Consider the following 72089-nt stretch of genomic DNA (forward strand, 5'->3'; position numbering starts at 1 on the left):
AGCTTCCTGCTGATATACAGGACAGGGCGGTCCTCCCCCTCCACCTCCTGTGACAAAACCGCCCCCAGCCCTCTGTCCGACGCATCGGTCTGTAACATAAAGGGGAGAGAAAAGTCAGGGGAGTGTAGAAGTGGCCCCCCACACAGTGCAGCCTTTACCTCCGAGAAAGCCCGCTGGCACTGCTCCGTCCACTGGACCGGATCTGGTGCCCCCTTTTTAGTGAGATCAGTCAGCGGGCTGGTGACGTCCGAATAATTAGGTATAAACCTACGATAATAGCCAGCCAGCCCCAGGAACTGTCTCACCCCCTTTTTGGTCTTGGGCCTCGGGCGGGCCGCAATTGCTGCCGTCTTATTAATTTGGGGACGCACCTGCCCGTTGCCCAAGTGGAAGCCCAGATACCGTACTTCCACCCGCCCAATCGCACACTTCTTTGGGTTGGCTGTGAGCCCCGCTCGCCTCAGCGACCTAAGGACGGCCCGCAGATGTTCGAGGTGCCGCTGCCAGTCATTACTATAGATGATAATGTCATCTAAATACGCGGCTGCGTAAGTGGCGTGAGGGCGGAGGACTCTGTCCATCAGCCGCTGAAACGTAGCAGGTGCCCCAAACAGCCCAAACGGAAGGGTGACGAATTGGTGTAAACCAAACGGTGTGGAAAAGGCCGTTTTTTCTCGGGATAGCGGAGTCAAGGGGATCTGCCAATATCCCTTCGTCAAATCCAGCGTCGAATAGAAGCAAGCAGTGCCGAGTCGATCGAGCAACTCATCAATACGAGGCATTGGGTACGCATCGAATTTAGACACCGCGTTGACTTTTCTATAGTCCACACAGAACCGGACCGACCCGTCGGCCTTGGGTACCAAGACCACCGGGCTGCTCCAGTCACTGTGGGACTCCTCGACGATGCCCATTTCGAGCATGGTCTGAAGTTCTTCCCGAACCACCTTTTTTTTGTGTTCGGGTAGCCTGTAAGGGCGGCTACACACTACCACCCCCGGGGGCGTCTCTATGTGGTGCTCTATGAGGTTAGTGCGACCGGGCAGGGGCGAGAACACATCCGAAAACTCGGTCTGCAACTGGGCGACCTCCATGAGTTGGGTCGGGGAGAGGTGGTCTCCACAGGGGACCGGAGAGGTACGTGATGCCAATGTCCCTTTTTGAACCTCCGGCCCCAGCTCCGCCTTCTCCGGAACCACCGACACCAACGCCACGGGGACCTCCTCGTTCCAGAGTTGAAGCAGATTGAGGTGGTAAATCTGTAGCGCCCCACCCCTGTCCGTTCGCCTCACCTCATAGTCGACGTCCCCGACTCGCCGTGTGACCTCAAAGGGTCCTTGCCACTTAGCGATCAATTTGGAGCTTGACGTGGGCAACAGTACGAGTACCTTATCTCCCAGTGTGAACTCTGTAAGGCGCGTACCCTTGTTGTACAGGCGGGCTTGCCGTTCCTGGGCCTGCCGCAAATTCTCCTGAGTTAGGTGGGTGAGCGTGTGGAGTTTTGCGCGCAGGTCCATTACGTACTGAATTTCATTCTTACTTTGTGAAGGTCCCTCCTCCCAATTTTCCCGCAGCACGTCCAGGATGCCGCGCGGCTTACGCCCATATAATAATTCGAATGGGGAGAACCCCGTGGAGGCTTGGGGGACCTCTCGCACTGAGAACAGCAAGGGTTCGAGCCACTTATCCCAATTACGTGCGTCCTCACTTACGAATTTCTTAATAATATTTGAGGGTGCGGTTGAACCGTTCCACTAAACCGTCCGTTTGTGGGTGATACACGCTGGTGCAGATCGGCTTAATCCCCAATAACCCATACAGTTCGCGCAGTGTTCGTGACATAAACGTAGTGCCTTGATCAGTCAGAATCTCTTTCGGGATTCCAGCTCGGGAGATAACGCGGAAGAGTGCCTCTGCAATACTGCGTGCTGAGATATTGCGCAGAGGCACTGCTTCCGGGTATCGCGTTGCATAGTCCACTAGAACTAATATAAAGCGGTACCCTCGTGCTGACCGATCTAATGGCCCGACGAGATCCATCCCAATTCTCTCAAACGGGGTCTCGATTAACGGTAGAGGGCGCAAAGGCGCTTTTGGAATGGCCGCTGGGTTTACTAACTGGCATTCGTGGCATGCCGTACACCACCTACGGACATCGCCGCGAATCCCCGGCCAATAGAATCAGGCCATTATTCGGGCTAGTGTTTTATCCTGCCCCAAGTGTCCAGCCATGGGATTAAAGTGAGCCGCCTGGAATACCAATTCCCGGCGGCTCTTCGGAATTAAAAGCTGCGTGACTCGCTCCTTAGTTTGAGTGTCCTGCGTCACTCGGTATAATCTATCCTTCATAATCGCGAAGTAGGGGAAGGACGGGGTGGCATTCGGCGGGAGCGTTTGACCATCGATTACTCTCACTTGGTCAAACGCATGCCGCAGAGTCTCGTCTCGCGACTGCTCTAATGGGAAATCCGCGAGGGATTCCCCAAGAGAGAGAGGAGGAGCCGGCGGCTCCTCACTCTGACGCGGAGATGACGTAGATGGCTCTGTGACAGCTGCTCCCGCCAAAGCGACACCGGGACCTCCCCCTGTCAAATGGCAGGACCCACTCTCTACTAGGCGCGTCATTAAACCCCGAAATCCCGGCCAATCAGTCCCCAAAATTAAAGAGTGGGTAAGGCGAGGATTAACCGCCGCCTTCACTATAAATTTTTCCCCTCTGAAAATAATGTGGACTGACACCAAAGGGTAGCGGTGAACATCCCCGTGCACACACAAAACCTTCACCCCTTGTGCTCCCCCCAATGCCTCGTTTTGAACCAGGCTTTGGCGAATTGAGGTCTGATTACAACCAGAATCCACCAACGCCTGATATGTAGCCCCTTGGATACTCACCGGTATGCGATACGCTCCGGCCCAATCGAGGGCGGCCTCTGGCGCGTCGGGGATCCGAACCACCGCGCCCACTTCCATTGCTGTGCACTGCTGTTGAAGGTGGCCCGGCTCCCCGCAGCGCCAGCAAACCGGCCCGGGCTTTCCCTCTGCACCGGTGATCTGGGGCTCACTCACCTGAGGTGGGGGAGAGACAGACACAGAAGGGAGAAACGGGAGGGCACAGCAGGTGTGGCAGGCTGGCTGGGGTGGAGCCGGCCCCCACCTCCGCGGTGGGGGAATGGGGCGAGGACGGGACACAGGAGGAAGGGGAGAGAGAGAGAGAGAAGAGGAGAGAGGAGATGATGCCATCTGCTGTCCTGCCGCCGGGACAGCTGCCAAATGGTCCTCTGCCAGCTCGACTGCCTGATCCAGCGACGCCGGGCGGTGGCACTGGACCCACTCCGCGGTTCCTGCTGGTAAGCGGGCGATGAACTGTTCCAGTACCACCTGGTCGACGATTCCCTCGGCGTCACGATCGTTGGCCCTCAACCACCGCCAGCAGGCGTCCTGGAGCTGCTGGCCGAACGCGAACGGCCGGCCGACTTCCTCCAACCGCAGCGCGCGGAAGCGCTGGCGCTGTTGATCCGGGGTGCGCCCCACGCGCTGGAGGACGGCCCGGCGGAGGTCCGCGTAGGCCAGCCGGCGGTCGGCGGGGAGCTGTAGCGCGGCCAGCTGTGCCTCTCCCGTTAGCAGGGGGAGAAGGCGCGTCGCGCGCTGCTCCATCGGCCACCCCGAGGCTTTGGCGACCTGTTCAAATAACGTGAGGAACGCCTCGGGGTCGTCCTGCGGGCCCATCTTGGTGACAGTGAGGGGAGACGGGCCCGCGGTAGGAGCGCTGGTGGACCCCGCCGACGCGAGGAGGTGCCGGAACGCCTGTCGATCTTCTTGTTGGGCCAACACCAGGGCCTCGAACCGCTCTTCTTGCTCCTTTCGGAGGGTGAGTAGCACCTGGTGCTGGCTTTGCTGGGCCATGGCGAGGGCGTGGACCAGTTCAGCAAACGGGGAGGACTCCATGGGGCTGTGAGGCTGCTGTGCTCCAGATCCCGGGTTTCGGCACCACTGTAGCGGTTCACTATTGGTGGGTGGAGCACAGAGGACGGCAGGACAGAGATCAGGTTCACAATAGCGTTTTTATTGCTCAACTTTTCAGTTTCGCACACACTCTCCCAGCCACACGCATACACACACACGCAAGTCATCGGGTGCGGGAGAGACCCCCTCTGCTCTCGCTCTCCCTCCTCATATAGGGCGCGGTCACTGGGAAGACACACAAACACAGGTTAATTGCTCTCAGGTGTAGTGATTCTTGCCACTTACCTTCCCTGACTCCGCCCTCCTGTCACAGACCGGCGCTTGACCACGCCCCCGCTGCCACATGCACCTATACTTCTTCTTCTTCTTCTTCTTACCAGGATGTTATCATCTGAACTCAGAAAAGCCTTTGCTGATCTTTTACACAGACAACTAAGGCTCAACATCTGTACCGGATTTGCATCTGGATTTCTTTGAATGAAATGTTATCTTTCGTCTCAGCTGCTCTGTTTCACTGTGAACCTCAAGATATTCATGACTGTTTGAGAAGTTCTGGCATGAGAACCAGACAGTCTAACTTTTACTCCTGTACTCGTGTGTAAAGCAAGTCAAAAATGTGTTTTCCTCATCTGTAATTGTTCCATCACTGCCACAGGCTAAGGCAAAGATTTTATAACACTAAATAATAATAATAATAATAAAATAATAATAATAATAATAAATAATTTTTACAGGAGTATCAGTATTATTTCTTCACCTTTATTTAAACAATGCTCATTTTGACCCCAACACGAAAAGATAAAAAGCATGAAAACTACAGCCAGATGAACAACCAGGGAGAAACAAGGGGTTAAAAAAACAAACAAAAAACACCTGGGAACATTTCTGAGGACCAATGCCAAGACATTTTGGAGTCAGGAAAAAGAGAGGAACTCAGTGGCGGCTGGTAGTCTTTCAAACAGGGGAGGCTGGTCGGTTACGATATTTCCAGATTTTAAAAGAAAAAACATCAATTTTGCCCATACTCTTGCCTCTGATCTGGCTGATTGTTGGCAGCGTCACAAACTGTGAAATAACAGGTTCTTTTGGCCCATTAGCCTACTGTCCAATATACATGATGGTGGTGTTGGGGGGGAGGGGTATATTTTAACATTTTATATTATTTTAACATTTGATATTTTAAAATTGTGGCATGTTGTTTAAAAATTGATCATTATTGAAAGCAGCTCTTTGTCAGGAACCTCAGCAGTAGAGCTGGGTGCCACACATTTCATTCAATGACACGTTCCCTATATTTTACTTATTTTGACTGAGAAATGTTTTATTGACAATTTTGATAACCCTTCACTTTTAATCCAGGTCTGTAGCGTGAAATGTTCTCGGCTGTGTTTTTGTTTAAAAATGTTTTCCAAATTGTAGCTGTGTTTAATTCATATCCAGAAAAATATATATTCCAATATAATATACTCAGCATAAACATTTTAAATAGATTCTATATTTTTGGTCCATCCATGACATATTACTAAAGTAGCCTATTTACTGTTGTTGATGTGGGTCACTTGCTGTTAGCCAATTCACTTTCTCGTACCAGGAGAGCTGAAAGGAACGAGTATTATTCCCTACCTTTTTCACCAAGTCAATTTGAGGTGTTGGTCTACCCTGCTCTTTAATTTTAATTTTTTCCTCGAAAGGAAGACTGGCAAATGGCTTCGCCAAAATTAAATCAGCAATGCTTGGCATCCGTGCGCAGCTTTCTTGCTAGCTGACTAGCCCCCTCAAGTTCAAGTTCAGTCACTCAAATAAACGAAATTTCTGGAACTAAGATAGCAAACTTGACAACACTATATTTACACTTTATTTACAATGAAAATATATACAAACTAAAAAAGCTGGTAGAAACCGTATGTAATGAATGAAATCAAAATGTAAGCTGATCTCTTACAATACACCACACCACTTGCGAATCCGCATGGGACTGAACTGAAATTCACCGCTGCCTGTCTATATTTGAAATGAGCTGTCAATCAAAGAAAATATCCGGCCGCTTTCACCAATCACCAGTCTCCTCGCGGAAACTGCCATGTCCCTCCCATGTGAGGCTGGGAGTCCGTAGGTGGGCATTTTCGCAGTATTTGTCCAATAACCGTCTTGCATTTTGAGATTGAAAAGCGCATAGCTCCCAAATGCCATTGAAGTCCACTGCGGCTGGGAGTCCGTGGGACTCCGTGGGCGGGCGTTTTCGCAGTATTTGTCCAATAATTGTCTTGCATTTTGATATTGAAAGCGCATAGCTCCCAAATGCCATTGAAGTCCACTGAGGCTGGGCTGCATCGCGCTGTCACGAGGGGGAAAAACTCACGCACACATTAGGCGAACTGGGGAAAGTTATAACGGAATGATTTCGCACTGTAGTTGGGTTGAGCACATATATTTCTATGATTCTGGATCTGAAATAGCAATGTTATAAGGTCGGCTATAACATAAGCCTAGCGCAATTCATCCTACACGATGTTCGTCATTTTTAGAGGAGGCTGAGCCTCCCTCGTTGTCTTAGAGCAATCGCCCGTGGAGGAACTTCATATAATTTCATAATGCACCATTAATTATTATTATTATTATTATTATTAATAATAATAATAATAATAATAATAATAATAATAACCTGTTACTGATGCCATCGTCCCAGCATTTCCTGATCCTTGAAACAGGAGCTGTGAAAAATTCTGCACTTTATGGAGGCACTAGAAGTTGGATATATCCAATCATCCATGGTAAACACCACAGCTGGACTCAGCACATCAGTTACAAGTGATTTTGTGCAACAAAAGTGAAATGCTGAAACCTCAGACTTGTAGTGGCCTTTACTCAACAGTTTCACCACATTCACAAAGTTTAAGTGACTTCCACTTGAGAAGAAGCTCAATGATAAACCAATCAATAGTGTAAGTGGTTAGCACGGTCACCTCACAGCAAAAAGGTTCTGGGTTTGAGCCCAGCGGCTGGCGGGGGCCTTTTTGTGCGGAGTTTGCATGTTCTCCCCGTGTCAGAGTGGGTTTCCTCTGGGTGATCCGGTTTCCCCCACAGTCCAAAGACATGCGGTTAGGTTAATATGGGACAGCCTTGGGCTGAGGTGCCCTTGAGTGAGGCACTTAACTCCTAACTGCTCCCCGGGCACTGTTAGCATGGCTGCCCACTGCTCTGGGTATGTGTGTGTTCTCATTGCTCACGTGTGTGTGCATGTGTGTGTTCACTGCTTCAGATAGGTTAAATGCAGAGAGGAATTTCACAAGTGTGTCATGAATAAAATTGTGCTTTCTTTCTTTCTTTCTTTGCCAAGGTTCTGTGAATTATACTCTCACTGACATGCTGTGGATTTTTACTGAACCGTTCTCATTTATTCTTCTTTCACATAGCTATATTTTATATCTAAAATGATTTACAGTTGGGACAGGATACAATGGAGCAGTTGAGGGTTAGTGCTCTTGCTAAAGGACCCACGAGTGGCAGCTTGGTGGTGCTGGGATATGAACTCACAACCTTCTGATCAGGACTAACCACTGAACCATTAACACGACAGATGCTGGTTGTGTTACAACCACTTACTCTTCTTAAGCCACACTCACAACCCACCGTAAGTGTTTTGGACACGCACGGGTCGCAGGGTTTGATAGCTTGCAGCCGTGCCGCAGGGTTGTGGTGAACCAGGAGGAAAGTTTGGGGGAGGAGTACGGGCAAAGTACTTATCAAGTACAGGTTGCATGCCTGACTTCCTCGAGGTGTGGGAAAAATTGCACCATTAACCCGTGGAAAGCGTACATCTGATGCACGTTATCAGTGCGTGTTCAGTGAGTGTGTTTTACTTGCATTTTACCAGTTTCCTGCGCTAGGAGTACGGGACGCACTTGTGAAGCATGAGTGACGCACATGATTAGCATATGACAATCACTCATAACTTGCGTGTGACGCAAGCCAGGAGTGGGTATAAAACCAGCGTGTCTGCAGCATTCTGCATCTGTCTTTCAACTGAAGAACACTGGATATTTTGTGGGAAAAATTAGAAAATTTTCAGTTTAAAGTTTAGAAAATGGGACCCAAGAAGAAGTGAGCAAAAGTGAAGTAACCCAGCCTGAAACAACAGAGGGGGAGGAGGAGTAAGAATTTGATGATGATGGTAGCAGCACCGGCAAGCCCTACATGGACAGGGAGAAGTATGCCTTCAAGCCGGCAGAAGGCACAGCACCCTGCTACACAGGAAAATACTAATTAAACCTCTTGCACTATAATACACATGCTTTAAACATTCATTTCGGTATCTATATGCTTATGTAATTAATATTACTGTATATATGCTGATTTTCATGTACAGTATGTTTCAGTTAATGACGCCCGGAAGTGAGGACATTGCAATCCCATCATCGCTGCCAGGCCATTGTGCCATACTCAGTGATGAGGACAAGGACATCCCGACACCCCCTCCCACCACTCAGCAGGAGTAGGAGCAGGACTGTAGCTCGGAGTCAAAGTGTGTTTCAGTGCTCAAACTGTTGGGCTATTTAGTTGGGATTTTTTACAATGTAAGAAAATGCGTTATTCCCTTATACTCATGTTTTATTATTTGACGTTTGCATGGTAAAGCCTCATTCACAACCCGCCGTACGGACTGCTACAGGTGGTCTACGGTAAAAAAAATTTGGCAAAACCGTGCTTGAGACTTGAGCAACACTTGCGTGTGTTCAGCGCTGTAGAAGGTCGCAGACTGCCCGTGGAGACTTTTGGTCCTGCACATGTAAATTCTACGGGTCTTGCGACAAATCAAGAATGCATACACTACGTACGGGACCCGTATTCCTTTTGTACGCCTGAACCAAGTCAGCAGCACGGCTAGTAGGGGCTTTTTGCGATGACAGTAAGACTCATGAGTGACGCATGGTCATTGTATGAGTGACATGCCTCAGAAATACTACAGAAGTATTCCACACTTGCTATTTGTGCGGCGCGCAAGACAGAAGTACATCTCACTTTCTACCCCTATGTGTGGTGTGCACACAGCACACGCAACCTGCATGCAATACAAGGAGCAAGACTCTGGGTATATATATTGGGGAGGAACCAAGGAACCGATCGTGTAGCGTGTAGCATTGTAGAAGGGAAGAAGACCACCTCATTTGCTGTTTTTATTTGAGTATATGTTTAATTTACCATGCAAACATCAAATAATAAAACACGAGTATAAGGGAATAACGCATTTTATTACATTGTAAAAAATTCCAACTAAATAACCCAACAGTCTGGGCACTGAAACACGCTTTGACTTCGAGCTGCTGTCCTACTCCTACTCCTGCTGAGTGGTGGGACGGGGTGTTGGGATGTCCTTGTCCTCATCACTGAGCATGGCACAATGGCCTGATTGCAATGTCCTCACTTCTGGGCGTCGTTAGCTGAAACATACATGAAAATCAGCATATATAATATTAATTACATAAGGATATAGATACTGAAATGAATGTTTAAAACATGTGTATTTACCTGTGAAAATACCTCTGGCAGGGTGCTGTGCCTTCTGCCGGCTTGAAGGCATACTTCCTGTCTGTGCAGGGCTTGCCGGTGCTGCTATCATCATCATCATCATCATCATCAAATTCTTACTCCTCCTCCCCCTCTGTTGTTTCAGGCTGGGTTACTTCACTTTTGCTTGCTTCTTCTTGGGTCCCATTTTCTAAACTTTAAACTGAAGATTTTTAAAATTTTCCCACAAAATATCCAATGTTCTTCAGCCGAAAGACAGATGCAGAATGCTGCAGACACACTGGTTTTATACCCACTCCTGGCTTGCATCACGCGCAAGTTATGGGTGATTATAACGTGCTAATCACATGCATCACACACGCTTCACAAGTGTGGCCCGAACTTGTAGTGCAGGAAACTGGTAAAATGCAAGTCTCACACATTCCACACTCACTGAACACACACTGATCATGTGCGTCAGACATACGCTTTCCACAGGCTAACGGCACAATTTTTCCCACGCCTCGAGGAAGTCAGGTGTGCAACCTGTACTTGACAAGTACTTTGCCTGTACTCCTCCCCCAAACTTTCCCCTGGGTTCATCACGACCCTGTGGCATGGTTGCGAGCTACCAAACCCTGCGACCCGTGCGTGTCCAAAACACTTACAGCGGATTGTGGGTGAGGCTTAAATTAACATATACTCAAAAACAGCAAATGAGATGGTCTTCTTCCCTTCTACAATGCTACATGATCGGTTCCATAGTTCCTCCCCCAATATATATATATATATATATATATATATATATATATATATATATATATATATATACCCAGAGTCTTGCCCCTTGTGTAGTGTGTGGGTCGCGTGCGCTGCGTGCATGCTACACATGGGGTAGAACACTTTCTAGTACATCTCACTAGATGTACTTCTGTCTTGGGGGCTGCACAAATAGCAAGTGTGGAGTACTTGTGTAGTACTTCTGAGGCACTTCACTCATACAATGACCGTGCGTCACTCGTGCGTCTTACTGTCATCACAAAAGGCCCCTAATAGCCATGCTGTTGACTAGGTTCAGGTGTACAAAAGGAGTACTGGTCCCATATGTAGTGTATGTGTTCTTGATTTTTCGCAAGACCCATAGAATTTGCAGGTGGAGGACCAAAAGTGTCCACAGCCAGTCTGCAACCTTCTACAGTGCTGACCACACGCAAGTGTCGCGCAAGTCTCAAGCACGGTTTTGCCAAATTTTTTATCGTAGACCACCCATAGTAGCATGTATAGTGGGTTGTGAGTGAGCCTTTACCAAGCTGGAAAATTTGAAGTACAATGTACAAGTGCATTATTTTTTCTTGGTTACATTCTTGGCCCATAGGGGTGCAAATGAGCAAGGCATTATACCACAGCACTGCATAATCAACTGTTGTTGATTATTTTCCTATAACAACATGCCCCCAAGTATTTGATTTCTTTCAGATAACCCAAAAAAGTAATTAGAGTTCCTGAAATATGCTTACTTTTACACTAAAACATATTCAAAAGAAAGATATCTTTTGAAAAATCTTCTTTATTACACAATCAAGCATCTCATAACATCAAACAAACAAAGAGTAGCTATAATGTTAGTTCTATTAGCATCATACACTTACAGCTTGAGAGACGATCACGTTCAGACAGGTCAAATTGTATCAGGTTAAACAAATGGATCTGCATAGATCATAAACATAAGTTGCATAATAATTCCCAGAGAACAGACGCGTACATTTGGAATAACTTGCAATAAAGGTTATGAGCATTTGCAGAACAAACAAAACATCTACCAAAGTGCATAGATTATAGCTACGTTACAAGGCTAGACATGACAATAGAACAAGACCGAGTGGAACTCGATGTGTGCTGAAGTGTAGTTTTCATCTCGCCATCATTTTATGAGATTTCATTTTAATATACTTCTGAAAAGCTGCTACATATTTCCTTTTTGTTGTCCAACATTTAACTCATTAAACCATAAGCAATTTGCGAGCTGGTTATCATGTGATCTTGTGAAAATCGCTGCATGTTTACCTGCACATCTTTCTCAAAACAGAGCTGTAAAGAAACAACTCACCAGTACGGAGACCTGACTATGCTGTTACGTCAGCTGTCAAACTGTAACCATGACAACGAATCCTGGCAACCTACCGACATGCATATTATAGAAGTCGTTACCCGTAAGATAGATGTATGTATAAATAAATAAATAAGAATTACTAACTTGCTATTTTGCCTTGTGTTATTTCTATTTACTAACTCTTTATTTGAGGAGGGTTTCCCCCCAGTGCTACATATCACGTCGAAATAATGAGACGATGAAATTGAGAAAAACTGGCATAAGATAATAACTTGAAAAGTTATTAAGTTGAAATAACAAGACAGAACTATTCTTGACGACAGAAATGAAAACATTAGCTGTGAGACATGGAGTTCATCTCCATGATCAAACGTTATATTTATAAAGAGTGACCATAGTGTAATCCAAACTCTCCTGGAACTCCACATTTTGAATGAGACAAAGTTTATCTCAGGAGCTCAAAAGCCATCCAGAGTGCCTGCCTACGGTGTCCGTGTCTTCCACAAATACAGGACAACTCCATGAGTAATCTGCAGTAACATTAGTGTGCTCATGTTTACCACCGTGAGACATATCGTACCGTTGACTATCAGCACATGCCCTTAGTGAAAAGAAGCAAAAGACACATAAATAAGTATCAATAGCTGTGGTTGTATTCAAAAGTTCTTAAAAATTTCCAGGTCCTTTGGGGAAATGGCAGGTTCTTTTTTGCGCTTTTCTTCAGGATAAGCTTCGAAATTCGACGGGTCTCCCTCGTGCGCGACTTCGGGAATGATGATTGGCTGACTCGGATAGAAGAAAAGTAAAATAGATAGATAGATAAATAAATAAATAAAGCATTTGCACCAATTATTTTTTCTGCCTGTAAACACTAGAAAATGTTCAAAATAAGTTCAATAATTGTTCATTTTCATAAGCGATGACTAAAAACACAAATCGCAAAACAGTACAGGATCAGTGACATGAGCATTTTGTGTTCTTTGAGCTTAAACAAAAATATATTTTTTTTGTCAAACTCAAAACAAATTTAAGTACTACAATGATTTCAAAATTATTGGCACCTCTATAATTAATATTTTGTGCATCCTTAGATGGACAGCCAGTTGAATTTCTTTTTTTTTTTAATTAGTTATTTTACAAATGTCTAATGTTAGCTAGATCAAACATACACTGATAGATTTGATTTCACACAAACACAAACCATTCTCCATTTTACTGTAAGTGAGAAAATCAAGTTGAGATGAGAGCACTGACCAAAACCTTATTAATGTGATATAGAGGAAGGGGGTGGAGCTTACATTATTAGAGATATTAGAAAGTAAAAAAAAACAAAACATTCCAGAGTCATATGTTTGTTTTTTACAAGTGACTGCCTTCTTAGACGTCGTGATGTTGCTGAAAGATAATAATATGGAGAACACCAAATGCCCTCCACAGGGGGTTCAGTACAGTTTTTATACCTTTAGTTTTCTCTGAGGAACAACTTCCCAGTCTACGGATCGAAACCATTTGTGGCTCTTCACGTCCTCCGCTCCGCCCTGAAATCAGGAGAACACTCATCAAGAAAAACAGTTATCAAATGATCAAGAATCAGTACAAGTTTTTTTTTTTTTGTAGTATTTGGATTACATGCCTCCATGATTAGCCACTAATTTCTATTTCGTCTCAAACATAATATTTATTCATATATAAAACTACAAGCTTTTCTACTGCATTGTAAATGAAATAAACAGAAAATGCAGCAGGATCAGCAGTGGAACTAAAAACTATCTGGAAACTCTCTTCACACACACCATTTGCTTTGGTAAGAGGCAAAAAAAAAAAACTGTTAACACAGCTGACAACACACACACACACACATCCTGAGTACTGTAATCTCCCATTGAGACGAGACACAAACACAGATGTCTAGTTTGAGTTCTTTGTGAACTGCGGCGCTGCTGCTGTCCTTTTTCATCCTTTCACTAAAATATTTCAGAGAAGTGCTGTCATTGATGAATCTTTCAAAAAAAATTAAATTCAGTATAAAAAAAAAAAATCCACCATTGAATGCAAAATGCACTTCTCATATTACAGTTCAATGCAGTGTGAGTTACTAAGATAAACTAGCCTTGTGTTGATTCTAAGATCCCTGTTCTTGGCTGCAGGAGCGGAACCCAATGTGTTTTTCTGCTCACCACAGTTGTAAAGACTGATTATATGAGTTACTATGTCCTCCCTGGCAGCTCGAACCAATCTGGCCATTTTCCTCTGACCTCTTTTATCAACAAGATTTCCACCTACAGAACTGCCGCTCACTCAATGTTTTTTTTTTCTTTTTGCACCATTCTGTGTAAACTCTGGAGACTGTTGTGTGTGAAAACCCCAGGAGATCAGCAGTTTCTGAAATACTCAAACCAGTCCATCTGACGCAAACCAACACCCACGCCAATCACAGAGAGATCACAATTTTTCCCATTCTGATGTTTGAAGTGAACATTAACTGGAGCTCTTGGTTTGTATCTGCATGATTTTATGTATTGTGCTGCTGTCAAGGTTTGGCTGAGTAGATGGGTGTTCCTAATAAAGTGGCCGGTGTGTGTAAGTGAATAAAGCAAATCAATCAACCAGGTTTTTTCCCCTCCTCTTTAGTTAGTTGTGTGTGTTCAAAAATTCCTAACAGGCAAACAGGACTGAATTTTAGCGAGAACCTTGTGACCTTTGATCCCACTCCTGGTTAATCTTCAGTCAGTCTGGAAGTGGGGGGAAAAGTCAGAAGTTCCACTTCTGGCAATGGGGTTTGTTTGACCTTGAATCCAGCGTCCTATCTGACTTCCAGGATGCAGTAAACTATAAAAGTGCCTGGTGTCAAGCTACAGCTTGGTGGGGGATTGGAAAAGAAAAATAACCCTACAAGATCAAAGGCAATGCGAGACAGCTGTAACGGTGTAAATGTCACGTTACACAAACTCCAGGTTAGTAAATATCACCAGTGAGAAACAACCAAAACTATTCAGTCATTAAAGATGAATAAAGTGTGAGGTCAAAGCTCAAAGTCTTTAACAAACAAATGTTTCATCTAGTGGTCCGATTTTAGCACAGTGGCAGCTGATTTAAATCATGGTCACACTGTCTGAGGCCACCATTTTAACATGACACTAATAATGTAATCATAACGAGCTAGTAATCAGCTAATCCTTTCCTGTTAGCCACACTGGCTCCAGTGTAAAACCAATAAAGAAGCAGAGTTTAGATGTTAATCGCTGATCAAATCTCTGAAAACACACCAAAGTAAATCCACACAACTGAAAACTGGAGCACATGAAGAACAAACGTTCAGTTTTAATCCAGTGATTTTGTAAATTTTGTGGTTATTCAGTCTACAGCTAGCATGATGCTAACAATACTAATGTGACAGGTTTGATTTTAACATGTTGTTAATTTGTACTATTGCAGGATATAGTACAAATAGTACATATAGTCTTTTTCAAAAAGTCAGTTTATGAAGTATTTTATTATTTTTGATAACTACTATAAAGTCACTTACTCTCAAATTGCCGAGTCTCTTTGTTTTATCAACCACAAGGAGTTTCTTGATGAGGTCTCTAAAGGGAAAAAAAAAGTACACAATTACAAAAAACAATTACAAAAAAAGTTTTTGAAACAAAATTATACAAATGCAAGGATAAAAATTGTACAAAAACAAACATCCTTGCTTATTTTACATAGAAAAGCTGACATTTGCTCTGGATTGCAAATAAACAAACCTATAAACTAATCTCAGTGTTTTAATATTTTAAAGTAAAATTAAATCCAAAACATTAAAATAAAACACAAAGTTTTAAAAAAATACTACTTGAATTGTTTTCACAGAAACCCAACAAACATTTAAGCCAATCTCAGTGTTAAATAAATAAAATAAATAAATTAAAAACAAAATATAATAATAATAATAATAATAATGTGATTAAAATATTATATTAAGTGACCAAATCTCTGTGTTTTATTCTTTTTAAAAAATTAAATAATATATTATTGCAATAATAATCAGGCGGCACGGTGGTGTAGTGGTTAGCGCTGTCGCCTCACAGCAAGAAGGTCCTGGGTTCGAGCCCTGGGGCCGGCGAGGGCCTTTCTGTGCAGAGTTTGCATGTTCTCCCCGTGTCCGCGTGGGTTTCCTCCGGGTGCTCCGGTTTCCCCCACAGTACAAAGACATGCAGGTTAGGTTAACTGGTGACTCTAAATTGACCATAGGTGTGAATGGTTGTCTGTGTCTATGTGTCAGCCCTGTGATGACCTGGCGACTTGTCCAGGGTGTACCCCGCCTTTCGCCCATAGTCAGCTGGGATAGGCTCCAGCTTGCCTGCGACCCTGTAGAAGGATAAAGCGGCTAGAGATAATGAGATGAGATGAATAATAATCAGGGGTTTCCTTAAGAAATGAAATAGGGGTGGAAAGAAGGAAGTAAGGGGTGGAGCAATGGGTGTGATACCTGGGCCCGGCGCAATGGGGAAGACTGTGGGACGGGGTATCCCCATGGGGGGGGGATTTTCAATTTTTAGATGCTCTCTGGTGCGATCTGGTGCATTCTAGACCCCATTTTCACTGTTGATAATGACCATTTTTAATGCTATTTTATGGGTATTTATCAGTTTGTGCATGAAACTGAGTACATGGCATAACAATCCAAAAAATTAACGTTAGTGTAATTAATAGCCTACACATACAGTTGGAATGTCAGCCAATAAAACATGAATTATTAACTAAACCTGTGTTTTTGAAATAAATAATTTATTAGTATTAAACTAACCTGCAAAGAAAAAAAAGCTTAATTATTTATACAACCCCGATTCCAAAAAGTTGGGACAAAGTACAAATTGTAAATAAAAACGGAATGCAATGATGTGGAAGTTTCAAAATTCCATATTTTATTTACAACCCCGATTCCAAAAAAGTTGGGACAAAGTACAAATTGTAAATAAAAACGGAATGCAATAATTTACAAATCTCAAAAACTGATATTGTATTCACAATAAAACATAGACAACATATCAAATGTTGAAAGTGAGACATTTTGAAATTTCATGCCAAATATTGGCTCATTTGAAATTTCATGACAGCAACACATCTCAAAAAAGTTGGGACAGGGGCAATAAGAGGCTGGAAAAGTTAAAGGTACAAAAAAGGAACAGCTGGAGGACCAAATTGCAACTCATTAGGTCAATTGGCAATAGGTCATTAACATGACTGGGTATAAAAAGAGCATCTTGGAGTGACAGCGGCTCTCAGAAGTAAAGATGGGAAGAGGATCACCAATCCCCCTAATTCTGTGCCAAAAAATAGTGGAGCAATATCAGAAAGGAATTCGACAGTGTAAAATTGCAAAGAGTTTGAACATATCATCATCTACAGTGCATAATATCATCAAAAGATTCAGAGAATCTGGAAGAATCTCTGTGCGTAAGGGTCAAGGCCGGAAAACCATACTGGGTGCCCGTGATCTTCGGGCCCTTAGACGGCACTGCATCACATACAGGCATGCTTCTGTATTGGAAATCACAAAATGGGCTCAGGAATATTTCCAGAAAACATTATCTGTGAACACAATTCACCGTGCCATCCGCCCTTGCCAGCTAAAACTCTATAGTTCAAAGAAGAAGCCGTATCTAAACATGATCCAGAAGCGCAGACGTCTTCTCTGGGCCAAGGCTCATTTAAAATGGACTGTGGTAAAGTGGAAAACTGTTCTGTGGGCAGACAAATCAAAATGTGAAGTTCTTTATGGAAATCAGGGACGCCGTGTCATTTGGACTAAAGAGGAGAAGGACGACCCAAGTTGTTATCAGCACTCAGTTCAGAAGCCTGCATCTCTGATGGTATGGGGTTGCATTAGTGCGTGTGGCATGGGCAGCTTACACATCTGGAAAGACACCATCAATGCTGAAAGGTATATCCAGGTTCTAGAGCAACATATGCTCCCATCCAGACGACGTCTCTTTCAGGGAAGACCTTCCATTTTCCAACATGACAATGCCAAACCACATACTGCATCAATTACAGCATCATGGCTGCATAGAAGAAGGGTCCGGGTACTGAACTGGCCAGCCTGCAGTCCAGATCTTTCACCCATAGAAAACATTTGGCGCATCATAAAACGGAAGATACGACAAAAAACACCTAAGACAGTTGAGCAACTAGAATCCTACATTAGACAAGAATGGGTTAACATTCCTATCCCTAAACTTGAGCAACTTGTCTCCTCAGTCCCCAGACGTTTACAGACTGTTGTAAAGAGAAAAGGGGATGTCTCACAGTGGTAAACATGGCCTTGTCCCAACTTTTTTGAGATGTGTTGTTGTCATGAAATTTAAAATCACCTAATTTTTCTCTTTAAATGATACATTTTCTCAGTTTAAACATATGATATGTCATCTATGTTCTATTCTGAATAAAATATGGAATTTTGAAACTTCCACATCATTGCATTCCGTTTTTATTTACAATTTGTACTTTTTCCCAACTTTTTTGGAATCGGGGTTGTAGAATAGAACATAGATGACATATCAAATGTTTAAACTGAGAAAATGCATCATTGAAAGAGAAAAATTAGGTGATTTTAAATTTCATGACAACAACACATCTCAAAAAAGTTGGGACAAGGCCATGTTTACCACTGTGAGACATCCCCTTTTCTCTTTACAACAGTCTGTAAACGTCTGGGGACTGAGGAGACAAGTTGCTCAAGTTTAGGGATAGGAATGTTAACCCATTCTTGTCTAATGTAGGATTCTAGTTGCTCAACTGTCTTAGGTCTTTTTTGTCGTATCTTCCGTTTTATGATGCGCCAAATGTTTTCTATGGGTGAAAGATCTGGACTGCAGGCTGACCAGTTCAGTACCCGGACCCTTCTTCTACGCAGCCATGATGCTGTAATTGATGCAGTACGTGGTTTGGCATTGTCATGCTGGAAAATGAAAGGTCTTCCCTGAAAGAGACGTCGTCTGGATGGGAGCATATGTTGCTCTAGAACCTGGATATACCTTTCAGCATTGATGGTGTCTTTCCAGATGTGTAAGCTGCCCATGCCACACGCACTAATGCAACCCCATATCATCAGAGATGCAGGCTTCTGAACTGAGCACTGATAACAACTTGGGTCGTCCTTCTCCTCTTTAGTCCGAATGACACGGCGTCCCTGATTTCCATAAAGAACTTCAAATTTTGATTCGTCTGACCACAGAACAGTTTTCCACTTTGCCACAGTCCATTTTAAATGAGCCTTGGCCCGGAGAAGACGTCTGTGCTTCTGGATCATGTTTAGATATGGCTTCTTCTTTGAACTATAGAGTTTTAGCTGGCAATGGCGGATGGCACGGTGAATTGTGTTCACAAATAATGTTCTCTGGAAATATTCCTGAGCCCATTTTGTGATTTCCAATACAGAAGCGTGCCTGTATGTGATGCAGTGCCGTCTAAGGGCCCGAAGATCACGGGCACCCAGTATGGTTTTCCAGCCTTGACCCTTACGCACAGAGATTCTTCCAGATTCTCTGAATCTTTTGATGATATTATGCACTGTAGATGATGATATGTTCAAACTCTTTGCAATTTTACACTGTCGAATTCCTTTCTAATATTGCTCCACTATTTGTCGGCGCAGAATTAGGGGGATTGGTGATCCTCTTCCCATCTTTACTTCTGAGAGCCGCTGCCACTCCAAGATACTCTTTTTATACCCAGTCATGTTAATGACATATTGCCAATTGACCTAATAAGTTGCAATTTGGTCCTCCAGCTGTTCCTTTTTTGTACCTTTAACTTTTCCAGCCTCTTATTGCCCCTGTCCCAACTTTTTTGAGATGTGTTGCTGTCATGAAATTTCAAATGAGCCAATATTTGGCATGAAATTTCAAAATGTCTCACTTTCGACATTTGATATGTTGTCTATGTTCTATTGTGAATACAGTTTTTGAGATTTGTAAATTATTGCATTCCATTTTTATTTACAATTTGTACTTTGTCCCAACTTTTTTGGAATCGGGGTTGTATTTATTAATAATAAATATAATGCCACATCACTAAAGCAGAGTCCATATACATATGTTCCACATCAAACGTGAAAACTAAAAGTAGCATGATTAAAGCAGGGAAGGCTGTTCAGAGGGGGCATGCACTGTTCAGAGAACAGAATATAGCAGCTACTGCAGCTGTTATCTATTCACCATGACTACTGACTGACTAGTCTTAAAAAAACTAACTACTGACTAGCAAAAAAAAAAAAAAGCACTTAACAAGGACCAAGGACACACAAATAGATGTCCATTCCCACCAGCAGCAGATTTGGAATCCAGTTCTGAACTACAAGTATCCTCATTTTCACTGACCTTAACCTAGCAATACTGCCAACAGTACTGTAGTGAACATTATCCGGCACTGTCACTGTCTCCTGACAGTCTGTCTCCAAAATTATACTGGAAAAAATGAAAAGAAATGCGTCTTCATAGTTGTTCATTTTTAAATTAACCTAGGCCTATTAGATGAGATAATGTCTTTTTTAATCTTATTCAAATGTCCTGTGTTTGTATGCTACCACCAATGTCATTTCAAATGAGGCCATTGGCCCTAGTTTTTAATTCACCTTCACACAAACAGACCGTCACGGTGTGAGACAGTTACAGAAAGACTCAACAACTTCACCGAAGTTCACATTTTGCATTGGAAGATCAAGTAGACATTCATCATGTTCAATATCTATGGTCTTTACTCTTTCATAAGAATAGTTATTTGTTTACCGATCTCTCCTCATTTGGGCACCTTTCTTGCCAAAATTGGTACGAATCTGGACAAGGTTGGCTGGTCCTGTCACCTTTTCATTTTGAACTGTAGTAAATCAGAAACAAGCTTTCTGGCACCCCAATGTTGCTGCAGCAAGCAGTCAATCAGCATCAAGCTTTCATACAGTGTAGCTGACGTGATTGAAGGTCAAGGCCATAAAGCCGCCGCGATACACAAACACAGTAAAAAATGTAAAAGAACGTGAAAATAACCACTGATAACCATAGGAAAGTAAAGATCTTGGAAAATAGAAAATCTACTAGCATTGTTGGTTGAAGAAATTTGAAAAGTAACAGGCGCTAGGCTGATCATAGCTGGATTTTACGCCAGGCGCTGGCCCTTAATGAGATCCCTGATAATAATAATAATAATAGTTTATTATTTAAAATAAAATGATTTTATTTTTATTTAAAATAAAATTAATATAGATTATATGAATTGCAAATAAACAACCCTGTAATCTAACTTTTTTAAAAATTAAATACAAAATATAAAAAATAAAAACATCAATAATATAGACATTTTAAAATATTCTATTGCAGTAATTTGTGCTTTATGTAAAACTTTATGGAGAAGCCAAACATTTGCTTGAAGAGGCAAATAAACAAACCTTTAACCTAATCTCAGTGTTCTATTTTATATTATTTTTTATTTTATTTGCAATGGAATGAAATAAAGACCATTAACATACTGTATATTATTTTGTCTGAAATTCCTGCTTACTGTACGTAGAAGTCCAGCTGGCGTGGGATGTTCAGCTTGGCAGAGAGAACCTTCTGATAAATACCGAAGGGATTGTCATCAAAAAATGGTGGATACCTTACAACAAAACCAAACAATACAAATGTAAACATTAATTATTTAACATTTCTTCTAGAGATGCACTGATTCTGAAATTCTAGGTTGATACCGATACCAATTTTTAAAATAAGAATTTGGCCGATAACTGATATATACCAATACCTTTTCTTTTTTTGGGGTTTTATTATTAAGTTTTGTTATTATTTATCCAACAGGGAAACAAAGAAATCATTCTAGAGAAAAATAACTGAATCATTTTAAAGCATTTCAGCCCATCATTACACTAACTTAGAATAAGCACATACTCAGTTGTACAATTTCATGAAAACAATATTTAACAAGTGTTGCCAGGCAAAACAAACCTCGCTCGGTAGCACTTATGATGAATATGAAGGAAGATATCGTGAAAAAAAATAGGTACCCTATGGGTACATGTGGCTACTGCTTATAAATAAATTTTTTTCTGATACCATGTCCATACAGTAAATATAGTATATATATTTACTCTATGAGGCAGTAGACACAAAAAATAAAGCGTAATCCAAAAACGAACAATTTAAAAACCACAGAAGTAAAATATATCAAGTCTCTGTACTTTATATTATTCTACCTCTTACAGCTTTCGAAACTGAAACCTCTGAACCGAGGCTGACATACACACGCTGTTGCCATGACCGAAACTCTTATTTCCTGGAAATGGCCCACCTCTAGAGCTCAGTGGAACGCACTTTCCCTCTGTAATAAGTATAAACATGTCTGAAAGTGATTTCTTTAGTCTAGTCCATTTATTTCGAATGGTGAACTGAATTGTATACACTCACCGGCCATTTTAATCGGAACATGTGTATGCGCATGCGCAATTGTTACACTCTTACATTCTTACAGCACGATGACATAGTGGCTAGCGCCTCTATATGAGGCAGTAGCCACAACAAAAACAATTTTGACCTTTTTGGTGACTTTGACCAGATGACCCTCAAAATGTTGAAGGTTCTATTTGAGACCAATGCCCATCTATCCTGAAAGTTTCATGAAGATTGGTCCAACTGTTTTCCCATAATATCGTTAACAAAAAACAAAGAAAGAAGGAAAGAAAGAAACAAAGAAAGAAAGAAACCCCACCGAAAACAATACCTCGACCCCTGGTGGACTCTGCCCCGGGCGAGGTAATAACCTTCTTTAACAAGAAATTCTTTTGAAAAACTGCTTCGAAATCCCTTTAGCCTGTTATACAATTGCCTACTTAATAATAAGAATTTTCTGTACTTCCATAGCCCAACAAAAACATCCTTTTGGTGAAACATGAATTAAATATAAATGTAAAAGTGACTAAAAAATAAAAATAAAATATAATTTAAAAATAATAATGAGTCAAATAAGTACATTTACATTTTGCTTTTCATCTCATCTCATTATCTCTAGCCGCTTTATCCTGTTCTACAGGGTCGCAGGCAAGCTGGAGCCTATCCCAGCTGACTACGGGCGAAAGGCGGGGTACACCCTGGACAAGTCGCCAGATCATCACAGGGCCAACACATAGACACAGACAACCATTCACACCTACGGTCAATTTAGAGTCACCAGTTAACCTAACCTGCATGTCTTTAGACTGTGGGGGAAACCGGAGCACCCGGAGGAAACCCACGCGGACACGGGGAGAACATGCAAACTCCGCACAGAAAGGCCCTCGCTGGCTACGGGGCTCGAACCCGGACCTTCTTGCTGTGAGGCGACAGCGCTAACCACTACACCACCATGCCGCCCTTTGTTTTTCATACAGAATACAAATGTTCTTGTGTCTATTGAGCACAAACATAAAGAAGGATGGAATATGGGGCTGAATGTGGGCCTCTTCACAAAACAAAAGTTGTCCTCTTGGGAAAAACTGTCCCATAATTAAAAAAAAAAAAAGGAAAATCACCGTTACCTCATAGTCTATTTTTTAGTGAGATGCATGTTTTCTTTACAAAGATAAGCATCTCTGCCTTGTTGCAGCTCAGTCTGTTTCTCTTTTCATCCAAGATGTGAGATGCAGAGCTGAACAGCCACTCACTCTCTATGCTGGTGCATAGAGCAATCAGGTATTTGCGTGCCATTTGTGCCAGTACTCGAAAACACAGGTGATTGTTTCTCCAATATCCAAGTGCACTATCATTTCTGGGCTCTGCAAAGTAAGCATCCAGTTGCTGCAATGGCTTCGCCTTGGCACTTCTGGTCCATTTTCCTCCAGAATCTCCTCAAACATATCATGCAGAGTGGACTGTGCCCTGTCTGTGCACACCCTCTTGCTCTCTCTACCATCTCCAACACCGGCAGCAGGCCGATCCATAAGTTGCGTGTCCAGCGTTGCTCGTGCATGTTGTTTAATGTCGTCATCAAAGTAGCGGTCTTTATATCCGGGATCCAGTGAGATTGCAATGGAGAAAATTGGATCAAACTCTATTTGATCAAATTGCTTATTTACAGCCTCCACTAATGTGATTTGTGTTGTTTTCACACCATGGTCTGTGTCAGTCTCCTTGCTCAAAAGACAGGGCTGACTTTGGGGATCACGACAGCAGCCAATGCCTCTGATGAGCTGATTTCTCTTGTCAGTCGTTCAAACGAGAAGAGAAAAGTGCTAAAATTTTCAACTCATCCCCACTGGACTGCAGTAAGGGTTGTGGGGAGGTCATAGTCTGCAGCATATGTACAGAGCCTGCAGCAGAGCCTTCTCGAACCTTTTGTTTGAGAAGGCTCTGCATCATGTACTGTAGAATGTACTATTCCACCGAGTGGCCACATCTTGCTGTAGTTGTTTTGGTTTCATCCTCAAATGGATCTGCACTGCCTGCAGGCGGGAGTAAGCAAGAGGTGAGTGTTTAAAGTGACCAACTATCTTTTGGCTTATTGACACAACATCTGAGATGCTGCGCTGGCTCATAACATCATCCTGGACAGGATGTGAGTCAGGGTGTGAGTCATGCAGCCAAAACTAGCCAGACGGCTGTCCATCATAGCTATTGCCATATTTCTGGCGTTATATCTCACAACAGCATGAACTTTAGATTTGTCTATTTCCCACGTTTCAAACATTTTCTCAAATGCTTCTGAGATGACAGGTACAGAGTGGGAGCCTGTGAATTCCTGGGAGTATAGCATCACTTTTATCAGTTTAAAATCCTGTCAATCCACTGTGCTGTGAGGCTAAGCATGCTCACTGGGCTAACATCTGAACTCCAAATATCAGTTGTAAAACTGATGGCAGGGATGTCACAAGCCAGTAGTTCATAAATGTGTGTGGCCACAGCATTGTACATTTCAAGGAGAGAGACGTCGGCAAAATGGCGGTGGCTGGGCAATGTGTAGCAGGGCTCCATATACTCCATCATGCCTCTAAATCCCGTGTTCTCCACTACAGAGAAAGGCTGGTCATCTAACGTGATGAATTCCATCACCTTTTTAGTAATCTCTTTAGCTTTGGTGCTGTCTGGGGGAAATTTTTCCCCTTTCTCAAATGCTGTGCTAATCAAGGACTAAGTCCTGCTGGTGGCGATTTGTTCCCTCTTCTTGTCCAGTTCTGTTTTTTATCCGCTTTCAGGTAATTGTTGATTTCTCCCTCATGTCTGTTTTTCAGATGGCTGAGATTTGATGTGCTAAAATTCTTAGATGTAGCACCTCCTCTTGAAATGTCACTCGAACATGTCTTACAAACTGCATATCGCAGATTTGTTTCCGAGACAGTGAAATACTCCTACACAGCCAACATTTTTTGCTCACTTTGAAAACAAGCCACAGGTGCGCTCGGCACTTTTTGCCTTGTGCCATGTGCAACCAGTTCTGTCTGTGTATGTTGCTACTGTTGAACTACTGTCGGAGCCTGACCATCCAACTGCAACCAAAACACTGGCGACGGACATCGGCAAATTCAATCTTATTTACCGATAGGCCGATGGTAGTCAACAAGGGGAATAGTGGCAGATACTGATATTTGACCGATGTATCAGTGCATCCCTAATTTCTTCATAAAGACATCAACAGGCGCTTAAAGACCTAAAACTTTCAGTTGTTTAAGTTCAAAACAAATCAAACATCAAAATCAGGAGTTAAGATTAAAGCAATTCTGAGTCTCAACAAACCAAAGGAAGCATCTGGTTCACCTGAAGTTACAAAAATGGAGCATTTGAGAAATGCTGTGAAGAACAAATGGAGGAAGAAACGCGTGTTTTGTGGACATGTGAACAGAAAGATAAGATTTACAGAATCCAGTGACATTTCTAACTTCAAACTCGGCTCTTATTTATAGTCTCTTATCGAGACTTTTTAAAAAATTCCTCAGAAATCCAGTGAGAAAAAGATCTCAGTTTATTTTGACAAAAAGGATCAGGACTGCGGGCAGCACGGTGGTGTAGTGGTTAGCACTGTCGCCTCACAGTAAGAAGGTCCTGGGTTCGAGCCCAGTGGCCGGCTAGGGCCTTTCTGTGTGGAGTTTGCATGTTCTCCCCGTGTCTGTGTGGGTTTCCTCTGGGTGCTCCGGTTTCCCCCACAGTCCAAAGACATGCAGGTTAGGCTAACTGGTGGCTTTAAATTGAACATAGGTGTGAATGTGAGTGTGAATGGTTGTTTGTCTCTGTGTCAGCCCTGCGATAACCTGGCGACTTGTCCAGGGTGTACCCTGCCTCTCACCCACAGTCAGCTGGGATAGGCTTCAGCTTGCCTGCGACCCTGTAGAACAGGATAAGCGGCTACAGATAATGGCTGGATGGATGGATCATGACAGCGCTTTCCTTCTGAAAATAAAGCAAATAAACCAAGTGTTGTGTACAGAAGGAGAGCAGTTCATAGGTCACTCTCTAATGCAAGCACAAAAAGGACAGCGAGACACAAAGTGCAGTGGTTTAATTCTTCATGTGCATGTGATGTCGCACTCATTTTCCAAATCGGAAGTCCGCCATGTTGGATAATAAAACAACCAAGATACAGTAGCGGCGCTTCATGTGTGAGCTGCTGCAACACTTCGTGATTTTATTTTGATTTCCTTGCCTTTGAAAAAAGACAATGCTTACTTTGTGTGTGGGATATAATTGCAGTAATAATGCTACTTGTGACAAAGAGAAACGCTTCTTCGGAATTCCTAAAATAATTTAAAAAACGGTGACAAAACAGATGAAGAACTGTCCAGAGAACGCCATGCGCTGTGGTTCAAAAACATGCATCGTAAGGATTTAACAAAGGAAAAAGCTAATTACACCCGCGTGTGTGGTGACCACTTTATATCTGGTAAGAGTTCGGTACTAATTAAAGCTATGTTTTCCGCTGATTAAATTGAACTTTTGAGCTTTAGTGGGAACACTCTGCTTCTCACCTTGCAGGAGCAACTGGCAAACCTACGCAATGAAACAAATCCAGATTGGGCACCAACACTTAAATTAGGTCACGATAAGATCAAGAAGAAAACTCATCTCGCAGTATCAAGAAGCAACAGGATAAATGAAACATCTGCCAAAAAAGCCAGATTAGAAGCAGCACAAACCTTAGCAAGTTTGGATACACAATAATAATAATAATAATAATTAAAGCCGCAAGCGGCCTCGACGGGCCCTTGCGCCAGCGGCCAGGGGGGGCGGGGGCATGCGTCCCCGCGAAACACCGTAAAGAGTTTGCTTGCCAAGTTTGACAAATCAGAAGCTGCAATATCATTTGTGCCATAACCAGCACCCCCAGGGGCGAAAGTGCTCAAAATTTGGCGTATATGTCAGGTGAGCCATGAAGAGTTTGCGTATGAAGTTTGATGACAATTGAGTAAATAGAAGATGAGATATAGATTTTTGAAGAATAAATTTTTTGGTTTTTCCCATGTCAGTAGGTGGCGCTATGCTGTACATGAGCGATTATGAGTTGGAGAAATAAGTGTCTACAACAGGAACGCACTATCACAAGGTAGTGGTGTGAAGGAAAAGCATTATGGAATTATTTACCAAAAACCCGTTTTGGAGAAATTGCGTCGGCCAAAAACAGCGCCCCCCATGGACGAAAATTCCCAAAATGTGGTATACATGACATGGGAGGTAGAAAGAGGGTGGCCGTGAAGTTTGACCAAATTTGAGGAAAGATTGGATTTTTTGCCCAAAAATAGCGCCCCCAGTGGCGAAATATCACAGAAATTGGGTAACATGTCAGAAGCCCAATGAGGGATTTGCATGTGAAGTATGAGCAGTTTTGAGCAATTAGAAGATTTGTTATGAATTTTTAAGCATGTAAAATTTTGCATTGAAAATTGATTGACGTATAACTTCTGAACGGTTTACGCTACGTGAAACTTATTTAGTAACTTTTGTCAGCCATGTCTGTAGATGATGTGTATCAATTTTGGTGACATTCCTATGAACGGTCTAGGAGGAGTTGCGCCGTCTTCGTGGCCATGCATTTCGCACAAAAGTGAAATTACCTCACTTCCTGTTGGGCGTGGCTAATGCATTGGCATTACATTTTTGTCCAGCTTAGTGAGATACATATGCCTACCAAATGGCATGCCACTACTACAAACTACATGGCAACCAGGCACCTTAAAGCGGGAGGCCAAAATCACAACGAGTTAGGGGGCGCTATAGAGGCCCTGAGGCCCGCCTGGATCTGGGCTTTTGGTTCTCAGTAGCGGTGGCAGTCTAAGAAAAAGGAGCCAAATTTCGTGCGTTGTCGACCATGGCAAGCGCCCCAATAAGGGTCTTGAAAAGAGTTTGCTTGCCAAGTTTGACAAATCAGAAGCTGCAATATCATTTCCGCCATAACCAGCACCCCCAGGGGCGAAAGTGCACAAAATTTGGCGTACATGTCAGGTGAGCTATGAAGAGTTTGCGTATGAAGTTTGATGACAATTGAGTAAATAGAAGATGAGATATAGATTTTTGAAGAATAAATTTTTTGGTTTTTCCCATGTCAGAAGGTGGCGCTATGCTGTACATGAGCGATTATGAGTTGGAAAAATAAGTGTCTACAACAGGAACGCACTATCACAAGGTAGTGGTGTGAAGGAAAAGCATTATGGAATTATTTACCAAAAACCCGTTTTGGAGCAATTGCGTCGGCCAAAAACAGCGCCCCCCATGGACGAAAATTCCCAAAATGCGGAATACATGACATGGGAGGTAGTAAGAGGGTGGCCGTGAAGTTTGACCAAATTTGAGGAAAGATTGGATTTTTTGCCCAAAAATAGCGCCCCCAGTGGCGAAATATCACAGAAATTGGGTAACATGTCAGAAGCCCAATGAGTGATTTGCATGTGAAGTATGAGCAGTTTTGAGCAATTAGAAGATTTGTTATGAATTTTTTAGCATGTAAAATTTTGAAGTGAAAATTGATTGACGTATAACTTCTGAACGGTTTATCGTACGTGAAACGTATTTAGTAACTTTTTTCAGCCATGTCTGTAGATGATGTGTATCAATTTTGGTGACATTCCCATGAACGGTCTAGGAGGAGTTGCGCCGTCTTCGTGGCCATGCATTTCGCACAAAAGTGAAATTACCTCACTTCCTGTTGGGCGTGGCTAATGCATTGGCATTACATTTTTGTCCGGCTTAGTGAGATACATATGCATACCAAATGGCATGCCACTACTACAAACTATATGGGAACCAGGCACCTTAATGCGGGAGGCCAAAATCACAACGACTTAGGGGGCGCTATAGAGGCCCTGAGCCCTGGCCAAGTTTGGGCTTTTGGTTCTGAGTAGCGGTGGCAATTCTCGGAACTGGTGCCAAATTTCGTGCGTTTTTGCCCATGGCAAGCGCCCCGAAAATGGCCCAACAGCGGAGAAAAATAAAGAAGAAGAAGAAGAAGACGGAAGAATAATAATAGTGAACTCTTACAAGAACAATAGGGCCTTCGCCCTATAGGGCTCGGGCCCTAATAATAATAATAGTAATAATAATAATAAGTTCAATTTATATAGCGCCTTTCACAAACCCAAGGACGCTTTACACAAGAGTTACCACCAAAAAAAAAAAAAACTAGGAAGAATAGTGTGAGGTAAAGAGAAAAGTTTTCAAGTTAGCTTTGAAGGAAGAGAGAGTGGAACAGTCATGAAGCGATTGTGGTAACGAGTTCCAAAGTTTAGGAGCAGCAACACTAAATGATCTGCCACCCATAGATGCCAGTTTAAAACGTGGAACAGTCAGAAGTCCACAGACAGAAGATCTGAGGGAGCGGGAGGGACAGTACAAATGAATTAGCTCACAGAGATAGGAAGGGGCGAAACCATGAAGAGCTTTATAGGTTAAAAGCAAGATTTTGTATTTGATCTGAGAGATAACTGGCAACCAATGCAGTTGCTGTAAAACAGGAGTGATGTGAGCAGTGCGCTTGGTGAGTGTGAGGACTCTTGCTGCTTAGTTTTGGATGTACTGCAGGCGATTGAGCAATGTGGCAGGGAGACCATAAAAGAGAGAATTGCAATAGTCAAGATGAGAAAAAATAAATGCATTGACCAACATATTGGCATCAGTTTCCAAGAGAAAAGGGTGGAGACGTGCAATATTGCGGAGGTGAAAGAAAGCATTCTTAGTAATTAGTTTAAGATGGGGTTCAAACGTAAGGGTGGACTCAAAGATAACTCCAAGGTTTTTTATAACTTGGGAAGGATGAATAGACACACCATCAACATCAATAGTAAAACTGGAGAAATTCTGAACCTGTCTTTTGGTACCTACTAACAGAACCTCCGTTTTGCCAGCGTTTTTAAGGCAGTTCTTATGCAGCCATTGCTTAAGGTCAGTGATGCAAGTCCTTAGCAGCTGAACAGAGGCTATGGAAGGGGTGATAGTGATGTAGATTTGAATATCATCAGCATAACAATGAAACTTAAGGCCATGGTTACGAATAATCTGGCCTATAGGAGAAACATATAAAAAGAAGGGGACCAAGGACAGAACCCTGAGGCACACCTTGAGCAACAGTAGCAGTGGATGATTTATGAACACCAATAGAAATAAACTGTTGCCTGTTTACTAGATATGACTGAAACCAGAATAAAGCTAAGCCAGTAATACCAAAAGAAGATAGTCTGGAAATGAGTCTCTCATGATGTACGGTGTCAAAGGCAGCTGTGAGGTCCAAGAGAACAAGGACATTGAGATGACCAGCATCACTTGAGAGCAAGAGGTCATTAACAACTCTTAAGAGAGCAGATTCAGTGCTATGCATATTGCGAAAGCCTGACTGAAAGGGTTCACAGAGATCATTATGAGCAAGGAAAGTATGAAGCTGAGAGGCTACAACTCTCTCCATTACCTTAGCTAGGAAAGGGAGATTTGAAATGGGTCTGTAATTGGACAGTGAAAGAGAATCTAGACCAGGTTTCTTTAGTATTGGTGTAACTGAAGCAATTTTGAGGGAGATGGGAACAGTGCCTAAAGCAAAACACTGATTAATCAAATGAGCAATATAAGGGGAGATAGCAGATACACAAGATTTAAGAAGTGCAGTGGGTGCAGGGTCCAACAGACATGAGGAGGAGGAGGACTTACTGGGCTCACGCTAGCCGCTCGCACGTCCGCAAATTGTGAAGTTTTATTCCAATTTGCGAAAAGAAAATCATCTGTATTCACATTTTATGCAAAAGTCATTTAAAGTTTAAGCAAAATCCATCAAACAATTGCGATTTCTCAAGATAAACAGTACCTTTCAGGGCCTGAATTTGGGCGTGGGATTGCGGGTATCGCGCATATTTTTTTTAATTCCCGCACCTTTAACGATTTTAATGCGAGAGATTCCCGCACACATTACTGCATTGCCTGACAATGTCAATCTAATAATGGATCAGTGTGAATGCGCGACTACATTCTGTTCTCAAGGTTACTTGAATTTAACCCTCCTTTTACTGACTGACCCCCCTCTCCCCCCCGTAGCCTACTCAGAAAAAAAAAACAGCAGACACAGACAGTTCACACATACACACAGATACAGCGCGCGCACTCTTCCTCTCTTGGACTTTCGCTGTAAAACACATGGACCGCTGGCTAAAACGTACAAGTGCAGTGGCAGAAGTTTCCCCTGCTAAGAGGAAAACTCCTGAATCCGATGGTGGTAATAGCAGTGTGAGTGATACCGTTGAGAATACTGCTGAGAATACACAGGACGAGACAGCGAACATTAACGTCGATGTTGCAAAGGGGATTAGATCAGAGCATGGCTATAAGAAAAAAGTATTTACAAGGAAAAGCAAAGGACACTGATGCTGACAAAAGGGATGACCACTAGGAGAAAGAGTAGGAAAGACTACATATGTACAAGAATCCTGCACTCAGCAAAGATGAATTGTTCAGTGTTGAGAACAATTTGATTTTTTTTAAATTAAAGATGGCATATGACACAGGAGACAGGGCTATATGGTATAAGAGAATCCTGAAAAGTCAACAAAGACTGTTGTCATGTTAACGTTCTATATGTGGACTGAAACAAAGTTTGTAAATTCATTCAGTGTTAAGAACAGTTTGATAGTGTTTTCTTATTTTAATTGTAGACATTAAACAGAGGACAGGGATGATCAGATCAGACATGAGAATAGAAAAATGATATAAAAGTTGATAAAAAAAGATGATATAAAAATGTTATAAAAGGAAAAAGCAAAGGTCACTGATTAAAGAGATGGCCACTAAAAGAAGAGACAAATAACACAAACATAGTTAAGAGAATCCTGAAAAGTCAGCAGACTGGTTTAAGTTAGATTTTAAGTTAGACTTGTTGTGTCAATAAATTAATTGAGTGCTATTAAGAACAGACTGATTTTTTTCTTTTTTTATAATTAAACGAAGCAGTGACACTTAAAGAATAGTGATGAAGATGAGGAAGAAGCAGCTGTGTAAAGCAACACTAAGGAGGTTGTAAAATTAGCTTAACTAAAAGGCACACAACCTTCCAAACTCTTCCTAGAGCAGGGGTGTCAAACCTGATCCATAAAGGGCCTTGTGGCTGCAGGTTTTCATTCCAGCCATGCAGCAGCACACCTGACTTGGCTCATTCAATCAACTGAACTGTCTTCACACAGTCAAATACTTGCAGCCACACCCACCCTTGATTAAAGGGTGGGTGTGTCAGTTGATTGAATAAGCCAAATCAGGGTGCTGCTGCATGGCTGGAATGAAAACCTGCAGCCACATGGCCCTTTATGGATCAGGTTTGACACCCCTGTCCTAGAGCCTTACTCGCACTGCTAGAAAAAGGCTATTGGTGTTTGATGGCATAACAGTCAGTCAGCAATGTCATGCTGTAAAGCAGGGGTGTTCAAATTGATCCATAAAGGGCCGTGTGGCAGCAGGTTTTCATTCCAGCCATGCAGCAGCACCCTGATTTGGCTTATTCAATCAACTGACACACCCACCCTTTAATCAAGGGTGGGTGTGGCTGCAAGTATTTGACTGTGTGAAGACAGTTCAGTTGATTGAATGAGCCAAGTCAGGTGTGCTGCTGCATGGCTGGAATGAAAACCTGCAGCCACACGGCCCTTTATGGATCAATTTGAACACCCCTGCTGTAAAGGATCCCTTTCATTTTGTGGTGGTTTTCTACCCTCCACCCGAAACTGAACAGTCCATATCTTAGACGGCTGGTGGGAATAATACTTGCATTTATCCACCCTTTGTCTGACAATGCTATCCAAATTTGGAGATATCAAAATGAAAAGTCTACTAAAAAGGATACCTCAAATGGTGACAAAAGGTTACATACTGTAGAGATCTTCAATCTGAGTAGTGGCAGAAGGTAAGACCTAAGCTATTTAAGCCCACAAGTAGCATTCCCCACAAACTGTATAAATCCCCCCCAAACTGTGTAAATCCCCCCATTTGAGTCACTGAGGGGGGGAATTCCCTCCCATTCTGAAAAATGAAATTCAGGCCCTGCCTTTCGTGTCCATCTTCGATGTTTTGATTTATAACCAACGCCCCCGAGTTTCGAAGCTTCTTATTGGTTGACCACAAATTACGTCTTCCAATAGCATTGGACCTTACATATAAAATGATCAATTTCCGAGTTGCGCTGATAATGTCGCCAATTCTCGCTCATTAGTGAACAAGATTATAGCGAGGTTTGTTTAAAATAAATTATCCAACTTTACGTATGACAAAAACTTATCTAAAAAGTGAGATAACATATTAGAATATTCTGTTAGCTTTCTCAGTTAGGGATAAAAACACGATATAACCATTCTAAAGGTGTATTTTCTACATATCAACCCTGACAGAACTTTGGAAGAACTCACAGATGAACCAGGATATATCGACCAAGTGTACCTTGTTTTCAGAGCGTTTTGACGCACATGGTTCAAAGTTTTGACTGCAAGTTTCACTTGAGAAATTAATGGTGAATATCGTTATATTTGGGTTATGAGATTAATTTATAAGAAACAACCACTGATTTTAACTCCCTGAGCTCCCTTCATCCTACCCATAAAGACACCCTCCTCCCCCTAAACACACACACATGGATCCCAATTATACACACACACACACACACACACACACACACACACACATACCCACACAGGCCAGTCAGCATACTATAGAGAGTGACTAAGGGCTAAAAGGTGCATAGATAGCAAAGAATGCAAAGCACATCACACCAGATGTTAGATATAATTATAATGAAAAATATGGACTCCGTAAACCAGATTAAGCGGGTTAAATTAAACACACAATTTCATTACATATATACAGTTGATGAAATGATCAAAATAAGAGGATTCAAGAATAAATAAGCATGCTATGAACATAAATCAAGAACATGGAAAGACAAAGGCAGGAAACAAGCTTGCAAACACTATTGAAACACCAACAAACTACAATAACAATTCATTTTTCAATATTATGTCAGTGAAAGAAACATTTAGAAGTATAACATATCTTGCTAAAAAAAATTACTTTACTAAAAAGAAAATTGTTCTTTTAGCATTTCTTGCTAAGCGAAATTGCAAAAGAAAAAATTTGAGTCTTTAGCACTTTTCGCTAAAACAATTTGGGTCCTAGAGTGAGCACAGACTTAGTCATAATTTCTGATACTTTAGAAGAATCAACAGGAGAGAAAGCAGAGAGACAGCAGTCAGCTTTATGAGAAAGAGCTACTAGCGGGACAGAAGAATGAATTTTAGAATGAAAGTGTTGGTAAATACTGACAATTTTATCCTTGAAAAAAAACAAAAAAGCCTGACACTGAGCAGGGGAACTGGGAGTGGTTGCGGAAGGAGGCTGAAGAAGTTTATTTATTATATTAAACAGAGTTTTGGGTCTATGATTGCCACCCTTAATGATGTTAGCATAGTAGGAGGATCGAGCAGCATTAAGAGCATCCTTGTACTTTGTGATGTGTTCAGAGAAGAGTGAAAGATGAATAGTACGGCCAGTTTTCTTATAAAGGTGCTCTAGCTGCCTTCCCTTGGCCTTCATGGCCCTAAGCTCAGAGGTGAACCAAGGAGAGGCGCGATTTGCGGAGACCTGTCTAGTTTTAAGGGGAGTGAAAGTGTTAAGTGTGTTAGATATAGTATTATTGTAAATAGCAACTGTATCATCAGGAGAGGAAACCTCAGCAAATTTACAAAAAGAAGAGAGGGGAGAGGCAGAGAAAGAATGCAGATCAATAGAAGAAAGATTACGGAAAGAGACAGCAGAACGCAGAGGAAGTTTAGAAGAAGGCACACTGAGACAACACTCAATCAACTTGTGGTCAGTAAAACCTACATCAGAACCTGATACAGATACAATTTTTGTACCAGTAGAGCAAAGCAAGTCAAGTATATGACCATGATTATGTGTGGGAAAGTCAACATGCTGAGTTAAACCAAAACATTCAAAGACAGTCAAGAGCTCATCAGTAAGGGAGCAACTAATATCAACATGAATGTTAAAGTCACCCAGCAGAATGACGGCAGGACAGACAGATGAGGCTACAGTTAGCAGTTCATTCAGTTCAGACAGAAAAAGAGATGGTGACACAAGGAGAACAATGTGGGCCAACTTTGCCAGGTGAGGTATTGGCAATGGTGTTCCAGTAACCGAGTAACTTAATTTTACTTCTGCATTTTTTTTTTTGTAGAACGAGATAGTTCACAATATCAGGGTATTCAATCGGTGGTAATGAGGCTAAATCCTCTGTATAATCATATAATTCTTTAACATATACGGGTCAAAGCCACAAATTACTTTTTCTCTGAATTTTGACTTGGCAGAGGACTCCAGAGAGTCATCGAGAACGTCAGACATGCATCACAGTTATCGTTTGCACAAGACGGCATTTTGGATTTGTATATCATCCAACATGGTGGCAGATGCATGTGTCACACTATTTTGTCATGTGGTTGCACACAAAGAATTCTGAATCTGAGTTCTGACTGGTCAGGTGTTCAGCAGCGAGTTTCGCATCTGTGCGGTTTCTTGCTTTTGTTTTTCTAAAGGGAATGACTGGTTTATTGCTGCTGTAACATGAGTAAGAACAATAACTATGGAACTATAAACAGATAAAAAGTGTGGGTATTTAATAAACAGAAAAAAAGTCATCATTGGGAAGCTGATGTGGATTTGACGAGGAATAAATCACTCCAGAACGTGCTGTTACAGAAAAATAATCAACTTCAGTAATCAGCTTCATCACAAACACACTGTTGTTGATTGTTCTGCTGTAGGAGCATGTTACCAAGTGTTTCATTCCTGACGGATAAGTCTGACGCCTGTAACAGTGTGTGTGCTGAACAACAAAAACGAGCCACAGATAGCTGAAGCCTCCTGGGAGTGAAACAGTTGCAAAGGGCTGCAGTCGTGCTCTTGGGCAACAGTAAAGGACAGAAGAGTCCAACTTCCTTCCTCCTGTGCACTCAGGCCAAACCTAACATTACTGCTTCACACACACACACACACACACACACACACACACACACGCATCACAAGCAGGAAGCCCTCTGAGCACAACAGGACGTTTCCATAAAACCCATAAATGTGAGAAATTATTCGATACAGAAACAGAAACTCGTAAAACAGAAATAGGCACTGTAACTCTACACTTGTCTTACTGAAATAAACTCATCTATTTTGAGTGGTCGGCTTTCTGGTGGTTTGTAATGGTGGTTTAATAGAATGCTTTGTTCCTAGTGGTGATCATCCACCCAGGAAAGAAGATTCTGGGGTTCTGATGGTATTCAGTACTAAATAACAACAACAATAACAACAACAACCTGATGAAACCTGTTCAAGAGAGATGTTTATCATAATGGACAGTAATATGGTAAGGGTTACATAATCACTCGTTATAACCGTGCTGAGCAGAAAAAACACCTTAAATTACATCCCTAACCCTTTCTTCCATTCAGGAAAAGATAAAGCATGAAAAACGAAGGCAATCTTTCCACTTATCCATCTCTTAGTCACAATATAACGAGACAGTTCCGAGAAATGCAGTGAATGTTTACAGTATTTAAAAGCAAAGAGTCCAGTTTAATCAGACAAGTGTCCAAAAATCTCCTAAAAAAGATTGTGTGAAAATTATGCATTAATTAATTTACCAAATGGACTTCACTAATAAACTGATAAACCAGCAAGTGAAAGTGTAATAGAAAAAGAAAATCTAAAACTCATGTTTGCTGGTTCATGGGGCACATTTATTTGTTTGCTTAACATTTTTGTTAAACCAATAATCTATGTTCTTATACATGACTATATTAAAGAATATTAAAGACATTCACACGTCTGTTTTAGCAGCAAATCACATTTTAATCAGAATAATGGTGAGGAATCCAATGCAGGTTAAATGTCAGACTTAAAGACCCACATCGACCCCTAGTGGTCACACCAGCTCACTGCTGAACTTTTTTTTCTTTTCATTTAAAATTTTTTTTAAATTTGAAGTGTTCTAAAAGTCCAGTTGATATGAAATAAAGAATATAGATTCAAAAATTATAATTAAGACAGTACAACTCACATTCTTATGTGTTTTGTTTTTAAAATAATATTTTTTAAATGCATGCATTTTCATTTATTTCGATAATTTAAAAAAAAGTTAAATAAAACTTACATTAACACAGACAGCATTCCTGTTCAAACTGTACAAATCAAACTCACCCAGACAGCATTTCAAAAATTAGTATGCCCAGGGCCCACCAGTCCACTGCCAGCCCATGACCTTTACCCTGGATAATCTCAGGTGCCAGATACTCTGGAGTTCCACATAACGTACACGTCCTGCACACACACAAACACAGACACACACACAAATTATCAGGTAAACCTACATTAATTATTTGTACATTAATAAAAATGAAATGATATTCTCTAAAAAGTGTAACTTCATAGAAAAGAAGTTTTTTAAATGATTACATTATTGTTTTCTACTTATTTATGATGATACTGATGAAATAGTGAACAGAGAATTTCATCCTCCTTCCGAAGAATCGCCAACTTAATGTGGTGGAGGGGTTTGGGTGTCCCAGTGATCCTGGGAGCTGAGTTGTCAGGAGCATTAGCCCCTAGTAGGGTCTCGCAAGGCAAATTGGTTCCAGGGGAGGGGCCAGACTAAGAGTGATTCAAAACCCTGATGAAACATCGAAGAAGGAGCTGCAGCACCTTGCCCGGGAAACTGGGACCTCCTTCTGGAGCCAGATCTGGGAGGGGAGCTTGCCGGTGAGTGTCTGGTGGCCGGGCCTTGACCCATAGGGCCTGGATGGGCACAGCCCGAAGAAATTACATGGAGCCACCGCCATGTGGGCTCACCACCTGCAAGGACAGGCACCGGGGTCAGGTGCATTGTGAGTCAGGTGGCAGCTAAAGGCGGGAGCTTGGGCATGTTGATTGTCAGCAACGCAGACTAGTGATTGGGACATGGGACATCACCTCTCTGGCAGGGAAGGAACCGGAGCTGGTGCGGGAGGCAAAGCAGTATCAACTAGATATAGTTGGGCTTGCCTCCATGCATAGCACCAGTTCTGGAACCAAACTCCTGGAGAGGGGGTGGACTCTCTCCTTTTCCAGTGTTGCCCAGGGTGAGAGGCTCCGGGCAGGTGTGGGGATACTGACGAGCCGCCAGCTGAGCACCACTGTGTTGTAATTCTCCCTGGAGCATGACAGGGTCGCCTCTATGCGACTGCAAGCTGCTGAGAGGAAAACTGTGACTGTTGTTTGTGCTTATGCACCAAACACCAGTGCAGAGTATTCCACCTTCTTGGAGTCGCTGGGTGGTATCCTGGAAGGGCTGCTGACTGGAGACTCCATAGTTCTCCCGGGGGACTTCAACGCTCACATGGGCAATGATGGAGAAACCTGGAGGGGGGTGATTGGGAGGAACGGCCTGTCTGATTTAATTCTGAGCGGTGTTTTGTTGTTGGACTTCTGTGCTCGTCATGGATTGGCCACAACAAACACCATGTTTGAGCATAAGGTGGTTCATAAGTGTACCTGGTAGCAGAACACCTGAGGCCAAAGATCTGATGATCGTGGTCGGATCATCAGATCTGCGGCCGTATGTCTTGGACACTTGGGTGAAGAGAGGAGTAGAGCTGTCAACTGATCACTACCTGGTAGTGAGTTGGATCAGATGGTGGGGGAGGCTGTCGGACAGACCTGGCAAACCCAAGCATGGAGTGAGGGTGAACTGGGAACGTCCGGCGGAGTCCTCTGTTCGTGAGGTCTTCAAATCCCACTTCTGGAAGAGCTTTTCGTGCATCCCGGGGCAGGTTGAGGATATGGAATCCGAATGGACTATGTTCAAAGCTTCCATTGTAGAGGTGGCTGGTAGGAGCTGTGGCTGAAAGGTCATTGGTGCCTATTGTGGCGGTAACCTAAGAACCCACTGGTAGACACCAGCAGTGAAGGAAACCGTCAAGCTGAAGAAAGAGGCCTTTCAGACTTGGTTGGCCCAGGGGTCCCTTGAGACAGCAGGCATGTACCGGGAGGCCAGAAGGGCTGTAGCTTAGGCAGTTGCTGAAGCAAAAACCCGGGTGTGGGAGGAGTTCAGGGAGGCCATAGAGAATGACTTTTGGTTGGCTTCAAGGAAGTTCTGGCAAACCGTTTGGCAACTCAGGAAAGGGAAGCAGGGCTTGCCTCAGGCTGTACTCAGCCAGGGAGGAGAACTGCTGACCTGAACTGGGAATACTGTCAGGCAGTGGAAGGAGCACTTTGAGGAACTCCTGAACCCATCCTACACATCCTCCATGGAAGAGGCCCAAGTTGTTTGCACCGAGTCCTTTTTTCCTGTGAGTGCTGGTGTTAATTACTAATCTTTAACTTTTTTTCTACAAATAATTTTCCAGTATCCTCTTCATTTTTATTGTACTGTCACTTTCCTTTTTGTACTTTCCACTTTCGCTTTCCTTTTTCCGTTTTTTTTTCACCGAGACCGGAAGCTTTCTTTTTCTTTTTTTTCTCTCCTCCTGTGTAAAGACCACAAGCAGAGGCCATCTACATCGGATCTGCTTTAATATCAACAGATCTTCAATTAAGGTATGTGAATCTTTTCATCATGGCACACCTTCAGCTTGCTCAGTGTGCTGAGTGCAGGATGTTTAGTCATTCTTCCTCCGTCGCTAGCGATAGCTTTATTAGCTTTATTTGTGATAAGTGCAGATTAGTTAGCTCTCTGACGGAGAAGATTACAGTACTAGAAGCACGTGTCCAGGCTTTAGAGAAGGTCAGTGAGCGTGAGAACAGTGTAGTTTCTGTAGAGGAAAGTCTGGATGCCCTAGGTGGAGTTAGTTATCCCTCAACTCTGGCATTAGAGCCCTTACAGCGGGGCGAATGGGTGAGGACTCGGCGTAATAAGCGTAGAGCCAAAGCTACCGCTGAGGCTCGCCACGGGAGCACCACTCCTCTCCGCATCACGTGTCGAACAGGTTTGCTCTCCTTAGTGATGCACCCGCTGAGAAACCTGAAAGAGCTCTGGTTATAGGGGACTCTATCATACGGCATGTGAAATTAGCTCAGCCTTTAGGGGCACCAGCAGCTTTAGTCAGGTGTATATCGGGAGCCAGGGCGCCGGACATAGCAGGTAATCTTAGGGTCCTAGGCAAGCACAGGTTCTCAAAGATAGTTATCCATGCAGGAGCTCATGATATACGCCTTCGTCAGTCTGAGGTTACTAAGAGTAACTTTGTAGAGGTGTTTAAATTAGTGAAGGTGATGTCCGATGCTATAGGATTCTCTGGCCCCATCCCAATGCAGTGTGGTGATATAGCTTACAGCAGGTTATGGTCGCTGAACTGCTGGTTGTCCAGGTGGTGCTCTGAAAACAGTGTGGGCTTTATAGATAATTGGGCTAATTTTGAGGGCACTGCTGGCCTATTAGGGCGGGATGGTATCCATCCCACTCGGGAAGGTGCTGCTCTCATTTCCTGCAGCATAGGTCATAGTCCCAGAACAGGCCTAGTTAATTCCTGACAATCCAGAGCCAAGGCCAGGGAGCAGACGAACAGGCTAAACCGACTGTCTGCTAGTTGCACAGAGTCATCACTCAGGGTCCACTACATTGAGACTGTGTCTGTTCCCCGAGCTCAACAAAAAGATAGAAATTTTCAGAGAGTTTGCTCCAGTAACCTAATCAATATAAAATTAGATCATACTGACTGTACAGCTGCTGCCAGCACCTCTGATCTAAAGGTGGGGCTATTAAATATTAGATCTCTTACAAGCACTAATGGTTAATGAACTCATTACTGATCAGAAGTTTAATGTACTTTGTTTAACTGAAACATGGATTAAGCCAAATGAATATATAGCATTAAATAAAGCGAGTCCTCCTGGATACAGTTATATACACCAGCCTCGTCAAACTGGCAGAGGAGGAGGCGTTGCGGTTATTTATAATGATTATCTAGGTGTAACACAAAAACCGAGTTATAAATTTAATACATTTGAAGTTCTTCAAACTCATATAATGTATGTAGCCTCGAAAAATAAGTCTACACAGTTAATTCCATTGCTTATTATTTACAGGCCCCCGGGGCCATATTCTGAGTTTCTTTCTGAATTTGCAGATTTTATCTCAGATCTGGTTATTTCCTTAGACAAAGCTTTAGTTGTAGGAGATTTTAATATTCACTTCGATAACCCAGAAGACCCTTTAAAAACAGAGTTTGTGTCCATTTTAGATTCAGTAGGGATTAATCAGAATGTCATAGGACCGACCCATAATGGTGGTCACACCCTTGATCCAATACTAACATTCAGGTTAAACGTAGACAATATAGTCATACTTCCACAGTCTGAAGTTATCTCAGATCATTATCTCATCTCATTCAAACTATGTCTGAGTAATAATATATGCACCTCACCACACTACTGTATTAAACGTACATTCGCGTCAACTACTGCACAGAGCTTTATAAATGATCTCCCAGAGTTATCAACTTTGACTGGGTCACTGTCAGCCCCTGCAGAACTTGATCAGGCAACTGAATGCTTAGAGTCAACATTCCGCCATACTTTAGATAACGTAGCTCCTCTTAAAAGGAAAATGGTCAGAGACAAAAAATTAGCACCCTGGTATAATGATGACACTCGCACATTAAAACAGACCACTCAAAAATTGGAACGTAAATGGCGTCAAACAAAATGGGTAGTGTTCAAATTAGCGTGGAAGGAGAGCTTCCTGAAGTATAGAAAAGCTCTTAGTGCTGCGAGATCAACATATCTCTCCTCCCTAATAGAAGATAACAAAAATAATCCTAGATTCCTATTTAATACTGTAGCAAAATTAACCAGGAATAAGTCCACTATACACACATGCACACCTGCAGTATGTAATAGCAACGATTTCATGAATTTTTTTATTGACAAAATTGAGAATATCCGACAAAAAATTCAAACTACTAATTTAAGGTCAGACAATGTAAGTGACCTTGTAGTTAACCATATAACTGTATCAGATCATCAGTTAGAATGTTTTACTCCCCTTAAAGAAACTGAATTACTTTCATTAATCTCGGCATCAAAAGCCTCAACTTGCGTACTAGATCCCTTACCTACACGTCTATTCAAACAAATAATACCTGAAGTAATTGAACCGCTTCTAAAAATAATAAATTCTTCTCTCACAATTGGCTATGTACCCAAATCCTTTAAACTAGCAGTTATCAAACCCTTGATTAAAAAACCTGACCTTGATCCCTGTCAGCTGTCCAATTATAGGCCAACATCAAACCTCCCCTTTATCTCCAAGATCCTTGAAAAAGCTGTGGCACAGCAGTTATGCTCATATTTACATAAGAATAATATCCATGAAATGTATCAGTCAGGATTTAGACCTGATCATAGCACAGAGACAGCTTTGGTTAAAGTAGTAAACGACCTACTGTTGGCGTCTGATCAGGGCTGTGTTTCGCTACTTGTGTTGCTTGACCTTAGTGCAGCATTTGATACCATTGATCATTCCATTCTTCTGGATAGACTAGAAAGTGTTGTGCGAGTTAAGGGAACGGCCCTCTCCTGGCTCAGCTCTTATTTAACTGATCGTTATCAGTATTTTGATATAAATGGTGATATTTCTAGACGTACTGAGGTAAAGTTTGGTGTTCCACAAGGTTCTGTCTTGGATCCACTGCTTTTTTCTTTATATGTTACCTCTGGGTGATATTATTCGTAAACATTGTATTAGTTTCCACTGTTATGCTGATGACACACAGTTGTATGTTTCTGCAAAACCTGATGAGAGACACCAGCTTAATAGAATTGAGGAATGTGTTAAGGACAGACACTGGATGCTTATTAATTTCCTTCTGCTTAACTCTGACAAGACTGAAGTACTTGTACTAGGACCACATACAGCTAGAAGTAAGTTTCCTGATTACACAGTAACTCTGGATGACCTTTCTGTTTCTTCACGTGCAGCAGTAAAAGACCTCGGGGTGATTATTGACCCCAGTCTTTCATTCGAAACTCACATTGATAACATTACCCGGATAGCTTTCTTTCATCTCAGAAATATTGCTAAGATAAGAAATTTAATGTCACTACATGACACAGAAAAACTAGTTTATGCTTTCGTTACCTCCAGGTTGGATTATTATAATGCCTTACTGTCTGGATGTTCCAATAAGTGCATAAACAAGCTCCAGTTAGTTCAAAATGCAGCTGCAAGAGTTCTTACTAGAACTAGAAAATATGACCACATCATGCCTGTCTTATCCACACTGCATTGGCTCTCAATCAAATTTCGTATTGATTATAAAATACTACTATTGACCTTTAAAGCACTAAATGGTCTCACACCACAGTACCTGAGTGAACTTCTGCTCCTCTATGACCCGCCACGCCTACTTAGATCAAAAGGTGCAGGCTATCTGCTGGTACCTCGTATAGTGAAGGCTACATCAGGGGGCAGAGCCTTTTCTTACAAAGTCCCACAGTTATGGAACAGCCTTCCAAGTAATGTTCGGGAATCAGACACAGTCTCAGTGTTTAAGTCTAGGCTGAAAACATATCTGTTTAGTCAAGCCTTTTGTTAATGGTATTTATGAGGTAAAGGTGTAGATCTGGAGGGTCCTCAAACATAGAGTGTTTTGGTAAACTGGGATGTATGGATGCTGTCAGTCCCCACTCGCTTGCTCACTCGAGTTTGTTGACGGTGTAGTGGTTGGCTGCTTTATGTCCTGGGGCTCCCTCATGCCTGTGTTACTTTCTAGCTCTCTCCTTTTAGTTATGCTGTCATAGTTAGTTGCCGGAGTCCCTGCTTGTACTCAGTGCAATATGTATACTGTTCCTACTTATTCAGGTGACATTGGGCATACCTAACAACCTGTGTTTTCTCTCCCTCTCTCTCCCCCCTCCCCCCAAATCTGTCCCTCTGAGTTACATGGAATCAACAGGAAATCTTTTGGTGGAGAGGGTGGAGACCTCGACTGGCTCTCGTAGTCTGCAGGGAATCGGCCGTCTGACATTCTGTCGCATGTCCCAGACCCAGTGAAATGTAACTGAATTGTCTTGGCCAGCCCTAAAGGTCCCATCTGCATCTGCCTGCACTCACTCTGATCTATAACTCCAACTGTCTCATTGCTGAGGAGTGTGCTCCCATCACCCAATCAAGCATCCAGCCAGAGCAGGTCATGATATTTTTTAACCATATTAGCATGCCATTGTTTTGTTGTGTATTATGCCTGATGTCAGGACTCTTGTTTCTGCAAGCCTACTACACAGACTTAATACCTGTGTTATTTTTAGACATTGACACCTGTTGCCTACACTTATTCAGGTGACATTGGGCATACCTAACAACCTGTTTTTTCTCCCCCCCCCCTTTTTGAGTCTGGTTCCCCTCGAGGTTTCTTCCTCATGTAGTCTGAGGGAGTTTTTCCTTGCCACCGTCGCCACAGGCTTGCTCATTGGGGATAGATTAGGGATAAAATTAGCTCATGTTTTAAGTCCTTCAAATTCTGTAAAGCTGCTTTGCGACAATGTTTATTGTTAAATGCACTATACAAATAAACTTGACTTGACTTGAAGAGGTGGAGTCTGAAGACTCGGGGGAAGCTTCACCCATACCTCTGGCAGAGGTCACTGAGGCAGTCAAGAAGCTCCTTGGTGGCAAGGCCCCAGGGGTGGATGAGAGTTGCCCTGAGATGCTTAAGTCTCTGAATATTGTTGGGCTGTCTTGGCTGACATGCCTCTCCAATGTCATGTGGAGGTTGGGTACAGTGCCTGTGGAGTGGCAGACCGGGGTAGTGGTTCCTCTTTTCAAAATGGGGGACCAGAGAGTGTGCTCCAATTACAAGGGTATCACACTGCTCAGCCTCCCCAGGGTACTGGAAAAGAGGCTCCGACTGATTGTCAAACCTCAGATTCAGGAGGAGCATTGCAGATTCTGTCCTGGCCGTGGAACAGTGGACCAGCTCTTTACCCTGGCAGGGTTGTTGGGGGTTGATGGGAGTATGACCAGCCAGTCTACATGATTTTGTAGATTTGGAAAAGACTTATGACCGTGTCCCCCGGGGGCTCTTGTGGGGGGCACTGTGGGAGTATGAGGTATCGGGTCCATTATCGGGGTCCTTGTACAACCAAAGCGTTAGCTGTGTGCAAATTCTCAGCACAAAGTCAAACATGTTCCCGATGGGTGTTGGACTCCGCCAAGGCTGCCCCTCACCAATCCTGTTTGTGATATTCATGGATGGGCTCTCAAGGCGCAGCCGGGGTGAGGAGGGTGTCCGGTTTGGGAACCTCAGAATTGCATCTCTGCTCTTTGCAGATGATGTGGTTCTGTTGGCTTCCTCAGAGTGTGACCTTCAGCAAGCACTGGGACGGTTTACAGCCAAGAGTGAAACAGCTGGGATGAGAGTCAGAACCTTCAAGTCTGAGGTCATGGTTCTCTGCCGGAAAATGGTGGAGTGCTCCCTCCAGGTTGGGAGTGAGTCTCCTCCAACTGGGAGGAGACCTCGGGGTAGACGCAGAACATGCTGGAGAGATTATATATCTCATCTGGCCTAAGAGCGCCTTGGGATCCCCTAGGAGGAACAGAGGGACGCCTGGAATTCCCTGCTTAGCCTGCTGCCACCGCAATCTGACTTCGGATAAGTGGAAGAAAATGTATGGTATTTCATCCTGCATCTAATGAACCCCTGAGAGAGAGAGAGAGAGAGAGAGAGAGCATCATGGCGAGGAAGTGATGGAGGGGAGGGAACCTTTGCAGGAAGTTTGAGAGTAAGATGAAGGTACATGAGAGAAAGAGAAATAAACAGAAACAGAGTGAGCGCAGAGAGACAGGGACGTGTTCAGATCCATTCCTTCCAAAATGTTAATGATGGTCTCCTTCTCTCTTTCTCTAATTAACACTGCCTGTACACACACACACACACACACACACACACACACACACACACACACACACATACATTGTGGAGAGGATGGGAACTATCTATATGCCTGTTTCCATATTTCCATATCAATGCAAGATGAACTTCTATAACAGCAGCTCAGACAGTCGTTTTGTATGTAAAATTCTGTACATCACAGGTTTATACACTCACCGGGCACTTTAATCAGAACTTGTTCTTGATTCTAAGATTCCTGTTCTTGGCTGCAGGAGTGGAACTCAGTGTGGTCTTCTGCTGTTGCATGCTGAGATGCTTTTCTGCTCGCCACGGTTGTAAAGAGTGATTATATGAGTTACTATATCCTTCCTGACAGCTCGAACCAATCTGGCCATTTTCCTCTGACCTCTCTTATCAACAAGGCATTTCTTTCCACCCACAGAACTGTGACTCACTCAATGTTTTTTGTTTTTTGCATCATTCTGTGTAAACTCGATAGACTGTTGTGTGTAAAAACCCCAGGAGATCAGCAGTTTCTGAAATACTCAAAACCAGTTCATCTGGCTCAAACCAACACCCGTGCTACAGTGAAAGTCACAGAGATCACAATTTTTCCCATTCTGATGTTTGAAGTGAACATTAACTGAAGCTCTTGATTTGTATCTGTACGATTTTATGCATTGTGCTGCTGTTCAGGGACTGGCTGATTAGATAACTGCATAAAACAGCAGGTGCATGGGTGTTCCTAATAAAGTGGCCGTTGAGCGTATTAATGATTTCATTATAATAGGTTTTCCATAGCAACAGCTCATTCACATGGACTTGTATGGCAGGCACTCCCCATTATCCATTATTTCCATTAATTTCCATTATTCAGATGCATACTAATACAAGAGGAGTGTGTAAGTGTGTAAGTAAAGTGGACTAAGTGTACACAGTGTTTAAAACAAGCACAAGAGCAACACATATGTGCTTGATACTCATACCAGCACCCCCCCCCCCCCCCCCCCCCCACACACACACACAACCATGTCAGTGTCACTGCTGTACTGAGTATAACCCGTCATGAAAACCATATCTGCTTAGTGGTCCATTTGCACTGATACACAGCAAATTCCTCAGTATTGAATTAACACTTTCAGAGATAATTTGTGTCCAATTAGACCTATATAAACACAATAGGGTGTTAAATCAACACTCTGGGTGTTAATTCAACACTGGGGATTTTGCTGTGTACACTAAGACACAGGGGCCAATAATTTACACAAAGCAACAGATGAGCTACAGTCTCTGAAAGTTTCACAGAGCCCAGTAACCAAGTAGGCAAAGCTACGATTTAAGTTTAAAAGTAACATCAATATTGACACAGCGAAAGTTCTTCATATTCAAAACTCCTCCCCCTACCTGTCTACAACCTTCTTGGCGAATCCAAAGTCGGTGAGTTTGACATGACCTTCGCGGTCCAGCAGGATGTTCTCTGGTTTCAGATCCCTGTAGACGATGTCTTTCGAGTGAAGGTACTCCAAAGCACAAACAATTTCTGCTGCAAAGAACAGGCCCGTGTCATTACTGAACTTCCCGCGACTGCGCAGGTAGCTGAAGAGCTCGCCTCCAGGCACGAACTCCATCAGCATGAAGAGACAGCGATCATCATGCCATGTCCAAAACCTACCAGTTTAGGGAGAATAAAACAGGAAATGACGCATTTTCCTGAAACCTTCATCTCTTAATCTTTTAACTCTGAAACTTGTCTGACCTCATGATGGTTATGGTACATATCAGTGATCAAGGCACAGACAAGGCGGGGTTATCAGGTATATAAACACAGACATGGCATTTGACAAGACTTCGAAAGAAACACGGAAACAGAAACAAATTAAAGGCTAAACACAGAACAGGTGCATATGTGGAAAACAGACCAATGAAATGACAGGACGGAGACAGGACTAGAGAAAGGCACAAGGTAAAACAATTAACAGCATAAAGCACAATCACATGCAGTGCTCACTGAGAGGAGGATTTATGACAGTTTTTAGTAAATTATCAAATCAACGTAAGTGTCAAATTCCTCATTTAAAGCATATACGCACAGCCATGGCCTCACTTTCATTTATAAATGCCTTGAGACCTCAAGAATGGCACAGGAATAGTTTTAAGCATTAACAATAAATCTAATATAGTAATTTTTACGATTAAAGTGATTTATATAGGTAGCGGTCTGAGTGAACGACCTCGACGTCCGTAATGTCACAACAGGAAGTCTATCAGTCTCATCGCCATTACTGCTATACAAAAACACAGAGCTGACTGCAACTCCGATCCTCCATTTTGAGCTAATTTATCACCATGCCATGTAGATGTGTTTTTGGCCGGTGCAGCAACACGACAGAAGTTGGATTTACGTTACATTCATGGCCCAAGAATGTTCAAACTGCAAAGATCACGGGCACATTGGGCGGCTATGAAGTGGTCTCGCCTCTGCTCTGCACATTTTACTGAGGACTTGTACGAAACCTCTGATCTGTTGAGGAGCGTTGGCTATAAGCCTGTATTGAAAGAGGGTGCAGTACCAACAATTAAAGCAAAATAAAACTACAAGAAAAGGAAAGCATTTATTTTATTTTTTTTTAAAGGAAAATTATTTCAGTTGCACCAGTCCTCCCGGAGTGAGCCGAGGGTTGTTCCTAAAACCTGGGATGGAACGGGATGGGACATATCGCTCGGGCAGTAACCTCCCCGCAGTTGTTGCTAAAACTGGTGACATCCCGCTCCGTCCTGGGTTTTAGTAATTGCCTGAGCCCAGCAGTAATAGCGGACTACACAGTATGAAGAAAAGTGAATGAGTGGAGCAGCCGTCTGATTTCTAAACTGGATATTGCTGCCATCTCATTTCTAAACTGGATATTGCTGCCATTTCTCCTTTACATGGAAGAAGTAAATGAATGGAGAACCGAACAAACAACTGAAAGTCAGATTGTTTCAAAAACAATCGGCCTTCAAGAAGCGAGAACACAGACAGGTAAGCGCTGACTCTCATTTGGATAAAAAAAACAAACACGTTGTTTACCTGCATTTAGATTAATACGTGTAACTTGTATTGTGCATTTAAGTTACTGGTATAAGATTATTTAATTTGCTTCAGAATGTGATTGTCTAACTTAATCTGATTATTTAATTAGCCTTTTACGTTTTATCAGTGAAAATGCATGCATGTACATGTATGTTGCATAAGTTATAACACCTATCCTGTTTTAATGAGAGTCAACCCACAATCAATGAAGTCAAATCAGTCTTAGTTGAGCAAGTCGGTAAGGGTATTTTTTTACTTTCACTTTTACAGTCATATAATTTTTATTTATATGACTTTGGTCTATAACTGTCAAAGGTCTCGGCCTTAAAACAGGTTCCTGCAGTGAGGTCACGCACTCAGGGCTGGCTGGCTCAGTGGGGCAGCTCGAATGCCAACTTTGCGGTCGATTTTAACTCTCAAAAATATATATCTTTTATTCCCATTTATGCAGCATACAAGAGTCAAGGATGGAGATACTATCCACTCAGAAATTTATTTAAAAATAAAGGCTCTGCGTATCTCCTTTAAGGTGGGAGGAAACTGGAGATGCCACATGGACATAGGAAGAACATGCAAAACTCCACACAGAGAGTAACCCGATCTCAGGATCGGACTGGGAACACTGGAGCTATGAGGCGACACTCAACAACACTATTAGCTAACTGTAGAGGTTTATATCAACCTGGTTTCTGGATCTAATTAAAAAAAACAGAAAAAAAACTAGATACATATAGTAGGAACTGAGAGAACAGAAGAACATATAGCATTTACTGAACCCTGCAGCTCATGAGTCAAACCAATGATACTCAATACTTCATGCATTTTGTATGCTGTGAAATTAGATGATAAAAGCCCCAGAAATAAACTGAAACATAATATAGCTGCATTAGATGTCTTGCAGGCCATTAGTGATAAATATAGCAAAAATTCAGCATCTGGAGCATTACAGCAATTTAAAAATGCATCATCTGATATGGGGGAGAATCCTTTTAGGCACAAGCGAAAAGTCTGACTGGATTTGGATAATTTCAAAACATTTAAGTGTTTATGTGATTAGTTACAAGAATAAAAAGAAGAAACTATACCATCCAGTAAAATGAGGAATATGAACGTAGGGGTTCTTCTAGAAGTGTGGTGGAAAACTGAACAACTTTTCCACCAAAATTTTATCATAACTCACAAAATACACTGTGGTATATTCAACAAGGTTGGATATTTCTAAACATAAAAAATTAAGCTTGATGACTTTTGGGTTTTAAACAATATACGTATTTTCCAGTTTCTCAGTGGAATTACCAGTATTTAAATGTAAATTTAATTTATGGAGTTGATCATTTGTTTTTTATAGCAAACCAGGTTTTATCTGAATTATGCATCCCATTACGCTAATATTCTGAAACTAACACCACTGACAGTAACGGCAATGACAGTAACACCAATGATGGTAACACTACTGACAGTAACAGCAATAACGGTAACAGCAATGACGGTAACACCACTGACAATAAAATCATTGACAGTAACATCATTGATAGTAACACCACTGATGGTGACACCACTGATGGTAACAGCAATGACAGTAACACCACTGATGGTAATGTCACTAATGGTAACACAACTGACAACAAGAGTTGCCAGGCAAAACAAACTTAGCCCGGCCTTTCCAGTGACCTTGACCTTCATCTTGACCTGATTACCCCCAAAATGTAATCAGGCAATCTACGGACCATCGCCCACCTATCCTGAAAATTTTAAGTCAATCGGTGCAACTGTATAGAGGTTAGATTGTTAACAGACAGAGACACAAATAAACTGCACTGATTACAATACTTCGCCCCACTTACTCCATCGTGGGCAAGATAATAACACCATTGACAGTAACACTACTAACGGATTTGCCACTGATAGTAACACCACTGACAATAACATCATTGACAGTAACACCACTAACGGAAACGCCATTGACAATACTGCACAAATGTGGCAATTTTAAAAGCAATTATAAAGACTAAAATATGGATAATAATATTAAGTTATGCAGCTCTAACGTGGTTAAAGCAAACGTTTTGAATTTTTACAGCTGTGTCTAAAATGTTTTAGTTCACTGAGAGAAAAACTTAAACAATTTGGCTTGGAGCAGTATAAAATGTTGCAAAAAGTAAATGTATTAAAAAATGCACAAAAGTGATCTCTCTGCAGATTGCCTCATGGTGATATGGTGTCTGAATTTTGCGCCAGTGTTGCACTAGTGCTATGTGGCTAATTTGCCAATGAGTAATGGAAGCTTAGAACCACTGATAAGCACAATGCTAAGTGCATTTACCTCAGAACACAGAGGTGTTCAGTACACAGACTTAAATGTACCTTAGTTTACTTGCTGAGGCTTATTTTGCTGTTTATGAGGTGATTTATGAACAAATATTATTTCTTGGTGTAGCCTCCTTTATCTATTCTATCACCATTCGCCTCGTGGCACCTCAGCAGTAAACAAAACATGTCTCTTACTGATGTATAAAATCAGCATAAATTTAATTTTTGCCATGACTACACCTTCAGCATCAGTATAAATGTGTACAAATTTAGGAATCTTGTATAAAAATCAGCCAATCAGCGATTTAAACCTTTCCGAAAACGAAACCAGCAAACAGAACTCACAGTTTGACGATAAAAGGGTGATTGACCTCCATTAGGACTTCTTTCTCATTGTGAACATGTTGTTGCTGTTTCAGTCGGATTAAATCCACAATTTTCATGGATTTTAAAGCAAAATAGCCCTTGGTTTTACGATCCTGGACCAGCACGACGCGGCCAAAAGTGCCTGTACCTGTGTGAAGAAAATACAGAAGGAGGAAAAGAAATGAACAACGGTGCAATTATTCCGGCTTAGGCAGCCATTTTGGATTTTTATGTCTGTGTCCTTATTAATATATGCATTATTATTATTATTATTATTAAGTCATATATATTCTAAAAAGTGATTATGGCCTTACGTACCTTACACACACACACACACACACACACACACACACACACAGTACTGTGCAAAAGTCTTAGGTACATGTAAAGAAATGCTTTAAAAATGGCTTAAAATAATGAAATGGAATGTTTCAACATTAAAAAATACTATAAACAGCAGTAAGCCATAATAAATGGGTGCTCCAGTTTCCCCCATAATTCAAAGACACGCAGTTAGGTTAACATTGGGTGGCCTTGGGCTGAAGTGCTCTTCAGCAAGGCACCTAACCCCCCCAATTGCTGTAGCATAGCTGCCCACTGCTCTGGGTATGTGTGCGTGCTCATTGCTCATTTGTGTGTGCATGTGTGTGTTCACTGCTTCAGATGGGTTAAATGCAGAGGAAGAATTTCACTGTGCTTGAGTGTGCATGTGACAAATAAAGGCTTCTTCTTCTATTTCCTCTTCTCAATGAAACAAAGTCAATATTTGGTGTGACATGACCCTCTGGTTTCCAAAAAAATAGTCATCTCAGGTACAATGAGTGCAGTTTTATAAGGAAATGAGCTATAGGTTTTACTGAGCATCTTGCAGACCCAGCCACAGTTCTTCTGGGCACTTAGACTGTCACACTTCCTTCCCAATTTTACAGCAAAATCCAGTAGCCTTCATTATATTTTCTTTTTTAATCTGAAAAGTGGTCTCTTATGGAATATGCTGCTCAGATACAAACTTTTTTTTCTCTAACATTTAATTTTGTGCTGGAAAATGAACATTTGGAATTCTAAAATGTTTTTGTACTGACTTGATAATGTAGAAGTCATAAAGTAGAACTCTATAACAAAGTTTGTATGAAAAAAATAGGGTGCCTAAGACTTGCATAGTACTGTATATAATTCCATGTTTCTACAATAAATTAAATTCATTAATGTACATATTTTTATTTAATGTGTTAAACATAAACATTATTTATGTTAAACACATAGACATTAGTTACCTATTTACTTTTTCTTGAACTGTTTGACTTATTGGAAATTCTGCCCTTAATTTAAATACGCTGAATTAAGAATTATTTTGTATTATCATCATTTTTATTTAGCAATACAATTATTACTAGTATTAGCCTACTACTACTACTATTAATAATAATAATAATAATAATAATAATAATAATAATAATATCTTACTCTACAATAACACATAATAATCTCTTTTACATGCTTTACTAATTCATGGTTATGCACTGATCCCATTTCCATGCACTAATGATGTTTCTGAGGAAGTGATGTCAGCAGCTGGCTTCTGCACATTCCAGCATTAGTGTTTGTTAGTAGTTTGTACTAAACAGATCTGCCTTGTAGCGCTTTGCACACAGCCTATAATAGCACTGTTCGGATTTAGTGCTCACTAAGGAACAATTCCACATTCTTCAATCCTTAAAGTTCATTTGCAGACTCATAAAGAATTCACGCCACACTCCACTGCTCTGCATAACGTAAAATGGATTTTTTATTTCCTTGCCCCGGAGGTGGACATTCTTCTGCAGTGGTGGTGTCGTGTCCAGCTGGAAAGACCCACACTGTCTGATTATCACCTGCACTCTGATCAGTGAACACCTACAGTGTTAACTGGACTCATTTTCATCAGGGGTTCTCAACCGCTGGGCTGTGGCCCATTAGTGGGCCATGAAGTGCCATTTAGTGGGACACAAATTTTTTTCAAGTTTGAAGCCAAATACTAAATAATTTAGGATGTCATAGTATCCCAAATCCAGGAGCTGGTTTGCTGTACACTTTTCAAGTGGAATAAAACATTTGTGAGTAAATTAAGAAGAACAAGACTTTATTTTTGTCACATTCCTCCTCTGCATTTAACCGGCACATGCGCGTGTGTGCCCAGAGAGAGAGAGAGAGAGCACGCACACACACACACACACACAGAGTGTGTACGCAGTAGGAAGAAGAAATAAATATGTTTGTGGGTAAATTGTATGAATCTTTGATGCCTGCTGGAAGAGAAGAGCAGGGAGGATTGGGAATCGAGCAGTTGTGGTTTGTTTACATCCAATACTAAAACTTGTAGCGTCCAAGCAAACATCGCAAAGACGCGCACAAAAAGCCCAGAAATTCTTCCTTACCTGGGCATAAACAATACAGGATTTAGCTTGTGGTGTCCTGATCCTCAGATCTTTAACCCAGTCACATATAAAAAAGTTGTATGCCTCCATGCTCTTCCAGGTTTTCACCTGTGTGTCCATGTAAAACAATGTCTGTAGCACCAAGTAGTTTGAGATGTTGGGGAACTCAACGGATGGATAATTTTCCAACTCATAATGAATGAATGACTTTATTTAAACACGATAGGTTGATCAGCAGAGCTGATGGAGTCATGCATGTACAGATACAAATAATTACAAATACAAAAGAATAAAAATAAACACAATCTTAAAAAAAAACCCTTTAAAATATTTAATTCCTTTTGACTGAGAATGCCCTGAATGCAAGGTTTGGCTACCGGCACAGCCATACAGTTTTAAATACAATACTTACATTTAAAAAATTAATAATGTTTTTATTGCATTTATTTAATTCCTGGGCTCCCATCTGTAACAGGGAGTGATGTGTTCCATTAATACACTTTACATTAGATTATTAGTTTCTAATAGAATAAATGACCCAAAATAATTGGGGATCTTATTTAATAGGCCTTGACTTGTTACAAGTATGAATACTTGGGCCTGAAAGTAGAAAAGGTTGAGAACCCCTGGTTTACACCACAGCGCTGCTGCTGAACCCTGGATTCTGATTGGTCAGAAGGTGCTCCTCCAGCAGTAGCTCTGACAGTGGTGTAGCTGCAGAGCTATCTCATCTCATTATCTCTAGCCGCTTTATCCTTCTACAGGGTCGCAGGCAAGCTGGAGCCTATCCCAGCTGACTATGGGCGAAAGGCGGGGTACACCCTGGACAAGTCACCAGGTCATCGCAGGGCTGCACATAGACACAGACAACCATTCACACTCACATTCACACCTACAGTCAATTTAGAGTCACCAGTTAACCTAACCTGCATGTCTTTGGACTGTGGGGGAAACCCACGCTGACAACATGCAAACCCCGCACAGAAAGGCCCTCGCCGGCCATGGGGCTCGAACCCAGACCTTCTTGCTGTGAGGTGACAGCGCTAACCACTACACCACCGTGTCGCCCCACTGCAGAGCTATCACACGTTTATATCCTGTACCTTATCATTTCTGCAGCAGCCTTTACGCTTCCTTGTGGCTTCTCGGTAACATGACATGCGTGATTTTGTCTTCGAAAGAAAACAGCAAGGCTGCTGAGTTGCTGCTATAACCTAAGTGAGAAGGTGTGTCGTGGTCATTCCACAACATTTAATGTAATCATCAACGGATAAAAATCACGACGTTCTTTAATAAAGTTGAAACGATATCAGTTGCTGAAGTGGTGTAAGAGGAATAAAACAGTGTGGTCACAGTAACGCTGCCTGATCACACCACCCCGTTATTTATTATTTTCCTACAACACTGACCCTGAGTGTTTTATTCCTCACACGCTAATCATCTGCGTGTAGCAGGCAGGCAGTAAATCTGTATTTACTGTCTGTATCTAATGCCTGCCTGTAGAGACTGTAGTCGCTGAGAGATTCATTCTAACAGATTCGGATCGATTATTTGGCCTGTGGTTCGGACACCGTTAGCGCTGATTAATCGTGTTGTCGGGCGGTCGTTCGTCTCTGCCGTGGTGTCAGTAATGTAACAGCACCGATTCCGGTTCCCCATGATTCGGTGTCTGCTGGCTCACCCACGGTGGCAACCGACTCCAGCACGCCGAGGCTAAGGTGCGCGGCGCCGGCCTGCTCTTGGGACGCTCTCGCGCTCCCCTCTCCATCTCCGTCTCCTGCTCCTCTTCCGCCGCGTTCGCTCGTGCTCCGCGCTGCCGTCATCGTCGCTTCAAGGCGCGCGAGACTTCCGTGCCGCGCGCTCCGTCCGCCATCGCCTTCTCAAAGGCGCGCCTCCGTCTCTTTGCAACACATCAGGGCTCGAGGCGGACAAGCTCAACCCCAAATATCCGCTCACGCGCACACACTTAACCTTTAAACATGAAAGCTAATATTTAGGCGATAAAATATGCTGCGTAAAGGCGCGCGTGCTCCCGCCCCTCTTATTGCACTGCTGAGTTTGCGGTCTCGTGCAGCCTGCACACGGAGCGGGATTCTGAGATGTGTTGCCCGATACCGAGTCGACTCCTTGAGCCGGTTCTTTGACCTTCAGAGTCGAGTCACACATATGATTCTTTCTTTCTTTCTTTCTCTTTTCAAACCCTGAACCGCAAAGTGTTTTTTTAAATTGAGTACTCATTATCTCAAGATGTTTGATTTGATTTATTCATTATAATAATGACATTGTTGGGCAGCACGGTGGTGTAGTGGTTAGTGCTGTCACCTCACAGCAAGAAGGTCCGGGTTCGAGCCCCGTGGCCGGCGAGGGCCTTTCTGTGCGGAGTTTGCATGTTGTCCGCGTGGGTTTGCTCCGGTTTTCCCCAAAGACATGCAGGTTAGGTTAGGTTAACTGGTGACTCTAAATTGACCGTGAATGGTTGTCTGTGTCTAATGCCGCTTTTCCACTACCAACGCGGCTGAGCCGAGCCGTGTTGGGCTGAGTCGAGCTGAGCGGGGCTGTTGGAGTTGCATTTCGACTACAACCGCACTGAACCGTGCTGGCTGGAAGTGGGTGGACACATTGGGTGGAGTTAGCGAAAGTGGGTGGACGTCAGGTGATGTTGTTATGCGGCGCAAACAGTGACATCAGTGACCTTTTAAGCGGTAGTCTCACAACCCGAAGAGTAAACAATAAACATGGAGGACATGGTGTCGCTAGTGTTGCTGGTCTTGGTGCTGTGGCTTGTTGTCACCGACAACGCCAACAGATACTGGCAAGAGCGTATAGATGAGGCGAGGCGCATAAGAATTCGTAATTCTCCTTCTTCCAGGTTTATGGTGTTTACAGATCCCAGCTTGCTCGCGGGGCGTGTGGGCATGTGAGGACACTCCTCCTCACCAATCAGTGCACAGGGGAGTGTCTCCTCACGCCCCTAGCCTCACTCAGCTCGGTTTGGCTCGCTTCAGCCCCACTCCAAAACCGTGCGAGTTTTGGGGGCTGAGCAGGGCTGAAGCGAGCTGAGTCGTGCTGTTCTTAGATAGTCGAAACGCGAGCCGTGTCGGGCTGAAGTGAGCTGAAGCGAGCTGAAGTGAGCTGAAAAAGGGTAGTGGAAAAGGGCCATATGTGTCAGTCCTGTGATGACCTGGCAACTTGTCCAGGGTGTACCCCGCCTTTCGCCCGTAGTCAGCTGGGATAGGCTCCAGCTTGCCTGCAGAACAGGATAAAGTGGCTAGAGATAATGAGATGAGATGAAAATTATATAGTCAACAAAATAAAGATGAAAGTAAAAATACTGTAAGTAAATGTTTAATACCGAATGAAGGCTGAAGACTCCTGAGAACAATTGTTCAGGTTAAAGAATAAAAATTAGTTAACCTGAGACTGAAACTGGGGTTTGTACCTGAGGTTCTGTATATGACTAGGTAGACTATTCTATAACAAGATCCTGGTGTAACAAAAAGATTTACCATGGCACTTCACTGAGGGGATCTGGAGAGATGTGCTAGTGGATCTTTTTCCGGTTGAATGACAATTATGTGTAGGTTGAAAGTGAACCGAGAAATAATTTGGAGCTTTACCATTGACAATATTATGTACAAGATTTAATTTGAGTTGGTTAACATGTAATTCGACAGGCAACATGTCAACTAATTCAAATTCATGAGCGCCAATATGAGTTCTGGCTGGTGCATTTAAAAGGAACCGAACAACTTTGTTTTGGGTACACTGTAACTTAGTCTTGTATCAGATCGGGCAGCATATTCTCTCCATGTCTTCTCATTAGAATCTATAAATCTTATAACACATTTCAGTCGAGTTTCAGCTGGTATTTTTGTATATAAAGCCAATAGATTGACTATAACTAGCAGGAGAATTGCCGAAAAATGACCATACGCCATGTTGGTTGAGTGTAGCTGATTGTTTTCTACTTAACCTTTGAAAATACTTATAAAAAACAAGTGTTGCCAGACAAAACAAACCTCGCTCGGTAGCACTTATGATGAATATGAAGGACGATATTGTGAAAAAAATAGGTACCCTATGGGTACATGTGGCTACTGCTTATAAATGAAAAATTTTCTGATACCATGTCTATACAGTAAATATGGCATATATATTTACTCTATGAGGCAGTAGACAAAAATGAAGCGTAATCCAAAAATGAACAATTTAAAAATCACAGAAGTAAACTGTACCAAGTGTCTGTACTTTATATTATTCTACTCTTAACTCTTAAAGTTTTCAAAACTGAAACCTCTGGACCGAGGCTGACATACACACGCTGTCGCCCTGACCGAAACGCTTATTTTCCAGAAATGGCCCAGTGCTAGACCACAGTGGAACGCACATTCCCTCTGTAATAAGCATAAACATTTCTGAAAGCGATTTCTTTAGTCTAGTCCATTTCAAATGGTGAACCGAATTGTATACACTCACCAACCATTTTAATCACAACACGTGTATGTGCATGTGCAATGCACGACTGTTACACTCTTACATACTTACAGCACGATGACATAGTGGCTAGCGTCTCTATGTGAAGCAGTAGCCACAACAAAAATGATTTTGACCTTTTTGGTGATCTTGACTGGATGACCCTCAAAATGTTGGAGGGTCTATTTAAGACCAATGCCCATCTATCCTGAAAGTTTCATGAAGATTGATCCAGCCGTTTTCCCATAATATCGTTAAAAAAAAAAGCAAAGAAACCCGACCGAAAACAATACCTCGCCCCCTGGTGGACTCCGTCCCGGGCGAGGTAATAATCCAAAGTTTCGCAGAAACAAAAACCGCAAAATAATTACCCTGTGATTAAAATTATATCTCATCTCATTATCTCTAGCCGCTTTATCCTGTTCTACAGGGTCGCAGGCAAGCTGGAGCCTATCCCAGCTGACTATGGGCGAAAGGCAGGGTACACCCTGGACAAGTCGCCAGGTCATCACAGGGCTGACACATAGACACAGACAACCATTCACACTCACACCTACAGTCAGTTTAGAGTCACCATTTAGCCTAACCTGCATGTCTTTGGACTGTGGGGGAAACTGGAGCACCCAGAGGAAACCCACACGGACACGGGGAGAACATGCAAACTCCACACAGAAAGGCCCTCGTCGGCCGCGGGGCTCTGCTGTGAGGCAACAACGCTAACCACTACACCACTGTGCCGCCCCATTAAAATTATATATATGTATTATATTATTATCTCATCTCATCTCATTATCTCTAGCCGCTTTATCCTTCTACAGGGTCGCAGGCAAGCTGGAGCCTATCCCAGCTGACTATGGGCGAAAGGCGGGGTACACCCTGGACAAGTCGCCAGGTCATCACAGGGCTGACACATAGACACAGACAACCATTCACACTCACATTCACACCTACGGTCAATTTAGAGTCACCGGTTAACCTAACCTGCATGTCTTTGGACTGTGGGGGAAACCGTAGCACCCGGAGGAAACCCGGGGTGAACGTGGACACGGGGAGAACATGCAAACTCCACACAGAAAGGCCCTCGCCGGCCCCGGGGCTCAAACCCAGGACCTTCTTGCTGTGAGGCGACAGCGCTAACCACTACACCACCGTGCCGCCTTATATTATTATATATATGAGAAAAAAAAAAGATTGTGTCTTTTCCTAAAGTGTATGTAAATATACGGTTTCAACTGTATATATATATATATATATATATATATATATATATATATATATATATATATATATACAGTTGAAACCGTATATTTACATACACTTTAGGAAAAGACACAATCTTTTTTTTTTCTCATAGTCAGACATGAAATCAGACATTCACTTTAACTTTTTCATGTCTGTCTGAATATTTAAAATTATTTCAATGTACTTAATGCCAAATTAATCAGAGAAGGAGTTTTTTATTCAATATTTTAATTGCTTTTATCAAATCAGAAGTTTACATACACTTCATCAGTACTTGGTACAATTGCCCTTAACCCTTTGATGCAAAACATGGGTCAAAAGTGACCCGACTGAGATTTTATCTTCTATATCTTTGCAATAAATTAATTCCATCATTCAGTATTCAAGGTATTCCTCAATTAACTTGTTTTTGATCATCATACATCCTTATTTTATTTTTTCCTTTCTTACTTTTTGAATAAAAACCCTTTTTGTATCACTACCCTTCTAATGCACAACATGGGTCAAAAACGACCTGCATTCATTTTCCAGGTTATTTCATGTATGGCTGAGTGTTTCTATGATATACTTTTGAAATAAATTCATTTTGTCATTTACTTTTCCAAATACGCAGTAAATATCTTGTTTTTGTTTAGCACAAATCATCATTTTTATTTTTCCTTTCTTAAGTTATGAACAAGCACAGTTTTTGTAATTCTACATCAAGTTTACACACATGGGTCAGAAACGACCCGCATGCATTTACTACAGCGTTTGGTGGGAACTGTGAATTGTGCTTGTGTCAGACATTGCACAGCTCAGCACAGCGCCCTTTGCCCATCTAATACATGTAAGTAATGTTTTTCAATTGTTCGAACATTACCTTAGAAAAAAATCGATTATGTTTAGGTTACCTTGAGAGTGAGTAGATTAATTGTCAGAAAGTTACAAGTAATTACTATTAGCTACCTAGCTGTTGACATATTCTACTTTAGTTAGCTAATTTTATTGTAGTTGGCTTAGCTAACTACATAGTTAATAAATAAATAACTGGCGCCATTCACTGCTAAAGTAATTACTTGAAACAAATTATTATTATAGTATTAAGACAGGCGGCACGGTGGTGTAGTGGTTAGCGCTGTCGCCTCACAGCAAGAAGGTCCTGGGTTCGGGGCTGGCGAGGGCCTTTCTGTGCGGAGTTTGCATGTTCTCTGTGTGGGTTTCCTCCGGGTGCTCCGGTTTCCCCCACAGTCCAAAGACATGCAGGTTAGGTTAACTGGTGACTCTAAATTGACCGTAAGTGTGAATGGTTGTCTGTGTCTATGTGTCAGCCCTGTGATGACCTGGCGACTTGTCCAGGGTGTACCCCACCTTTCGCCTGTAGTCAGCTGGGATAGGCTCCAGCTTGCCTGCGACCCTGTAGAAGGATAAAGCGGCTAGAGATAATGAGATGAGTATTAAGACATTTAATTTTAAATCACACTTGGATGACCCATGTGTAGTAATATAAAAAGTGTTTTTGTTCATAAAGTAGGAAAGAAAAAAATAAATTAATGATTTATGTTAATTAAAAACAAGATATTTAAAGAATACTTGGAATATTCAATCATAAAATAAATTGATTTCAAAAGATAGCGCAAAGGGGCGGCACAGTGGTGTAGTGGTTAGCGCTGTCGCCTCACAGCAAGAAGGTCTGGGTTCGAGCCCCGTGGTCGGCGAGGGCCTTTCTGTGTAGAGTTTGCATGTTCTCCCCGTGTTCGTGTGGGTTTCCTCTGGGTGCTCCGGTTTCCCCGACAGTCCAAAGACATGCAGGTTAGGTTAACTGGTGACTCTAAATTGACCGTAGGTGTGAGTGTGAATGGTTGTCTGTGTCTATGTGTCAGCCCTGCGATGACCTGATGACTTGTCCAGGGTGTACCCCGCCTTTCGCCCAAAGTCAGCTGGGATAGGCTCCAGCTTGCCTGCGACCCTGTAGAACAGGATAAAGCGGCTAGAGAGATAATGAGATGAGATGAGAAGATAGCGCAAAGAAAAACTCAGTCAGCATGAAATAACCTGGAAAATGAATGCGGGTCATTTTTGACCCATGTTGTGCATTAGAAGGGGTGTGCATATGTTTTGCATCAAAGGGTTAAACTGTCTGACTTGGGTCAAACGTTTTGGATAACCTTCAACAAGCTTTGCACAATACTTGACAGGAATTTTGGCTCATTCCTCTTGACAGAACTGGTATAACTGGGGACTCCCTAAAATGAATGACGCATGAAATGGAATGACGAATGACAGCTAGTGATTTGAACAATGCTGATATCCCACCAAGCACCCACTTATCTTATCCTAGGGAGGTCTAAAACTAAAGGTTTCAATCGTTATTCCATTTGTAAGAATCTGAATGACAAGGGACCATTTATTGTTCAAATTTACTACCTGTCATTCGTCATTCCATTTCATGCGTCATTCACTTTAGGGAGTCCTCAATTTTAGAGGCACCAATTAGCCTAACCTGCATGTCTTTGGACTGTGGGGGAAACCAGAGCACCCAGAGGAAACCCACACAGACATGGGGAGAACATGCAAACTCCACACAGAAAGGCCCTAGCCAGCCACTGGGCTCAAACCCAGGACCTTCTTACTGTGAGGTGACAGTGCTAACCACTACACCACCGTGCCGCCCTATTATTATTATTATTATTAGTAGTAGTAGTAGTAGTAGTACCTGCTGTGTTAACAGACTGAATGCATTAATAGGTAAAAGAGTCGACTCTTTCTGGTGAGCTGAATCAAATGACCTGACTCACTGAACAGAGCCATCAGCCCTGGCTGGTTTTTAAGGCAGTAAGGCTTTTGATTGGTTGGTTTATACATTTGTTATGCCAGGAACATTCTGATTGACTGCTTTATACAACTCATTTGCCAGATGGCTTTTTAAATTGATAAAACTGTACAACTAATTTGAGTTTTTCATTGGTCTGATTATTGTTTGTTATTATTCTGATTCATCAGTGTATATCATGATGTACCATTCACCAGGATGCTTTTACTGTCTTAAGTATACAACTCATTTCTTTAGGATTGGTTTGAGAGTGTGGTTGATATGTGTGGAAGTTTGCCTTCAGAAATATTGCATGTTTTTATATAAGAACACTGTATTGTAATCTTTTTTCCACAGCAAGAGAACAATTCAGATAGTATCAGAGTGTGTCATAATGCCATGAGGTATTGTTACTGAATGTTAATTACACATGGATATGCACTTTCATACTGCTGAAGCATGAGTCCTATGTTCTTTAAAAGCTTTGCTGCTGACTTCAGTGACTCTGGCCTGAGATAAATATTTTAGATGGCTGTTTCCTTTAACCCAGCATGTGCTGGAGCCTACAGTATTGATGAGAATTACAGCTCTTTTCAGCTCACTGTCATTTTGTTCTAAGTGATAGTTTGTTTGTTTGTTTGTTTGTTTGTTTGTTTGTTTGTTTGTTTGTTTGTTTAAATGAATGATGGTATTTCACTGTACATAATTGCAAACGTGGCCACAGGACGCTCCTTTGCTGTGCTGTGCTGTGCTTAACTTGAGCATTTCATTTGATTTAATTGGTGGTATTGCACACTTAAATGTTTTTTTTTTCTTTTTTAACTGTAAACTAAACAATATGGCTGTACTGTTGTTGAAACACATCAATGCTTTTTTTTAAATAAAAATTGGCATTTTATGGTTTGAAAATGGCTCAAAAATACCATCTACTGGTGAAAATCATACTGAACCTTGCAAGGCCAATGCTGACAGAGAGTCAACCATTTGGTACTTCTCCATGTCATGAAATTTTTATTTAAAAAAATAAAAAGCCATCTAATCAGAGGTGGGTGGCACAACTCCCCCAAGCTCTGCCCTTGAATGGGAGTCTGTGAAGCCACCCTCATTTTCAAATGTGCCTCATGCATCCACGTCCAACCCCCCCAACACACGCGCGCGTGCACGCTCACACACACACACCACACACTTAACCACTTTTTTTTTTAGCAATTTTCTAACATGCAGTGGGTGGAAGTAGGCTCAAAGCTTGGAATGGAGTTACAACAAGAAACGTCACCACAACCCTGACCAGGATGAAACACTTACTGAAGATCAGGTCACACTCAGCTGTTTAACCCTTTGATGCAAAACATGGGTCAAAAGTGACCCGGCTGAGTTTTTATCTTCTATATCTTTGCAATAAATTAATTCCATCATTCAGTAAGGTCCTCAATTAACTTGTTTTTGATCATCATACCCGTACATCCTTATTTAATTTTTTCCTTTCTTACTTTTTGAATAAAAACCCTTTTGTAACTACCCTTCTAATGCACAACATAGGTCAAAAACGACCAGTGGCGCCTCCAGAAATATTTCATAGGGGTGGCCAGATGGGGACACTTAAAATCTTGGGGTGGCACACCAAAACTAAAAGCCATAATTTCAGGATATCATTATACTGTTGTAGTAAACCGGCCAGTAGAAAACTATCAGAAAGACTTAAGGAAATGCCTACTGATATATTTTGGTTTATTGTGTTATATTTAATGTTACTAATGATCTAATGTGCATAGACTCAGTACAGTTAACATTTTGAGTTCCACAATAATTATGTTTCATTGTGTAATGAATATATAAGGCATAAGGTGTACATTTATTGTAAACAAAACAACTACTGGAGACAGAAACAATCATATATTTGCTTTATTTAACAGGAATTTCCCAACAGGGATCAATAGTCTCTGATTCTGATTAGGCAATACAGTATGCTTCAGAACAGTTTTATTCGCCTGTTGCTGTGTTTTTTGGCAAATACATTCACAAAGTCATCAAGGTTTATGGCCTTAGCCCTTCTTGATTCTACACTAAGCACCCCCACATTGCTTAAACGCTCATCAGTCATTGTACTTCTCAAGGCAGTTTTAATTAATACATGTCAATCCGTCAAAAAGCTGCTGTAACAGCACTATTTAGCACTTAAAAAGCACACGTTACGACGCATACTTCCCCCTCTTCTTTTACTAAAGAATATTTTGACTTATTTACTTACTGGTAGTCTTCTCCGTCTTCTCTCTTAACTCCTTTTGAGGTCATTATTTACCTGTGTAGGTACAAGCGTCGGTCACGCGCACATGCTGAGCCGTTGCTGTAGAAGCGCGCAAAAGCGGCGGGGGGGAGGGGCTGCTGTGAGTGAAGGAAGATGATCTTCCCTCACTCACCGAAGATCAAGAGCGTCTTGCCTGGCTGGCTGTGCATTTGGGATGAACTGCATAACTAAGGCTACTACAATCTATACTGGCCAGTGGGGTGGCCAGTAAATTTGTAGGGGTGGCCACAGCCCCCCCTGGCCACCCCCTGGTGGCACCACTGAAAACGACCTGCATTCATTTTCCAGGTTATTTCATGTATGGCTGAGTGTTTCTATGATATACTTTTGAAATCAATTCATTTTGTCATTTACTTTTCCAAGTAGTAAATATCTTGTTTTTGTTTAGCACAAATCATCATTTTTATTTTTCCTTTCTTAAGTTATGAACAAGCACAGCTTTTGTAATTCTACATCAAGTTTACACACATGGGTCAGAAACGACCTGCATGCATTTACTACAGCGTTTGGTGGGAATTGTGAATTGTGCTTGTATCAGACATTTCACAGCTCAGCACAGCGCCCTTTGCCCATCTAATACATGTAAGTAATGTTTTTCAATTGTTCTAACATTACCTTAGAAAAAAATTGATTATGTTTAGGTTACCTTGAGAGTGAGTAGATTACTTGTCAGAAAGTTACAAGTAATTACTATTAGCTACTAGTGGCCTAGTGGTAGCGTATCCGCCTCTCGATCGGGAGATCGTGAGTTCTATTCACGGTCGGGTCATACCAAAGACCATCATAAAAATGGTACCTACTACCATCTGGCAAGGCACGCTGCAATACAGATGTGCATGGGGAGTTAAACTCTCGTGGTTACCAGAGGACTAGCCCCCCCCACTGTAACCCTAGCTATGTAATAGGTGAGAGGCCGAGGGCTACGGAAATGGAGATTGGCGCCGCCCGATGCGCCACCATCAGAGTTGGGCCTGGTTAGTACTTGAGTGGGAGACTGCCCAGGAATACCAGGTACTGTAAGGTGCGGGAAGGACTTTAAGCTTTTAAGTTTTAACTATTAGCTACCTAGCTGTTGACATATTCTACTTTAGTTAGCTAATTTTATTGTAGTTGGCTTAGCTAACTACATAGTTAATAAATAAATAACTGGCCCCATTCACTGCTAAAGTAATTACTTGAAACAAATTATTATTATAGTATTAAGACATTTAATTTTAAATCACACTTGGATGACCCATGTGTAGTAATATAAAAAGTATTTTTGTTCATAAAGTAGGAAAGAAAAAATTAAATTAATGATTTGTGGTAATTAAAAACAAGATATTTAAAGAATACATGGAATATTCAATCATAAAATAAATTGATTTCAAAAGATAGAGCAAAGAAAATCTCAGTCAGCATGAAATAACCTGGAAAATGAATGCAGGTCATTTTTGACCCATGTTGTGCATTAGAAGGGGAGTGCATATGTTTTGCATCAAAGGGTTAAAGTGCTAGTCTTACGAAAATTACATAATAAAATCCTGGGTTTTCTGTGTCTGATAGGCTCAAATAGGTTGTAAAGTTCACCGATAAATAAAAAAATTGGTTAGAAAAATAAATTTTTTTGTGTCTGAATTCTGTTCTAAGAATCACTAAAAGCTTGTGTGCCATTGTTAGATCGCAGCAATTTAAGTCAAGTCAAGTCAAATCAAGTTAATTTTTGTAGCACTTTTAGCAATAGACATTGTTGCAAAGCAGCTTTACAGAATTTTAATGACTTTAAACATGAGCTAATTTTATCCATAGTCTATCCCCAATGAGCAAGCCTGTGGCGATGGTGGCAAGGAAAAACTCCCTCAGACAACATTAGGAAGAAATCTCGAGAGGAACCAGACTCAAAAGGGAACCCATCCTCATTTGGGTGATAACAGATAACAGTTTTAACATGAAGTATGATAACTGATAACAGTTTTAACATGAAGTCTCTTTTGCTGATGTTATAAACTGTTCATTGATGGAAACTTGAGTGCAAAACTGTTCATAACAACTGCAGTCCTAAAGTTAGCAAGCCAACTGTAGTCCTCAGCCACAAAAGCTTTACTGTAAGTGTCCAGAGCATCTTCCAAGTGTGACTTTCAACTGTCCATATGGGGCCATCCTCCACATGAGCAATGTGATGAGATTCCAGCCAGACGTAGGGCATCAGGAAGGATCAGGCAGGTCCGAGGAGCAGAGGAGGTCAGCATCTCGATCTCAGGATTGACATGTAACTCAGAGGGACAGATGGGGGGAGGGGATAGATAGATAGATAGATAGATAGATAGATAGATAGATAGATAGATAGATAGATAGATAGATAGATAGATAGATAGATAGATAGATAGATAGATAGATAGATAGATAGATAGATAGATAGATAGAACACAGGTTGTTAGGTATGCCCAATGTCACCTGATGAGTAAGAACAGTATACAGTTTGCACTGAGTGCAAGCAGGGACTCTGGCAAAACTAACTATGACAGCATAACTAAAAGGGGAGAGCCAGAGGGTAACACAGGCATGAGGGTGCCCTGGGACATGAAGTAGCCAGCCACTACACCGTCAACAAACTCAAGTGAGCAAGTGAGTGGGAGACTAACAGCATCCATATATCCCAGTTTACCAAAACACTCTTTGCCTGAGGACCCTCCAGATCTACTGTACTCCTTGACCTAATAAAACTATTAACAAAAGGCTTGACTAAACAGATATGTTTTCAGCCTAGAATTAAATGTAGAGGCTGTGTCTGATTCCCGAACACTACTTGGAAGGCTGTTCCATTACTGTGGGGCTTTGGAAGAAAAGGCTCTTCCCCCTGATGTAGCCTTCACTATATGAGGTACCAGCAGATAGCCTGCATGTTTTGATCTAAGTAGGTGTGGAGGGTCATAAAGAAAGAAAAGAAAAGAAAGCACAACTTTTTCATCACACACTTGTGAAATTCCTCTCTGCATTTAACCCATCTGAAGCAGTGAACACACACATGCACAATGAGCACACACTAACAGCACCCGGGGAGCAGTTGGGAGTTAGGTGCCTTGCTCAAGGGCACCTCAGCCCAAGGCCATCCCATATTAACCTATCTACATGTCTTTTGAACTGTGGGGGAAACTGGAGCAAACCCACACAGACACGGGGAGAACATGCAAACTCCACACAGAAAGGCCCCTGCCGGCCGCTGGGCTCGAACCCAGAGCCTTCTTGCTGGGAGGCAACCGTGCTAACCACTTACACCACTATGCTGCCCGGAAGTTCCCTCGGGTACCATGGCACAAGACCGTTCAGTGCTTTAAAGGTCAATAGTAGTATTTTATAAACAACACAAAATTTGATTGGGAGCCAATGCAGTGTGGATATGGCAGGGGTTATGTGGCCATATTTTCTAGTTCTAGTAAGGACTCTTGCTGCTGCATTTTGAACTAACTGGAGCTTGTTTATGCACTTATTGGAACATCCAGACAGTAAGGCATTACAATAATCCAACCTAGAGGTAACAAAAGCATGAACTAGTTTTTCTGTGTCATGTAGTGACATCAAATTTCTTTCATCCATCCATCCATCCATCCATCCATCCATCCATCCATCCATCCTCTACTGCTTATCTGGATCCAGGTTGTGGGGGTAGCAGCCTAAGCAGAGCAGCCCAGACTTCCCTCTGCCCGGCCACCTCCACCAGCTCTTCCAGGGGAATACCAAGGCGTTTCCAGGCCAGCCGAGAAATGTAATCCAGCGTGTCCTGGGTCTGCCCCGGGGTCTCCTCCCAGTGGGGCATGCCCAGAAAACTTCCCTTGGGAGGCTTCCAGGGGGCATCCTAACAAGGTGCCCGAACCACCTCAACTGACTCCTTTCAATGTGGAGGAGCAGCGGTTCTACTCCAAGTCTCTCCCGAATGACCAAGCTTCTCACCCTGTCTCTAAGGAAGAGCCCAGCCACCCTGCAGAGAAAACTCATTTCTATCACTTGTATCCGCAATCTCATTCTTTTGGTCACTACCCATAGCTCGTGACCATAGGTGAGAGTGGGAACATAGATGGACCAGTAAATTGAGAGCTTTGCCTTTTGGCTCAGCTCTCTCTTTACCACAACAGACCGGTTTAGTGACCACATCACTGCTGACGCTGCCCCGATCCTTCTGTCCAACTCCCGCTCCCCTTTCCCTCACTCGTGAACAAAACCCCAAGATACTTAAACTCCTCCACTTTAGGCAGTAACTCCCCCCTGACCTGGAGTAGACACTCCACTTGTTTCCAGCTGAGTGCCATGGCCATGGACTTGGAGGTGCTGATCCTCATCCCAGCCGCTTCGCACTCAGCTGCAAACCATCCCAGCGCATGCTGTAAGTTGCAGACTGATGAAGCCAACAGGACCACATCATCCGCAAAAAGCAGAGACATGATCCTGATGCCACCAAACCAGACACCCTCTGCCCCTTGGCTGTGCCTAGAAATTCTGTCCATAAAATTTATGAACAGAACCGGTGACAAAGGACAGCCCTGGCAGAGTCCAACATGCACCGGGAACAAGTCCGACTTACTGCCGGCAATGCGAACCAAACTCCTGCTCTGGTCATACAGGGACTGAATGACCTGCAGTAGTGGGCCCTGATCCCCATACTCCCGAAGCACCCCCCACAGGGCACCACAAGGGACACGGTCGTAAGCCTTCTCCAGGTCCACAAAACACAAGTAGACCGATTGGGCAAACTCCCATGCACCCTCCAGTACCCTTGCAAGGGTAAAGAGCTGGTCCAGTGTTCCATGACCAGGACGAAAACCACATTGTTCCTCCTGAATCCGAGGTTCGACTATTGACCAGACTCTCCTCTCCAGCACCCTGGCATAGGCTTTCCCAGGGAGGCTGAGAAGTGTGATCCCCCTATAGTTGGAACACACTCCAACTTTTTAAAAAGGGGGACCACCACCCCAGTCTGCCAATCCAGAGGCACTGTCCCCGACCTCCACGCTGTAGGTGTATTATGCTTATGTGTGTAGATTGGTGTTAAGTGATCAATCTTTAATAATTAAATTGAATCAATCCCATTGAATCGTTTAATTTGACTCATTTGAATTGAATCATACCATAGAATCAGTCTCAGAATCAGACTTTTTTTTTTCTCCTCCTACTCAAGCGAGTAGGACGCTTCTTTGCTTTGCTCCTGCTTTCTTGATCTTTATTTCTATACTTTACTTTCTCATTGAATTTCCACTATTTTTTTCTCATTTTATTTTTCATCTTTATAAGCTTTTAATTTTATTTTAATTTAATTTCCACTTTTTTTTCATCTTTATAAGATAAGTTAGTTTTTAATACAAAATGTCAGGAAGCAAAAAATCCTGCAGAAAATGCATGGAAATAGAACAGAGGATTTCTATTCTGGAATCAAAGATTAATGCTCTGCCAAAGACGGACGAATTAAAAGCGATATCTCAGGAAAGGAGTACAGAAACAGTGGCTGAGAATGCAGAGATTGCACTCCAACAGACCGAGGACATTGCAGATCAAGTGGAAGAATTCATCAATCAAGCTGGGCAAAATGTGAGTACAGAAAACTGGCAAATGATGGGTGGTAAGCCCAAAAATAAAAACAGAAGAGTAATTACTTCAACACCAGCTCATTCTACAAATTACAATAGGATCTACAATCCTATGGAAAATCCACAGCCCATAAGGATTCAGAACAAATTTGAATGCCTCAGGGATGTGGAAGAGGATTTTTCAAGCAGACAAACACATAGTAGAAAGAGATCGCACCAAGATCGAAGAGCTGTGAGAAGAGGCAAAAAGCAGCTCGTAACACCACCTGATCCCACAACCCTTGTTCTTGGTGATTCCACTGTAAGGCAATTAAAAGGTTATGGGATGATTATTTGTTGTCTTCCAAATGCATCCATCTCTGACACCAAAGACAGCATTTTGAAGCTCATGTCCGAGCATAAAACTATTAAACGTATTGTTGTGCATGTGGGAGCAAATGATGTTTTCAGAGAACAGCTGTTTGTCCAAGATGATTTCAGAAAACTTTTTTTTGAGCTCTATAAGACTGGAATTCAATCTTTTATCAGTGGCCCACTCCCAGCGAGAGGAAGTTTTGCTTTTTCTCGACTCTTCAGTCTTAACACCTGGCTTGGAAAAACTTGTTCTTCATTTGGTATGAACTTCATAGACAATTTTAACCTTTTCTGGAATCGCAGAGAATTTTACAAGCCAAATAGCACTGAACTCAGCTGGATTGGAGCCAAAGTCTTAGTAGACCATTACAAACTTGCAATCTTTTCTCAGCCAGCACTGAGGAAAACAGTTGATAAGATGTCGCAGACTGACATAGTTACAAAGCCTAAACAATCATCTTTGCAAGTCGTCATCAAGGACACACAGACATCTGACTTGCAAGACTCCCAACATTCAAAGACAGATGACTCCACTTCCCCTCGGATGGATTTCCCAAATAGCATGAAAAAATTGCTCCCAATGGCTACACTCTCTTTTTCCAGCCCAAATCTGTCACGACAAGCAGTGTACCCAGTTTGCCCAGGACTTTCAGCTGGCTACAAATCTTTTTCACCATCCAAAAGATACATGTCATCTCCAATCCTTTCACCCTCAAACCAAATGGAACATTTAGAAAGTCTTGTTTGATGTACTCTGGGTCCCTGCAAATGGGTGTAGTGTTGAAAACCAGCTGGGACCCAATGTGCCTATGCCACTCTCTATTCCTGTGTTGATAAGAAACAGAAAACATAGAGCACATTTAACCCTGGGGGTGAACCAATCTAATCTCCTTCCTGTTTTAAAACAACATCAGAGTGCACAAGCAGATATTACTTCTAGACTTTCTGTGAAGCTAGCTCTTCTGAATGTTAGATCACTTTTAAACAAGTCATTTTTAATTAATGATCTTATTTGCAAACACAATCTTGATTTTTTGCTTCTAACTGAAACCTGGCTAGATCAAGCAAATAGTGCTTCCACCCTTACTGAAGTAGCTCCCCCAAATTTTAATTTTTTGAATGTTACCCGACAAGGGAAAGGTGGAGGGATCGCAAATATATTCAAAGTCTCTTTTCAATGTAAACAATCCTCACTTGGTGATTTTATGTCCTTTGAACACTTATGTGCACTTGTTACATGCTCTCCTAACATATTATTATTAACTATTTATAGG

General features: G+C 42.2%; 1 protein-coding gene across 2 annotated transcripts; it reads right to left on the reverse strand.

The window, feature by feature from the left end:
- Positions 1-11052: 11052 nt before the first annotated feature.
- Positions 11053-56140, reverse strand: LOC132895997 (cAMP-dependent protein kinase catalytic subunit PRKX-like). Of its 2 annotated transcripts, XM_060936727.1 has the most exons (9): positions 55777-56140; positions 51661-51829; positions 47340-47603; positions 37270-37389; positions 21116-21211; positions 19942-20028; positions 15105-15162; positions 13039-13116; positions 11053-12360 (listed from the first exon to the last, which is right to left on the reverse strand). In XM_060936727.1, exons 1-9 carry the CDS (start codon positions 55916-55918, stop codon positions 12235-12237), a joined length of 1140 nt encoding a protein of 379 aa, XP_060792710.1. In that variant the 5' UTR covers positions 55919-56140; the 3' UTR covers positions 11053-12234. The 2 variants fall into 2 exon arrangements, with proteins under 2 accessions (XP_060792710.1, XP_060792711.1); XM_060936728.1 differs by lacking the exon at positions 19942-20028.
- Positions 56141-72089: the final 15949 nt, after the last annotated feature.

This window comes from Neoarius graeffei, chromosome 13 (assembly GCF_027579695.1).
Source record: "Neoarius graeffei isolate fNeoGra1 chromosome 13, fNeoGra1.pri, whole genome shotgun sequence".
In the NCBI taxonomy this organism is placed as follows: Eukaryota; Metazoa; Chordata; class Actinopteri; order Siluriformes; family Ariidae; genus Neoarius; species Neoarius graeffei.

Excerpts from the sequence above, each read along its gene's own strand:
- LOC132895997 (XM_060936727.1), bottom strand. The coding sequence starts at position 55,918 with ATGACGGCAGCGCGGAGCACGAGCGAACGCGGCGGAAGAGGAGCAGGA. Across the intron at positions 37,390-47,339 it reads GCCAAGAAGGTTGTAGACAG|GACGTGTACGTTATGTGGAA; the intron begins GTAGGGGGAGGA and ends GTGTGTGTGCAG. Across the intron at positions 21,212-37,269 it reads ATTTTTGAAATGCTGTCTGG|GTATCCACCATTTTTTGATG; the intron begins GTGAGTTTGATT and ends TTTTGTTGTAAG.